Source organism: Alnus glutinosa, chromosome 10 (assembly GCF_958979055.1).
Source record: "Alnus glutinosa chromosome 10, dhAlnGlut1.1, whole genome shotgun sequence".
In the NCBI taxonomy this organism is placed as follows: domain Eukaryota; kingdom Viridiplantae; phylum Streptophyta; class Magnoliopsida; order Fagales; family Betulaceae; genus Alnus; species Alnus glutinosa.
Window position 1 is genome coordinate 1,345,197 of NC_084895.1, and position 53,021 is coordinate 1,398,217.

General features: G+C 35.5%; 4 protein-coding genes and 1 pseudogene across 9 annotated transcripts; 4 read left to right on the forward strand and 1 right to left on the reverse strand.

Moving 5' to 3' along the window:
• The first annotated feature begins 1,601 nt into the window (after positions 1–1,601).
• On the forward strand, positions 1,602–4,560 carry LOC133879819 (prohibitin-1, mitochondrial-like; annotated as a pseudogene).
• Positions 4,561–5,942: 1,382 nt separating this feature from the next.
• On the reverse strand, positions 5,943–12,756 carry LOC133879468 (probably inactive leucine-rich repeat receptor-like protein kinase At5g48380). Of its 4 annotated transcripts, none has more exons than XM_062318039.1 (4): positions 12,432–12,756; positions 11,203–12,171; positions 9,973–10,993; positions 5,943–6,285 (listed from the first exon to the last, which is right to left on the reverse strand). In XM_062318039.1, exons 2-3 carry the CDS (start codon positions 12,043–12,045, stop codon positions 9,977–9,979), a joined length of 1,860 nt encoding a protein of 619 aa, XP_062174023.1. In that variant the 5' UTR covers positions 12,046–12,171; positions 12,432–12,756; the 3' UTR covers positions 5,943–6,285; positions 9,973–9,976. The 4 variants fall into 4 exon arrangements, with proteins under 4 accessions (XP_062174023.1, XP_062174022.1, XP_062174024.1 ...); XM_062318038.1 differs by lacking the exon at positions 5,943–6,285 and adding an exon at positions 8,239–8,499 and having other exon boundaries at positions 12,432–12,755; XM_062318040.1 differs by lacking the exon at positions 5,943–6,285 and adding an exon at positions 9,460–9,723.
• A 10,517-nt stretch (positions 12,757–23,273) lies between these two features.
• Positions 23,274–31,730, forward strand: LOC133878789 (uncharacterized). 3 transcript variants are annotated; one of them, XM_062317322.1, is made up of 5 exons: positions 23,274–23,590; positions 23,948–25,755; positions 25,884–26,115; positions 27,465–27,547; positions 31,007–31,730. In XM_062317322.1, the coding sequence occupies exons 2-5, from the start codon at positions 24,001–24,003 to the stop codon at positions 31,079–31,081; spliced, it is 2,145 nt and encodes a 714-aa protein (XP_062173306.1). In that variant the 5' UTR covers positions 23,274–23,590; positions 23,948–24,000; the 3' UTR covers positions 31,082–31,730. The 3 variants fall into 3 exon arrangements, with proteins under 3 accessions (XP_062173306.1, XP_062173305.1, XP_062173304.1); XM_062317321.1 differs by having other exon boundaries at positions 23,274–23,586; positions 23,942–25,755; XM_062317320.1 differs by having other exon boundaries at positions 23,274–23,586.
• A 3,496-nt stretch (positions 31,731–35,226) lies between these two features.
• On the forward strand, positions 35,227–43,067 carry LOC133879457 (FRIGIDA-like protein 3). Its single transcript, XM_062318028.1, has 4 exons — positions 35,227–35,378; positions 38,889–39,961; positions 41,195–41,367; positions 42,416–43,067. The coding sequence occupies exons 2-4, from the start codon at positions 38,899–38,901 to the stop codon at positions 42,836–42,838; spliced, it is 1,659 nt and encodes a 552-aa protein (XP_062174012.1). The 5' UTR covers positions 35,227–35,378; positions 38,889–38,898; the 3' UTR covers positions 42,839–43,067.
• A 1,815-nt stretch (positions 43,068–44,882) lies between these two features.
• Positions 44,883–49,879, forward strand: LOC133880283 (TPR repeat-containing protein ZIP4). Its single transcript, XM_062319203.1, has 5 exons — positions 44,883–46,195; positions 47,923–48,112; positions 48,246–48,278; positions 48,487–49,107; positions 49,194–49,879. Exons 1-5 carry the CDS (start codon positions 44,883–44,885, stop codon positions 49,854–49,856), a joined length of 2,820 nt encoding a protein of 939 aa, XP_062175187.1. The 3' UTR covers positions 49,857–49,879.
• The last annotated feature ends 3,142 nt before the right edge of the window (positions 49,880–53,021 follow it).

The following is a 53,021-nucleotide window of genomic DNA, read 5'->3' on the forward strand; positions in this document are numbered from 1 at the left end:
ACGCATTGAAAAATCAAACATATTAAATAAACAATTGACTGTTCTTGAAGGGTACCCATGCCGACACTTTTAGGTGGCCGAAGCATCAACATCCATCCAAAAAAAAAAGGAAATAAGAAAGAGAAGTCACATATGGCAGCAGTCCAGGGCACACGTACCCATACACGTACTACCAAGAATCACAGAGCATTATTAAATGGGCCTCACACACAAGCAGATCCAGATTGAGATTGGAAATCAAACATGCTGCAGTCCAAGGCTTGACCCAATGGAGCACAAAAACCAAAATCAAAAACCCAACATCATCACCAGCCAAAATTTGATTGAGCAAATTTCTAGCAGTTTGATTAATAATTGTAAACAAATTCATATGAGATTTATTTGTCTAAGATTTCATTCGGACTGCCCAGCTACTTATTTGGGTAGGTGAATTTCATATGAGCGCTCTCAATTTAGACAACAAATTGCTAGAGATCTCAATCCGCCAACAACACGACTACCAAACGCCAAAACATCACAAAGAATTAGCTTGTAGGTTTCATAGCACATTTATGGAAAACTACACTTATCCTTCTCAATCTACCATTCAATTTGCAATATCTTCACAATCTTTTTCAATTTGAATCATATACTGATATACTCCTACCAATTTACCATTAGGGTTACAATGTCCATCTTTCGCCTCCAAAATATGTTGGGTGGGTTAGGGTGGGAGATCTTTTCCATTGCGAATATGTAGAACTAATTGAGGAAATAGATGGTCATCAAGTCGGCCCAAACAATTGACTCTACACTTTTAACCTGAACTAACAATCCCAACTAGAGTTTTCTACCTCTGTCAATCAGTCGAGTAAAGAAGGGTTAATTTTGCCCCCCCCCCCCCCCCCCCCCCATAAGGATGTTGGTAAAACTCGACATACCCAATTGGACCATCCATATATTATATATTATTTTTCTATGTTTCATATAATTTAAAAAATAAAAATAAAATAAAATAAAATAAAAAAACTGGCCCTTTGTTGGATAAGGCATGTATTAGAATGTCGGGTTGGATCGATTTTGTTGGAAACCCTAGTACCTACTTCCTAGTTCAGGCCTGACATCAGTTGGAATCTAGAAATTCTTACCTATCTTGAGGTAACACCTGTTGAAACCCAAAAAAATTGCACTTCTAATGCACAAACACGAAGGCATGATCCCTGCATAATATATATATATATATATATATATATATAGTGTGTGTGTGAGTGCGAGTAAAATCAGTCAACATCGCTTCCGGCAGTGTAAAAAATAATTCACAGGTCCACAAGATAAGCCAAAATAATAATATAATCTTCGCAGCCAAATTCAGTCAAAACTCTTGACAGATTTCGTTAATATGACACATCAGCACCAATAGAATGATGCCACGTGTCCTTTTATATATATATAATCTTTCTCCTTTAAGAGATATCTTATTCCACTTTTTTGTGAATATATAAGCTTTAGCCTCACACACACGTGTATATATATAAGCTGAGACAAGCAATTCAACATGACAACAGGAACAGATGATTAGATAAAAGCAATTCAACATGTGAAAAACATAAAGATTCACGCAGATGTTCAAAACTGGGCACCATCTTCGGCCAAAGCCCACCCATCGGCCGTCTTCCAGTGGCGGCCCTCTTCCATCTCCGGCCGTATTCCAGTTCCGGCTTCCCCCCAAATCCGGGAACTGCTGGTCCCGCCATATCCGGTGATTCATGGGTGCTGCCGAGACGATTGGGCTTCCATTAAACAGCATCATCATCACCAAATTAGGGGTAGGTTAATTTTGGAATTTTCAAGGTTTCTCGTTGGTTAATTGTAGATAGTAGTGGTTGAATCCGTTTCACGTGGGTTGTAATCTTTGGGGTTTCTCTCTTTCGCTATAGCCTTATGTGTTTATATTTGCTGATTTTTAGTGTGGATTTCGAATTTGGTTGAAGTCTGTTATTGGGTTTTTTTTTTATAGGTTAGGGGTTCCTGTATCGACAAATTACATTATTTGTCATAATATAAAGCAATGCAGAATAAGTAATTTGTCGACCAAAGAACGGTGATGCAAATGCTGAAAGACCTGTGCCAGTTTTGTGCCAGACCAGTTACCAACAATTTATCGAACCCTTGGCGAGAATTATTTTGAAAGCTGTTGTTGCTCAGTATAACGCCAGCCAGCTTATCACTCAGAGAGAGGTAAACAACAAGGCTTATTCTTCTTGACAGTTCTAATCACAAATTGATCTAATGATTTGGGTTAGAGTGCACAATTTAGCTTTTGGTTTCACATCCTTCTTTTATAGTTAAGCTCATTGGGTTATGAGAACTGTTTGTCGGGATTTTCTGCTTTGCAGATTTTCATAATCTCCCATTTAACTAAATTTATTGTGGAAAAAGCTGAGCAAGACAAGAAAAGTGCTATTATCAGAGCACAGGTGAGGTGGAAGAGATTCCTCAGGTTTATAACTCTTAATCATCTGTTATAGGGAGAATTTCAGTCGGTAATCTACTAGATTGATCTCTTGCCTCCTTATGTCATGCTAGTGAGAACTGATTTAGAAATTCAGCTGCATTAAATTTTGGAGAAAAATGGATTCTTGATCAAATGCTAGTCCCACTTAATGTTTATTGGCTCCTGTGGATTTAGTGGTTAGATATTGGTGATATCATTTTGCTTAAGAACATCTGGAAAGCTTTGTTCTTTTTATTTTCAGTGGGATTCAATCGTTATTCTAATAGGTGCTTGGTAGCCAGAAGTTGGTAGGAAGTTCTTAAAACCCCCCATGGAGAATCCTTGCTAAAATAACCTTAATTTTGTTTAAACTTAAGTGGTAATTGCATATATGGATCTGGGTTTTCTCTGCTCCTTGTAATTTTTTGAACTTAAGCAGATTTTCATCCCATTTGAAGGTCTATCTTATTTAATTTTGTTTCCCACCGGTTATGGGGTGAGGCCAAGAGTGCACAGCTTATTGGTTAAGCTATTGCCAACAATCCGGCATTTATCACTCTCAGAAAAATTGAAGCTTCAAGAGAAATTGCGCATACCCTCTCGAATGCATCCAACAAAGTTTTCCTGAATTCAAGTGATTTGTTGCTGAACCTTCAGGAGATGAATTTGGATCCTACTGGGAAGAAATAGGCACAACAGGTTGAAATTACCAAACTAGAAACTGTCTCAAACTTGAAACTGTTTCAATCAGTTTTGTTTTTTAACTGTTTAATTATGATGATATTATGTTACTGTATCAGTGGACAAATCACTTCATTTTTAACACTCACTATTTTCTGTTCTTATTTTTTAATCTTTGTTTTGAATTTGTGTGTGAATCATTAACTAGTTTGGATTAACTGATTTGCGTGCTATATCAGAAGAAGATTCTGAGAGTTGATATTCAATAGCCATTTTTATTATTGCATGCTAATATAATATAATATGTTATATTTTTTGGTTGCACTAGGGAAAGAGTGAGGACCCACCACAGCAGGAGATTTTTTGGTTTTCGTAATTTATGTAAAAGTTTTGAATTGCTTAAAATGTGTACACTTTTGTTCTGCTTAGTTGATGAGAAACAGTAAGGAAAGAGAGGACAAAAAGAGAGAAAATACTTTGATCTTGAATATGGGTTCTTTGATATGGTGCTGCTCGGCTGAAACTGTTATGGTGTTTTAGTTGGGTGCTTTAACATTGCTCCTTTTTTTTGCCCAAAAATTATTGGCAAACTTACTTTTTTTGTTTGGTAGAATTTGAGGATATTTTTTCTTTTTATTATGTTAGATGGATTTTGGTGAAATTTGAGCTTGTTTGGTTCACTACAATGTATAGTGCATGGTGATGCACTTATCTGAAGGTTATGATTGTATCTTTCTTGTTCGAGTAACATATATTTAGCCCCCCAATTCAATATATAGAAGATTCTCATGTCATGTGCTTCTGAATTTAGGCACAAGTAAATGTCTACAACAAGTGATTTGTCAAGCGGTCATCCATTATGTAAGTGTGGAATTCCTACACGTCTAAGGAACTCTTGGACCACATCCAATCCCGCTAGAAAGTGGTATGGATGTAATAACTACAAGGTAATTTTTGTTATATTCTGAAATTAGCTGTGTTATATTTAGTCGTTAGTAGTTTATGACATTTTTGTTGACCCTTTTTTTTTTCATGCAGAAAGCCGGTGATTGTGATTTTTTTGAATGGGCTGATAAGGAGATGTCTGCAACATCTGAAAGAGATGGAGGAGAGAAGACAGGCTGACAATGACAAAGTTGAGGAATTAATTGAAAAAAAAAATGCAAGGAACAATTAGCGCAACATTTGAAAGAAATGGAGGAGAAAGTTGAAAAATTTATTGAAAAAAAATGTAAGGAGCAATTAGCGCAACATAATGAGAAGATGTTTCGTGTTTTGTTGTTAGTTGTCATTTTGCTTTTAGCCCTTTATTTTTGTAGTTATAGTGAACCTAGACATACTAACTTGATGTTAAAATGAAATTATGAAACAATTCAGTTGTATGAGACTTTTTTTTCTGTTTGTACAAATTTCCTAAATGTATGTTAAACTGAATTGTTGTCTTCGGTCTTTTGGTCTTTGATCATCTTTAATCTCATTTTCACAATAGACTGGTGCTCTACCTGCTTCAAATGAATTTGGTTCTACACTATTGAATGTATCATATGTTTAGGTTCTATAAAATTGGTTCTACACTATAATTTGGTTCTCGATATTTGGCTGCAAATATTGAGTTGATGGTACAGATTTATCTTAGTTTTATCGATTTGGTGTTATAATAAAGATAGATTTACAAAAGGCCTGAGCAGTGGCCGCATCTGACTGTGACCACCATGGACAAGTTGGTACATGGCACACTTACCTGCATTTCAAACTTCAGTCATCATTACCAGTAAAATTGTGGAGCAGAACCCACATTCTACACAGCATATCTGTTCCGGGAGATCAAAGAGATGATTGAGTGTTGACATATTCTATGTGTATCACTGATGAGTGTGTTTGGAGGGGAGGAGAATGTGTCTTTAGATTTATACAACTCTTATTTCAATTATTTACCAAAAGACAGGTGTTTGCATCGATGAGAAGTACATAGTTAATGCATTTCCGAATGTTTTTGGGTCCCTATGCAAATGACACTCACATCCCTGAAATGCCATTATCTCTTTGAAATTATCAGTGGGAAACTTCCACTTATGAGGTCGCAGAGGTTCAAAGTTCTATGGCAGTAGGAAAAAAATTGGCCAGTTGTCTCTTTTCTTTGACTCTCCTTTCTCCTCCATTTTTAATCCCTCTCTGTCTCACATGAAGGTGCAATTAAGTGCGATCCATGCAGTGACTTTTACCATAATAGAGGGAGGGGGAAGTTTCCAGAAGGGTGCACGCAGAAGGAAATGAGGCATCTTAGGATTTGTCTTTCCTGAAAGAAGGCAAATATAATTGACAATGAGAAGGGATCACCTCCACTTTCTGCGCTCTCTGTTTATGTCACTTCCCATCTTCTTTATTTTTCACTTCTAGCTTTTTAATGCCAGCTTTTGAAGGAAGTGGAGATTCAAATTTACTTTGCATGGTTGAAAATTGAGTCCATGAAAATGTTAGGGACTGCTTAATTTGAACATTTTCTATGCCTAAAAAATAGATCATTGTTCTAGGAAGTACAAAAAAGCAATGTAGGATTCAGGATAAATCAACCAATCAAGGAAGGTTTGTCTGATAGATATTTCAAAATCTACCAAGTGCATATATAATGAAAAAGAAAAAGCTGTTGCTATATATCTTACATAACTAGAGTGGGAGACCCTAGACTTTGTACTATAAATAAGTTGGCTGTGGATGAACTTTGACAGTTAAGACAGACAACAAAGCACTACTAAAGTGACTCTACTTAGTTCATCAAAAGCAAATAAAATGCAGAAACATGAAAGTAATGCATTCAAATTCAAGCAGGTTTTCCAGCTAGACAAAAGCTATCTCTGTGACAATTAATTCTAGTCAATAAGATAAATGCACACAGAAGCACCCTGAAGGGCCAGGTTGAAGTGCAGATACTGGAACCTTCCTTTCAGTCGATCCAACACTTCAACAACCCATAATGGCACAGTTGAACACAAACACACCAACATGCTCCTTCACACCAACAACCTTCCAATCCAAGGTTCCATCCTTGACTGGAAGTCTTCCCAACACATCCCTCTGACTTCACAGCAAAATCAGACCTGTAATAGGAGAGTCTGTAAACAAAAACCATCTCTCTGCAAACAAAAACCAAAACAAAAACCAATTCAGAGCAAAGAATTGGAAATAGCACCTACAGGCTCAAAAGGCAGAGAGTTTAGTCAAACATAAAAATTGCAAAGACCAATAACTAAACGTATAACAAGAAATGAGAAAGCAATATCTATGTGTCAAAGTTTATATTATTTATATAATATGTTATATAACAGCTTATTCTTTATACACAATGCATAGAGTGAGGCGTGTGTGTGTGTCTTTGTACAAACGTTTGTGTTTATACAACAGAGAAGAAGCAAGAAGGGAAATGTTCTTCTAACTCCTTGTTTCCTCAATCAACATGTAAAGCTGTACCCCCACAGAAATCTCACACCCTAAACAATTAGGCTTTGAATATATTTGTCTTCAAAGCTTAAAGTTGCAAATCTCAGGGAACTTTTTTTGAGTCGGAGTTCCACTTTTAGAAGCAAAAACCTTTTAGTGATTATATTGGAGGGACATAAACAATTGATTCCAGCAAGTAAAACCAACACAAAGAACTCATTTGAGAAATCTTTGAAATAAATAAAGGAAAGACCTCATCAAATGTTATTTTTGTTTTGAAAATGACCAATTATATTAATAAAATAATAATGTTACCGGTATAATAAGCTGGTATTATTGAGGGGAAAGGACTGAAATATAAAAATTAGTTTTAACTGAAATTGATTTATGTATGATTCATATATTTGAATATGGTTTTTTTCTTTTTTTAATCCGAAGGCACTAGATCCATGACCATAATTTTGTTTGACAGTTCCAGCATCTACGTATTCATGACATGAAAAACGTACACATGGTTCAAAGAACTACTAAACGCACCGCCAATTTTCATCAAAACAGAAGAAAGCCATCCAAATATAAGAAGATTTTGCAGCTAGGTCATTAGTATAGGATTGATATTGGGAGTGCTTAAATGCTAACTCTAAGTAAGGAGATCCGAAAAAAATCAAACCATACGTGTAAAGCACCTAGTCATGCAATATCCTTAGAAAGTTTCCTCAGTAAATGTTATTACAGCAACTAACATTTATCATTGAGAGTGAAAAGGGAACATGTGTGTTTTTTTGTGTGGGTGAGAGAGTCCAACGATAAAAAGGCAGATAGGAAATCAACTGAAAAAACCAAAAAATGAGGGAGATCGGTACCGGAGCCGGAAATGGGGGAGATGGTCGCCGGGACTGGGGGACCTCGTTCGGCGGTCGATTGGTCGGAGATGGAGAACGCACAGTGGCGGGCTCGTGCGTGGTGGCGAGCTTGGTCTGGTGGCACGCTCGGTCCGGTTTACTCTTGGGAAGAAAATGGGTAGATGGAGCTCGGTACCGGAGCTGAAAATAGGGGAGATCTTGGCCGGAGATGGCAGACGGCCAGAGATGGAAGACGACGGAGAACAGCCGGAACTGGAAGAACGACGGAGAACGGCCGGAACTGGATGAACGACGAAGAACGGCCGGTGGTTGGCCGAAGATGGCGCACGACAGTGGCGGGCTCGTGCGCGGTGGTCGACGGTGGCGGGTCGTGCGCGATGGTCGACGGTGGGAAGAAATGGGTAGATGGAGAGAGGGAGGGAAAATTTGGGGAAAGCTCGGTGGGAAGGTGGGAACAGAAATGAGAAAAATGGGGTGTGCAGTGGTTTTGGTTTCAAAATTTGGAATTTTTAATTTTTAATTTTAAATATAAAACAAAAACGAAAAAACAGCATTATATCTCTTAAAACTAAAAGAGTAGAAAATGGCCCTTTCCACGTAGGAAAGGGCCGGGCAGGGGCCGGCAAGATGGCCCCTGCCAATCACTACTCCAACCAATGGTGCTGTAATACATTCTGTAATATGAATGACCAAGTCTACCACGTATTGGACTTCTATAAAAATTCAATTCCAGGAAGGAAGCATGCAAAGAAAAGTAAACTTGCATAGGATTACATGATTTTCAGATAATAAAATGGAATCATGCCAAGCTTGGATAGAATTCACATAATGGTGCCTAGTTCTGTAGTTCAATAAAAATGCTCATGCCTTCAAATAATTATGTCAAATCCCACGTGTTAGTTGCTTGCACAGGTACTTAATCATATGAAGTTTTTTCTTTTGTTAAGTAGCAGTTTAATGAAAACAAGCAAAGGGTACAACCCTAGTACATGGTAAATACACAAGAGTCGCGTGGATGAGCTGAGGAGTTGACAAGTGTAAGTTTACCTGACAAGAGGGAAGAAAACGTTTGGGTTAGGGGAAAAATTCAGGAATCTTGCCTGAGTAGAGTGTTTTAGAAGTTCATGAAACAATACAAACAAAAGGGTAAATTGAGAGAGGAAAAAAAAAAAGACTAATTATATTGACTCCTAAGATTGATGTATCTTCTAAATATTCCTTCAAAGGTTTTTCAAGAAAAGTTTTATGCTTTTACTTGATTGAAAAAGAAAGATAATAGTAATCCAAAAAATAATCTAATACTAGAAACCAACATTGTACATATATTTTCATTCCTTATCAAGATTATCTATATTGAATTTTTTTTGAAATGGTTTTATTTTTTTTAGCATGAGATGTGAGCTATAGCATTTCATCGAACCATCACTTTAGATAACGTACCCTACATTTCCTACATTTCCTCCCTAAAAAATGGCCACGGTCAATGGAACTAATGTCGTAACGAATGCTCTCTCCCCTTCTTTAAGATGTTAGAAGTAGAATAAAACACATTTTTTTTTTCTTATTTATAGGTTCCACACGCATTCAGTGAGTCTGTTTTATTTTGGATGAAAGAAACAGAATGAGTATGCACATGCAAAAGCATGAGTGTAGATGCTTTAACAGTATTCAATTGTACATGTTAGGTTCCTCTGGCTATCTACTATTGATAAGACTAAATAATAACTCCCAAGGGAAAAGCTTTGATAAATAATAATTAATAAGACGTTAAGTAAAACCACATCCATCATATCCTTTTTCTGTAGTACCATTAAGGGTCTTTCGTAGGTTATTTACTTATCAAAAGTATGTAGATGTCTATCTAAACATACACATGCATGTACATACACGCACACCTACTACAGATACATGTACATACACGCACACCTACTACAGATACATGTACACAAGTTTATTTATTTATTTGTGCCAGAAAATTTTTCATATAGCGTTTATGTAATCATGAACTCAATGTAGAATGTAGCCTTCAGATGTACCATAAGTTAGGAGGAAAATAATCAATCACAAACAGTAATCTACCAATACTATACAAACGCCCCCGCCCCAAAGGAAGAAAACACACCCACACACAAAGCTACTAGTTGCTACCATATACAATAATAAGGCAACAATTCCAAGAAAACTAATGAATTTAACAAATCTCCATAGAGCATGTCCAACTAATATAATCTCTAACCAATGACAAGTAAATTACCATAATTATGAAAGAAACTGCAAATCAAAAAGAAAGTTATAATTAACAAATTATATATGATGCAGGACTATCATAAGTGGTTGAAATATACTACAAATGGGAAGATTACAAAATGATGACATTACAATAATTTCTGAACTCATATTGGTAAAAAGAAGTACGTAATACATTAAAATTCCATGTAATACTAGTTTACGTTTGAACACTAGATAACAGACAATTAAATAAGGACTATGGTGACATTCATCCCTATAACTCTTCCATACCTTATCAATTACTCTGCTTTACTTCACGAGCAACAATAAGCTCCTCTAAGTAATCGGCATCACCAGCATCAGATGGAATCAGTATCTCATCCTCAATTGTGAAATTGTATCGCTCGCCAATAGCTCTTAGAAGCTGGTACACTTCAAACATAGTAGGCCTTTCCTTGGGATTTGATACTACACAATTACGCGCAATTTTAAGAAACTGAAAAAGCTCACCATCAGCACCTGTTCCAACCAAGGATTTATCAATGGCATCCCGAAGTTCAGAGTTGCTCGACAGCTGTGTAATCCATTCTACCAAATTTCCCTTGAAGTTTTCAGGAGCTTTAGAAACATTTGTAGGTCTCTCACCAGTCACCAACTCAAGAAGCACAGTTCCAAAGCTGAAAACATCACCCTTTGGAGTGGCCACCAGGGTTCTTGCATACTCAGGAGCGACATAACCCAGATCCCCAAACTCACCATTCACAAAAGTACTCAAATGTGTATCAATTGGATTCATGAGCCTAGCAAGGCCAAAATCAGATATCTTAGGCTCAAAATCTGCATCTAGTAAAATGCATTTGGAGCTTATGTTTCGGTGGATAATACGGGGATTGCAGGTATGATGGAGCCATGCTAATCCTCTGGCTGCCCCTATCCCAATCTTTAGCCTCAAAGGCCACTCCATAACCTTGTCACCATTAGCCACAAGATGTAGCTGATCATGGAGGGTACCATTTGGCATGTTCGTATAAACCAAAATCCTCTCCTTCTTAGCCACGCAAAAACCTAGGAGGGGAACCAAGTTACGGGATTTTACGCTGCCAAGAGTGGCCATTTCAGACAGAAATTCTTTCTCAGAGTGTTGAGATTCTTGCAACCTCTTAACCATAAGTACAGTGCCATCATCAAGGACTGCTTTGTACATGGTTCCTGTTCTTCCCGACCCAATGATATTGTCTTTGTTAAAGTTGTCAGTAGCTTTCATGAGATCATTGAATTTCATTTTCGGAACTGACTTTTCAAACATAGATACCTGAAGCAAAATAGCATCATTTCAATATAACACACAGCTTGAATGAGTAATCATAGAAACTCAGTAAAAGATATGTATTTGTGTGTGTGTGTGTGTGTGTGTGTGTAGAGAGAGAGAGAGAGCACAAGCCAAAAAAAAAAACAAAAGAAAATGAATAACTACACTCTTCACCATTAAGTATCCAGAAAAGGACCATTATGTTAGCTTACCTTGATGCCTTTAACTCCCTTTAAACTCTTTGCCCATTTGTTTCCTTCAGGGTCCTCTTCCTTCTTCCTCACAACCACTCTACGCAAGAAGAACATCATAAAAATACCCACACCTATGGCTGAAAGAGTCACCCCACCAACTGCTGCTCCCACAATGACTGCAGTGTGAGACTTCTTTACAGCTGCCTGGCAAGCATCCAAAGGAGTCCCACATAGTCCTGGATTATTTGAATAACTGTCTGCTCCAATAGAAGAATTGCTAAACCTTGGGACTTGCCCCGTCAAAAGATTGTTCGCCACACTAAATGCTTTAAGCCGACCAAGCAGACCCAGTTCCGCAGGGATCGGACCTGACAACCTGTTATGATCGAGTTTAAGGGAATTCAAATAAGAACAATTCGAAAGGCTCACTGGGATCTGCCCCGAGAAATTGTTAGATGAGAGATCAAGTGTTGTCACAAACTTAAGAATTGTGGAGATATCTTGCGGAATATTTCCAAACAGTTTGTTGCTTGAAAGATCTAAGCCCGTTAAACTCGAGCAATTCTCAATACCATGAGGAAACTGGCCCTTTAGTCCCATATCCGAAAGCCGAATATTTAAAACCCTGTTCTCGTCCGGGTGCCAACAATCGATCCCCGTAAATTTGCAGATGAATCCTTCAGTTTTGTTGTTGAAATCCCATGAAGAGTTCAAGTAACCATAAGGATCTTCAAGTGAATCCTTCACTCTTCTCAGGCAATAAATGTCAGTATCGGTACCGTAGCTCAAACTAAGCAACATCCAAAGAGAAACACCGATAAGGACGACACTAAGAGGTTGGCAATTCATAACCATCTTCATCAAGTTTCCCAGCAAAACAACGAGGAGGTACAGATTAAAGAAAATCGGCTATAGATTACTACATAACAAATATAAAGTGCTCCAAATACCGAAGCAGAAACACCATAGCCCTCATAACATCATACCCTGAGATAAAATACAACAAAAGCGCAAGAAAATAAAAACCCAATTCAGCTTTCTACAGAGATTCAAGCACACCCAGAAGAGAAAACACACCCAAAAAATCCAAATTCACAAAGGGGCAACAAATACAGTAGGAAATCCAAAAACTTGAGCTATCCAATTGACTTGACTCTCATACAGACTAATAAAGTAAACCCCACATTAAAAAAAGAAAGAAAAAACAGGTAAACAAAAGCAAATTTTTGAGAGAATTAAAAAATAACCTGAGATTTTGGGAATTCAGGAGCCGTAACTCGGAAAGGTAAACGAAACCCATGAAAGGGTTCTTGAAACAACGACGAAACATCGTTCGCTCCTCAATGATATGGTTAGTTTGAATATTCAAAGCCGGTACAAGAGCGTAAATTCAAAAGGTAAAGAAGAAAAAGTATCACAGTATGAACTCAATCAAGTGGTGTGAACTGGGGATAGTTTTGGCAGGAAAAAGATTGGAAATTTCGCTTACAGGAAGCGAGTCGAGGAGGACAGAGGCTCATCGGGTCAAAGAAGGAAGGCCACTTTTGTCAAAGCTCCATAGACGACAATTTGAGTGCTCTCGCTTGACTTGGCTTTTGCTGAAAAAATGAAAATAAAGAAAAAACACTAACAAAAGAACGACAACGACAATAATTAATAAATAATACCCAAAAAAAAAAAAAAAAAAAAGTTTCAAAATTTGGGGATAAAAGGGATAGGAGTCTTTACGTGATGAAAGGGCAATTTTTTAGTATCAATTATCAAAATCTTCGAATTTCAAACTTCATTGCCGTCTTTGCGCTAAAAAACCAAAAATAAATCATTTCACTCCCTCCATTTTTAAATCTTAAAATAGACTTCTTTAGTAACGTCAGTCAATGCCACATTAGATTAAATAATATTTTTTTATTTAAAGGAAAATATTAAAACTTTTAAAATTAAAAAAGAGAACGATGGGTCATCCCTTGCGTCCGCAAAGGGGCAGCCAACCCATCGTTGGACGGTGGCCGGAGCGTCTATTTTTTTAATTTTTTTAATTTTTATTAAGAATAACACGTATTATGATTTAATTGGTATTTTTTAAAAAAAAAAAAATTAATAAATAACGGTTTCATTTAACAACACTTTAGGAAATGAAAAACAAAAAAACAAAAAAAAACAAAAAATAAAAACATTAACAAACAACTTCAAATACAAAACACTCAAAACTACTTTCACACTTATGTTATATTAAAACACATTTTCAACTAAAAAACGAAAAGGACCCACACATCAGCACACTTGGTCTTCCCTTGCGTACGCAAAGGGGCAGCCACCCCATCGTTGGAGGGTGGCCGGAGCGTCTATTTTTTTAATTTTTTAATTTTTATTAAGAATAACACGTGTTATGATTTAATTGATATTTTTTTAAAAAAAATAATAATAAATAACGGTTTCATTTAACAACACTTTAGGAAATGAAAGACTAAAAAACAAAAAAAACAAAAACAAAAACAAAAAAAAGGAAACAAAAACATTAACAAACAACTTCAAATACAAAAAATTCAAACTACTTTCACACTTATGTTACTTTAAAACACCTTTTCAACTAAAAAACAAAAAGGACCCACACATCAGCCCACTTTCACCTTCTCAAGTATGGTTGCACCCTAATTTTGGAGAAAACTTGATTTGATTTAATTTGATTTGATGATATAGGGTGTGGCATAGAAAGATATCTAAGAAGTTTAAGTTTGGTTTTGGGTGAATTTGTGTAAATTGGGTGGGTTTATAAAAAATAAACTTTCGATTTAGTAATTGGATAGAGATGTGTTATTTGTATATACTTTTTTTTTTACATATTTTGTACACACATTTAGATTTGGTATGAGTCTAATATGTATAAATTATACACAAAATGTAAGTGTGTGTATAAATATCATTTGTCAATTTGATCCTGTCTAGGATAGGATCCTTCTTTAATACCCGTGTGGAATTCTAAGGTTGTGATATCCATCATTAATTAATGTTGACCATTTTCCTTTTTTGTTAGGTAGAGAAATCAATAACATGTTGGAGGACCAATTACCTCTTATTATTTAGGGTTAAATAGCGAACACCTCATATGGTTTGACTTTTTATTATTTTGCTCCATATGGTTTGTTTTGTATCGCAATGGTATTTTTGTTTTGGCTAAAGACCCTCCATCCAAATTTATATTCAAAAGCTAATGGTTGTTCATATCAGCGCCATTAAACACCTTTAAAAAGTCGACACCTGTCTCAAATGCCGCATAAGTCGTCACATCAACGCCATGTCACTGCCATTTTTTTTTTTTTTTTAAAAAAAAGCTTTAAAAAATGAGGAAAAAAAATGAAAAAACAAAAGAAGGGGTGGTTGGTCTTTTGGGCAAAATAAGGGTGGCCGAACCTCCTCTGTGGCCCTTGGGGTGGTTCGGCCACCCCAAAAGAGAAAATGAGGGGTGGCCAAGGGCCAAACCTCCTATTTTTATTATTATTTTTTTTTTTTTTCTCTTTGACCCTTGGGGGTGGCCTAACCATTCTAAAAGGGGTGGCTCGGCCACCCACAAGGGCCAAATCCCCTAATTTTAATTTTTTTTTCCTCTCTTTGGCCCTTGGGGGTGGCCGAACCACCCCCTGTGGTGGTTCAGCCACCCTCAAAGTACCAAACCCCTTAATTTTATTTTATTTTTTTTCTCTTTGGCCCTTGGGGATGGTTGATGGTTCGACCACCCCTTCTTTTGTTTTTTGTTTTTTGTTTTTTTTTCATTTTTTTAAGCTGTTAAAAAATAAAAATAAAAATATGGCAATGACATGGCGCTGATGTATGCGACTTACATGGCATCTGGGACATGTGTCAACTTTTTAAGGATGTTTGGTAGCATTAACATGGACAACGGTTAGTTTTTGGATAGAGGTATCATCTCCATTTTTAACAAAAACCAAGGTACCATATATATGTGATACAAAATGAACCACAAGGGATAAAATGTGTTTAACCCTGTTATTTACGACTTACCAAACAACTCTTTTTCCATACCAATATTTTTTAACAGGGAGATGTTATATACCACACAAATATTTTATAAATATTTAATAAAGCTGATGTTATAAGGTTCAATAGCCGTTGAATAACCATATATATATATAAATTTTTTTTTTTTAAAAAAAAAAAAAAAAAAAAAAAAAAAAAAAAAAAAGCTTACTAGACCTTACTGCATTAGTTATATAGGATATTTATGAGAAGTTTGTGTGGTATGTACAATCATCATGACTGTGAGTAATATTCACATTTTTATCTCATAATTATCCTACAATGCTAACATTACAGGCTCAACTAACCCTTAAGTCAGTTATTTTAATTGATACCACCACGTCAATATTATAAAATAAAAATATTATATATAACATTACTCCACAACTTGTGGTGTGTCTGCGTACATGTTTTAAAATCAATAATAAGATTGTGAATGGTTCCATCTAGGATTAATTTGAATTCATTTTGATCAAGTACTTTGCAATTTCAAATGTACTCTTTACATGTGAGAAAATATTGTTGTGTTTAATTAGAGTTTACATATCTGTGCTCTTTTAGTCTACAACATGATAAGATAATATTTATGTAGATACTAAATATATCCACATTCATCAGTAGTGGTGGTTCAGTGACCTCAATAAAATTTTCAAAGTGGTTGGATATGTAATAGGGTGAAAGTTTGACTCATGAAATGAGAATCTTCAATCCTTTTAGTATTAGCCGTCTTGGTTTCACCGATACTCTGATGGGGCTGAGTCAGGCTATGGTTTAATCGGACTTAAGAGAGTACCTGCAATTCCAACCATCTAACCCCTTTTGTACGGCTCTCAGCAAACAAGTGCTACTATGAACACACCGATGTAAAATAACTACGGTTGGTCTCCCTTGCCTGCCTTTTTGATTTTATATATATCCACAAATTTTATGCAAAGCACCATCTCTATAACAGCAAAGTTTTCACAACTAATTTAATTGTGTTTTAAAGAGGCCTATGCATTTAGAGATTTAGTGGCGTAATTCCATTCACATGTGCCTTTTGATTTCTTATTTTTCTCATTAAAGACATGTGCCTTTCCCCTTTACCTTTTGTGCTTGAAAGTTTGACAAAGTTCACGTTGGTTTATAAGAGGTGGTTCATATGTCGGTTAAAGACCTTTTTTTTTCCCCCCCACAAGGGGTAGAGTACCCCTCTGTCTCTACCCTTAGATTACTATCGACCTTCTTTATCTCTACCATTATATATAACAATATCAATTAACTCTTAGATCAGTCTCTATTAAAAAGAATTAAAAATTAATTAACACTGCTATATTCACAAAGTAAAATAAAAATAAAATAAAAAGTGTGATTTTTTACCCTATTCTTAAAATATTTAATATTGGGACAGAAATTGTGAAGAGAAAAGGAAATACTAGGTCTACTACATTATTAATGGCATGTGTAGAAGTTGACTTGGTCAAGTCATCTCTTCGTACGCTCGATGGGTATGTGGTCCCTGTGTGGATGTATGATGTGAGTGCTTGTGGGTCTTGGCAATTAAGGACGTAGCATTTATCTCTAATACTTCTGTTTATTTCGACGTTAATTGTCTACGGTTAAAAAATATTTTCAGCAAAATTATTTTTTAAGAAAATTATTTTAACTAAAAATATTTTTCCAGTGTTTGGATCATACAAAGAATCAGCAATAATGACCATGAGAAGTCCAAACTCGAAAAATAGTTTACGAAAATAAAGAAGATAAACCATTTTAAGCAACTTAAAATGAGGTTTTCTAATTTCTTAATCAACCGAAAATGATTTTAATTTAGCTAAAATTTTCAATCGTAGTAAACATTAAAAAATAAGAAAAAAAATATTTTTCGTCAAATTAAACGGAGCCTTAGTTTTTATCGAAAAGTATTTTGGTTCCCATATGCCTATAATTATCTAACTGTTTTCTCATTTTTGTTAAGCAATTTTCCATTTTATAGAGACTAGAGAAAAGTTTGCATCTCTTTGTGTCATTAAAATGGATTTGGATCTTCATAATCGAAAGAGGGACAAGAAAAATTATAAGGGCTTATGGCCTAAGGGCATGGAGGGTTACGCGAATAGGTCTCTCTTGTCCAAATGAGCGCCACGCTCTGGATTAATCACTTCACGGGAGAGAACACGACGAATTTCCATATCGAGATAAAGCGGAATAGGTTTAGATTATATACATTCTAATTATAAGAATTGGTTATTCGAGCGTATCTAAATAGATATTATGTTTGCATATGAATCCTTATGTTATTACATTCCATATAGGATCATGAATAGGTGTACGCGTAATCGGATATGCTTTTTACATCTCTCTCATTATTTGGGACTCCTTACGGAGTAGGAAAGATCTCTCTCACATACCTCTACCCAAAGAGAAAGGGATATAAATAATATAAAATATTCTCAATTATAAAAAATCTAGGTCCATTAAAATTCCAAGGGGCAAGAAAGTTGGAAAAAGTGTGGGGTTGGACGAAAGACACTGCATTAGTGAATGGGTTTATTGATTGGATTAGGAGTCCCAATCAAATGGTTAATTATATATCTTCCTTTGACCTTGTCAACGAGTGGTTCCAATGGTTTAAACAAATTTAATTAAAAAAAAAAACATTTTTAAATATCAGCACCTTCCGCGAAGAATGCAGTATAATTTGATCGGACTGGGGCCCAGAAAGGTTCTCATTTTCTCATGCTTGATAACCATAAAGGTTAGTCTTGGCTTAGAAATTTAGAATATTTAGGTAAATAAATATTTAATCTTCTTATATTTAAGTAAATAAATAGTGGGTGATTGTTTTTAGTTGTTAAGATTAGCTTTTGCTCAGAGAACTAATATTTGAAATAATAATAATAATAATAATAAAATAAATTGATATCTGATTCTTAAATCTTTGTCAACATATCCTAGTTGGGGATCACAAGTAATTAGATTTTTGGTAGTGTTTCCAGGGTTACTCTTTTTTTTTTTTCTCCTGTTTTTTATGTGTGCCAAGGGGCATTTGTCCCCTCTCCACACCTTCGGTACAGCTCGTGTAGAAATTCCGCAATTTAAATAATTTGATCGGACTGGGGCTTAGAAAGGTTCTCATTTTCTCAAGCTTTTTTTTGTAATTTTCTCATGCTTGAGAACCATAAAGGTTAGTCTTGGCTTAGAATATTTATGTAAATAAATATTTAATCTTCTTATATTTAAGTAAATAAATAGTGGGTGATAGTTTTTAGTTGTTAAGATTAGCTTTTGCTCATAGAGCCAATATTTGAAAAAATAATAATAATAATAATAAAATAGATTGATATCTGATTCTTAAATCTTTGTCAACATATCCTAGTTGGGAGATCACAAGTAATTGGATTTTTGGTAGTGTTTCCGGGGTTACTTCTTTTTTTCTTCTTCTGGTTTATAATAGAGGGGCATTTGTCCCCTCTCGACACCTTCGGTTCCGCTCGTGTAAAAATCCTGCAATTTGTCACATCTTACCGTGTCAACGCTTCAAGAGCTCTCTTTCTCTTTCTCCCTTACATATTTTACACCCGTGGTTTGTTTTAAGTAGATTTTATTTATTTTTAAATGGTTGATTTAAAATGTCACTTAAAATATATCACGTTAATCGATGTAAAATAAGTAAAAAGATTTAGGAATAGTTGGTACACAAACTTTTGTATTACAAACTCACCCATCCAAGAAAAGCCGCTCATTTGCAAGATTCTCAAAACCTGGTGCTAATTAGTGAGTCAAAAATCTATGCAAAAAGGAAAGAAAAGAAAAATACATATACATACACATTACAAGAATACCTAAAAACAATAATCCACAACTCAGTCCCTTGTCAAGTACAAAAGCAATATGCTTTTAAGAGTGCGTTTGACATTGCGATTACGTAAATAAAAAGTGCAATTTTAAATTAAATCGTATAAAATAAACCATTTGAAATTGTGTTTTTTAAAATTTGCGATTCAAAAATGTAGAAAATCTGCTTTTCTAAATAGAATTTAAGAGAATGTTTTTTTGAAAACACACAGTTTTAAAGATTAGTTTGCGATTTTGTCAAACGCTTAAGTGCGTTTTAAAAATCACATGTTTAAATCTCACATTCTAAAATCTCTATATTTAAATCACACCATTTTAAGTCGCAAATCCAAATATACACTAATGCTCCGTTTGTTTCGACGTAAAATGATTTCCATCATAAAATAATTTCGACGAAATCAATTTCAGAAAAATATATATATATATATATATATATATATGATTTTCTCGAAAATATTTTTTGGTGTTTTGTTCGCACGAAAAAATTACAAAATGCAAAATTGTGAGTTTGGCAAATGCCGCCAGAATTCGGTAACGTCTGGTTGCTGTCGCCGTATTCCAGTCAGAAAGTTTGACCGGAACCTGCCAAAATGGCCGGATTCCAGCCGGAAACTTTCAGATCCAACCGGATTAGGTCATATTCGGCCAGATCCGGCCAGAATCTTCTAGATCCGACCCGATCAATGGCCGGATCCCTGCCATTGCAACTCAATGATAATTTAAGAAAGGACATTGCAGGATTGAAAGTTCAAAAACATTGCAAATTACATTGTAGTTAGAAGATGACATATGTACTTTCTCCTAGTGTTGTAAAGTGTCCTTTGGAACATTTTATGAGATATGATACGTTTATAACTTCTGTATAACTTTAATAATTTTTTTTTAAGATTAACTATTAAATATGTAAGACCTACATATAAAAAAACAGATTTAATAATTAGTTTAAAAAAATTATTAAAATTATATAAAAATTATGTCAAAAATTTTACAACAATCTTTTCTTTTGTTTTATGGGACAAGGAGCCATTTGAAACTCGAGTAATGCTACATATCACCTTTGTATTCTCTTTTTGTCCCCCCCATAATTAATGTGGCTCTTAAAATCACCATTGAATTTATGATAGACCACTATTAAATTTTGATTTAATTGTGATTTTAAGAGCCACATCAATTATGGAGGGACAAAAATATGATATGTAGCATTACTCGCCCATTCAAAAAAGTTGGGAAAGACAACAAACCGCATGCAACTTCCAGATGAGGAATGCTACATATCATCCCTTTGTCCTCCTTTTGTCCTCCCAAAATTGATGTGGCTCTTAAAATCACCATTGGATCAAAATCCAATAGTAAAAAAAAAAAAAAAAATCCAGATAGACAACCTCGTACATATATATATATATCCTTGATTTGCTCTCTGAAGATACTGACATCAGAATCACAGGACAGATTCCTAGTTACATTGGTTACTAGTAGTAGCATGTTTGGGTGAGAATAGCGGAGACAGGATTTTAGTTCAAAATAGCAGTTTTTTTTTTTTTTTTTAATGAATAATAAATAAATAAATTTGAAAAAAAAACAGTATTTTGTGAATTAATCTTTGCCGCAAGATATTTAGTTTCAACAAATAACATATTTTGTGTTCACGTATAATTGTTTTACGTAGAATTTAACTTGTTCAAAATGAAATCTCACTCTATTCTAAACATCCTGAAAAATAATTGAAGTGTATTAACTATATTTCTCCATAATTTTTTTTTTGTTTTTCAAAAAAAAAAAAAAGATAGAGAGAGATTTTTCCTGGCACGACAGTAGTTGATTTTTTAAGCGTTCAAAACCCTAAAAACTTATCCTTCAATCCCTATAAAACCCTAAGAATGATAGGACAAAAATACAGTATTTGTATGTCAATCTATAAATACTCTTACAAAGAGTTAAGGTATTCTTAATCTTAAAAATTATTTTTCGTTTTTATAATATTTTATATAAGTTTGAATTTTTAAATAACCGGTAATTTAACATAATACGAGATAAAAGTCTTAAAAATTAAATTGGCTTTGTAATTTATTTTCTATTTATATTAAATATAGTTTGCTTATTGAAAAAAGGTTTGAAACACTCCAACTAGATAAATAGGATGCATGGACTTTTAAGCTACTAAAAAAAATGTATATTTTAAGAGCACCCATTAGTGCATTCCTAATAGCCTCATCAAATTTTACTCACCAAAATAGCTAAAAATCAATTTTCTTTATTATGGTGATCCACTTTTTTAAAATTCTTTCAGCAGCCTCACCATTTTAACTATTTATTATCACTATTCTATTTAAATAATATTTTTTCATATTTCTTTATTATTTTTCTAATATTTTTACAAAAAATCATTCATGTAAATAAGGACATGATCGTGTGAGAGAGATGGGAGAAGAAAATTAGAGAAAAAAGGAAAAAATGAAAAAAATGTGTTAATCATGTGAGAGAGAAACGTGAAACAAAATTGGTGAGTAAATATTACTCATTAGAATTGGTTAGTAATTTCACTCATCAAAATTTTTTGGTTAAAATAGTAAGACTGCTGGAAGTAGTTAAAACTTTTTGATTGAGACCGTCAGTTGAACATTATAAAATAGTTATCCTGTTTATAAGAGGGATGGGTCAAAAACTCTTATAAACAAGAAAAAATTTTGTTAACAGATGCATGTAGGCTAATATATATATATATATTTTCCTTATAAACTTTTTACCTATTTTTTTTTTAAGAAATTAAGGGAGGCCATGAACCTATACCCCCTCTCCCATAAATCCGTTCCTGACCTACACAATAAATGTTGGTTCTTCCCCATACCCTGAACCCTGCCAATCTTGAATGGTCAATGATGCCCTCAATAGAAAGGAACATGGACACTATGCATATGATATTTCTCCTATTCCATTGCTAATTCAAAAATGTGTAATGCTATATATTACATTTTTATTACATAATTATTTTATAATGTTGAAGTACCAGTCTCAATCAACTCTTATTTTTTTTTTTGTTTTTTTTTTTTTCATTCCTTGTCAAGTCGGGTCAGATCCTAAAACCAACATTTCATAATTTTGTTGTCTTTTGACTCGACAAAGTCCATAATCCTTTATTTTATTTATTTATTTATTGGGTTAAATATACCTATAATCTTTGAATTTTAGAAACTTTATTTTTTAGTTTTTGAATTTCAATTCGCATCGTAGATGATACTTTAATTTTGAAAAAATATCGAATTAGTACTTTGGTTAAGTTTTTCGTTAAAAAACTAACGGTCAGTTATGTGTCAGCCCTTGAGGATTGACATGTGTTGTAGTATAAAAAAAAAAAAAATCTTTAAAAATTAATTAAAAACTTCAAAAAAAAATAAAAATTGGCCACCTCCATGGTGGCCAAAGGGTGGCTTAACCACCCTCTTGACCGAAACCACCCCCCATGAGGTGGTTCAACGGGGGTGGTTCGGCCACCCCATGGCAAAAATAAAAAATAAAAAATAAATTCAAGGTTTTTGGCCATTGAGAGTGGTCTAACCACTCCCAATGGCCAAAACGCCTCAATATTTTATTTTATTTTTGGTCATGGGGTGGTTTAATCACCCTCTTATTTTTTTTTTTATTTCTTTTTTCTTTTTAATTTTATGGTTAATTTTTAATGATTTTTAATTTTATAATTTGTTATGTTGTAACATGTGGCAGATCGTTAGTTTTTGAACGAAAAACTTTATCGAGATATTAATTCACTCTTTTTTTCAAAATTAAAATACTATCTATAATACGAATTGAAATTCAATGATTAAAAAATAAAATTTTTAAAACTTAAAAACCAAAAAAGTGTTTAACCTTTTTATTTTTTATTTTTTATTTTTTTCTTCTTCCACCTACCGGTCGCCAACTGTTAGCGGTGAATCAGTGACGGTCTATAGGCGCTATGTAGGCAAAATGTACGCCCCTAACCGTGGGCTCGGAGGTAACCCACAACCGTGGGAAGCTTCTTTATCGTTTGGAAGAGGCCAATCTCCATCTTCTGTTGGTATTTACCAGAAAATACTAACAATGGAAGCCATTGCAAATTAATTAATAAATTAATAGGGAACATTGCAAATACCAATTTTATATATATATATATATACACTAATTCGTTATATTTGGATGATTAATCATTTTGTGTGGATGATTAATTAGATTCCATTGATAGAGAATTAAAGATGAAGACAAAGACGTAGAATGGGAACCTTTGGGCCAAAAAAGGCTCCAAAAAACAAGATTATAACCGGAGCCAGCCCATCACTCCCGGCGCCTTTTACTTTACCCAATGTCTAACTTGCTTTTAATGCAAGTCAGAACTCAGGCCGTTCTCTCTGTCTTGTCTGCTCCTCTTCTCAGACTCTCCGTTTTCCTTGCTGAATTTTAGAATTGAGGGTTTTACGCGACTAATGCCTTGCATTTGGCATCTGGGAATGGAAACCTCCACATCCTCAGCGTAATCCCTCCGTTTGTTTCCCGGGAAAACCTGTAAGTAAGTTACAGATTGTGTCTTTTGCTTCTTTTTATGTTCCATAAAAGAAAAAAATGGTAAATTTGTTTGGCTCAACTGAACCAAGCTGTATGTCGGGCTGTTTGAGTGGACCTTAATCTTAAACGGTGAAATGTATGATATTTTGTAGAACTGAGTTGTTTTCCTGTTCTTTCATGGCAACGAAACTGAACTTAAGGCTTTCACACTGGTGATTGGTTCATATTTCGTTTTTGTTATCTGGGTTTTCTTAAAGCATTACTGGCACCAATGGGTTTTGCATGCAAGAATCTTACTTTTCTTCATTGTTATTATTTGGTTAATGTTCTCTGAAAGCATTTGTGTTTTGGCTAGTTTCAGTTAAAAAAGAGGAAAATATCAAGGCTAGTGAGTGTTTGTGGCTGTGGCCTAGAATGGGTTCTGATGATGAGTACGGGTTGAGGTTGGCGAGGCGGTTGAAGAGAAGGTCCATTGCCAATCATACTTTTGCAAAAAAAGCTAGAAACAACAGTTTTGGGACGGAAGATGTACCTATAGACTTGGATGAGCATGATGCAGATGCAGATGATGATGCTAGGTGTACAAATGATGGTCACAACGATGTAAATTGTGCAAAGAAAACTAAAAACAACAGTTTTAGAATGGAAGATGTACCTGTAGGCTTGGATGAGCACAATAATGATGCAGATGATAATGCTAGGTGTTTGAATGATGGTCATGACGATGTAAATTATGCAAATAAAACTAAAAACAACAGTTTTAGAATGGAAGATGCACCTGTAGGCTTGGATGAGCACGATAATGATGCAGATGATAATGCTAGGTGTTCAAATGATGGTCATGACGCTGTAAATTATGCAAAGAAAACTAAAAACAACAGTTTTAGAATGAAAAATGTACCTGTAGGCTTGGATGAGCACGATAATGATGCAGATGATAATGCTAGGTGTTCGAATGATGGTCATGGCGGTGTCAGAATTGAGAAAAACAATGAAAAAGTTGCAGATCAGCAGCATAACATGTGCTTGGATGATGATGTTGTGGATCCTGATTATAAGACCTTCTTGGAAAATGTGAGGGAAGATGATCAATCCTATGTACTAGAAGTTGTTATAAGCAATGGAATGTCGGTTCTTATAAAGTATGAAAGACAAGAGGGGTTGTCTGATGGGCTCAAGTTAGATTGTTGGAAAACTTTGAAGAGTTGTCCGAGGAGAGAGAGCACTGAAACTGCAAGAACTCTGAGGGCTAATTCTAAGAGTACAATCCAGAGCTTGAATGATTTGGGTAATGTTTCTGGTGTTGAAAGGACTGGCAAGACTGAAGCCAGAATAACTTTGAGAAATGCTTCAAAGAGGGGGAAGACTGCAAGCCCACATGTTTTGAGTGGTGGTTCAAGCATTGAAAAGTCTAAGATAAATGAAAATGCAAAAAATCTGAGTGCTTCAAAGACAAAAAAGACTGTGACTCCAAATGTTTTGAGAGGTAAGACTAGAACTTCAAGAATTTTGAGTAATTCACAGAGAGAAAAGGATGAGAACCTGAACATTTTGAGTAATATTTCTAGCACTAAAAAGACGGGGGAGCAAAGAACATTGACAAATGTTTCACGGAGAGAAAGCACTGAAGCTCCTGAAACATTAAGGGTTGTTAGGGGGAAAGAAAGTAAGAATTCGATGAGGGATGTAAAAGAGGAAAATGAATATCCCCTTTCTGGTGGGACAAATGGATATTTGTATAAACGATCTGGTGCTACTAGTTGCAAAGTTCTTCATCCGACTATGCGTGAATGCAACCGTGAAGTGGAATCTGATATGATAGATGAAAACTACCAGGAATTTCTGAATTGTCTTAAGGTTGATGGTGGAAATTTTGTATTTACTCCTGAAAGTGGTATACCAGTGAGATATGAGGCGGATGCAAGGAGTTCAGATGATCCAGAAATAATTACAACGGACAAAAATCCATTTTGTGATGGATATCGCACCCCATTCATATCTTCAAAATGTGATCCAATTGTATGTATTTCAATGCCTGAAAGTGGTATACCAGTGAGAGATGAGGCGGATGCAGAGAGTGCAGATGATCCAGAAATAATTGCAATGGACAAAAATCCATTTTGTGATGGATATCGCACCCCATTCATATCTTCAAAATGTGATTCAATTGTATGTATTTCTTCCTCCTGCAACTTTGGGTCATTTTGTTTGTTTTCTGCATGGTCTTTCAAATTTTATATGCTTCCAACTTTTGAAATTGGTTCTGTTTTGGTTGTGTGCACTTTTCAAATAAAAAGATCGATGTAGACAACAAAAGATCCAAGGGAAGACCCAGTAGTAGCAGTCATTCTCAGTTTAGGATGAGGCTTATGGAAATTCTTGGTAGACCCTACTCCAAAGAGGAGTATGAAGACCTTCTGCATGAAGTATCTTACAGAAAGCCAGTGGAACACTGCCGAGTATTGCGTGGTAGGACAATATCATATTCACTGGACACTGTTGGCAAATCATATCTTGATCAGTTCCGGGGTAAGTTCCTTATGACAAATTACCATGTTTCATATGTTTTGACTGTTCTATTAATGATAGATTAGTCACATGACATAATTGTGACAAAACTACCTACTTTTCATTGCTTTTATAAACCCAGTTTATCACGTTTTGGTAATATATTATAATATGAACTTGAGATTTTTTGCTTTGCACAAAGAGGAAAACTTTTTATTCTCTTCCTTCCACAAAGGCAAAAGAAACTGTCAAGACTGTTTCTGTTGTATGTTGGACAGTTTTCATTTGGTGTTATGGGCATTTGTTTGAGTATAAGTTTAGCTGGCAAGCCCACTGTTAACAGTGTTTGAGCGTTCGATTTTTCATGGTGTCAGAGACTGAGTGCCCCATTCTTCTATATTTACTGCTTGGATGTGTGAATGCTGTCTTATATAATCAGCAGTTCTGTCATCTTTGTTGTATGGGTATGATATTGATTTTGGGTGTAATGTATGTGTACCTGGCCTACTTTAAAGGGTATTGGACCATTCAAACTTCACAAACGTTTAGCTAATATAGTAAATATTCCTTCAAGATTCCCATTAAATATTGTAAGCAACTGAAATATGTCCAGGATTCTTGGTTATTCTTAGTGCTAGATGATTCTAGAATCTTCAAATTTTTCTATAATTGGCAGTTTCGATTTGGACTACAGATTGCATGTATTAGGTTTAGATTGCAAGGAAAACGATCTTAGCCACATAGCTTAGAGCAACAATTAGAAGTCAGGAATTGATTTCATTCTTGTGTTTGTATGCTGGTTCTAGACCTTCTCTATTTAAGGACCTTGCCTTTGGAGGTAATCTTCTATATTTACTTTGTAACTCAAAATGAAGTATTGGTGAAACACAACTGTTTATTGCGTGGAATTCGTAAACTTAATTTCAGTTATTGTTCCTGCATTCTCCAGTAGACACTCATTGGTCGTTTTTTCTGGGATTCTTATGGCCTGTTTGGGATTGTGTTGGGAAATAGAGCATTTATCTATAGAAAAAAGCCCGAAAGAGCTTTTTAGAAAAAGCCTCATTTTCAAGCTTTTTCCAAAACACAGTTTTGAGCTTTTTTAGAGAAAAAAAAAAAAAAAGTAAAAAAAGTGCTTTTTAAATTTTTTACCGAATGGACCCATTTTTGCTTGGCACAATTTTTTTTATGTGCTAAAAGTACTTTTTAAGCTCCTTAATGTAATCCCAAACAGTCTCTTAATCTTATAGTTGATCTTGGCTTCTTTTTAGATCTTTGTTTTCATACTTCTTTGCATATTTTTTGTATCAATTCAGTATTCATATAGAGTGTGATGTTAATTTTAGTCAATTTTTTTTATAATGTTGCAGACTTTGCAAGAAAGATCGCTTCAGTTCAAAGTGATCGCCATAAAGTTTTGAATCTCTTACGTGGATTTGACTTTTGGTTGAAGGTGAGTATTTTCATTAAAAACAAAACTTATCATCATTTGATTGCTGTTTGCGCTATATGCTGCTGGTTAATTTAGATGACAATCATAAAACATAATGCGATGTTATGGTGCACTTTTACAAAGGACTAAAAGAATGACGTTATGTCTCCACTTTTAGATGATTTTAGTGAATTTGTTGGTGATGTGCAATATGCCCTCAAAAGAGGGCATTTTGGGGTTATATTTTCTCACTGGATCAGTTTATTGTAACCTTGTTGTTTGGAAAAATGTAACTAAACTTTGGTGGATCTTAATGATTATCGGTAATCGGAAGTCACAATCGACACAACCTAGAGACCATATAGATCTCGTAAAAATAGAATACTCAAAATTAATTTCCATCCAATAGACAAAAAAGTTTATAATATTAAAGGCTATGAGATTGGTCTTTATTCCAATGAGCTTGGAGTGTGAATGATGATAATCAGTTTGACTAAATTCTTAAATTGGTCATGATAATCGGGAAGGAGGATCCAGCTGGGGTTGGTAATATATCCTTGATGGAGGCGGGTAATGCTTCTGTGGTGTCCTTGGAGAAGCCTGCAATGGAGTAGGCGACGTCGTCGGCGAAGGGTTTCAGGTCCTTTCCGGAGTTCTCCAGTCATCGAGGGGTTCAGATCCTTTTCAAAATTTAGACCAACTTTTCTGGCGAAGTCTGCTCGAGAAACGTCTAACTACAGGGGGCTGTTGTAATGACCTAGAAAAAAGTGCTAGCCACATCCGTACTATCACCTCAAAAGATGTGTGTGTGTGTGTGTGAGAGAGAGAGAGAGAGAGAGAGGGTTGTTGAATTTAAAAAATGCCTCAAAAAGATTTGGCTTTGCTATAGTTTGTAGCAAACCCAAAAATTATTGTAGCGGTAGAGTCTGATGTGTGATTTTAAGGGTTTTAGCCAAATTTAGGCTAAAATGCTATTTTGGCTTTTCCAATGAGAATGCTCTTAAAGAGATAATGTGCAAGTCTTGACCAAGTTTCATCTAGCCTAGTTGGTGAACTCTTTGGTTGTTGTGGATATGGATCAATAGTGGGTTAAAAAGGATAGTGTCAGAGCCTCAACATCTATAGTGGGAATAATGATATTTAGTCATTTTATTTTTAAGTTTTGCAAATTTCAATTGTTAACTATGAAAAGACATGCGATAGACAGTTTGAGGACAAAGAAAGAACCATAGAGGAGCTCATTTCCTTTTTTCTTCATTCTTTGTACTCCTGGACGGCTGCGTATTTAGCACCTTTAGAGATTAGTTATAGCAATTTCCTTGTATTGCTTTCTTCTTCTTCTTCCTAATTGCATCTCCTGTATACCCCCTGTATACCTGATTGCGCTTTGCGTTTTTTCTAATAAAATTTTCTACTTACTTATCAAAAAAAAAACTATGAAAAGACATGCAAACACACACAGGGAGGGGGGATAGTTTTTTGATAAGTAATCGAAATATCATTAAAAGCATAGGGCACCCCCAGGTATACAAGAAGTATACAAGAGAATCTACCTAACTAGTAGGAGCAAAAAAAACAAGAAAATTATGATAACTAAGCATTAAAGGAGATATAAAAAGCAGTTGTCCAAAGATATTGAGTGTTGAAAATTAAAGACTTAATCTCCTTTAAAGTCCTCTCACAGTCCTTAAAACTTCTGTTATTTCATTTTCTCTATAAACACCATAAAAGGCACGAAGACACTATCTTCCACGCAGCAGTACTCCAAGTATTGCCGACAGTCCACCAAAAAGCATACAAGTCGACTATTTGTTTAGGCATAACCCAAGGAGGGGGGGATAGTTGGTAGCGTTTGCTCCATATTATCCATTCCTGCTTCTAGATATTGAACTCTGCCCTGTTCAAGTCCTTTAAAATCTTATGAAGTAAGCAGCAAAGAACATTAGGCCTGGTGGTTTATGACACTAGTTGTCCTAGGTTTGACACTCGATCCTCAAGCCTCATCAGATTTTGATATAACAATGGAATTAGGAGAAACATCGGGTGCACTCATGGTCCATATTCCTTTTTTATTAGTAATAGTTGATTTATTGTCAAGAGTGGTTGCACCTAAAGGCGGAGATTCCATTTTCATCTTAGATTGGTGGGTTTTAAGGTATGGAGAAGAACTACCTTTTGTTGTGTTGGCTGCTTTATGAAAATTTCTGAGAGGGAAGTCTGAATTTGAATACAAGTATAAATACATCAAAAGCTTGCACTGAGCACCTAATCACATTGTTGGTTATAATCTGACCTAGATCGATTATTTGGAATGGAGAAGTGCCTTAAGTGGAGTGAAGTTTGAACTATATACAATTAGCCCTTTCATCCTATTTTTTTCCTTTTTGGTGGGGGTGGGGGGTAAAATTGCCCTTCTGACCTTCTAATGAGTCATAATACTGTAGAGGAGACACTGCCGGAAGTGAATGCTCTTTTATTTTGTTGTATTCTTCCTTTCTCTTGTTATTACTCTCTTAAAATACCTAAAGAAATTTGTATTAAAGAAAGTTTTTGTACATACAGAAGTGCTTTGTATATCTCAAAAATGTAGAAATATCCCATGTAGTCCCTTCAAGAATTTAAGAAAACCCCCATGTGTCCCTCATAAACATTGAAATATCACCTTTAATCTAATTAAAAATCTTGAAAAAGAACTTTGATCAACCTCTAAAATTTGAGAAAAACATATGTTTAACTTTCTTTAAATCTTTAAATCTAAAAGTTCTCTTCAAAAATATGAAAAAACATTTAAGCATTTTCCAGAAGTTAGAGGTAGCAAAACTTTTATGGACAAATATAACAAATTGTCTAAAATGGCATCGTCATGTGCGTGTGGGACTATTCAAGCCACCATCTAGAGGTGATTTAGGGATTTTACAAGGATGATGGAGACCGTGAAGAATGTGGTTTGAGCCATAGAAAAGACACCTAGCCTTGCGACTTGATGATAAAAATGATCCTGGATAAGGCTAGAGTCCTGGAAAGTGATTAATGTAGCGAACCGGAGTTGGACTTGTTTTTTACCTACATGCCTTGTTACTTACAATAACTACCCTTAGACTGAAAAAAATCGTCATTTGTTACAATGTGGAGAGTCCAAATTAGCAAAAGTTTGGAGGACGTTATGTGCGTGTTTGTCTGATTACTTCCGGACATAAATTTCGATTTGTTTGAACAAGCATTTTGAAAACACCTTGTGGCTATCCTTAGTTCAAAGATGTGGGGTGTTTGTGTCACGGTGATTTGTTACTCCCTTGGGATAGAAATGAAAAATTCTAGTAGTAGCTATAATTGTGCCTTTGTCAACTTGAAATGTGCCTTGTGCCTGCGTGCTATGTGTGTGAACACCTGCATGCATAGATATCATTGTTGATAGCTGCAAATCTCATGTAGAGTGGCATTCTCATGCATGTAGTTTGTCGTATATTTTTTTTTTGTCAGAATTTGGCCCATGAAGGAGCATTCCAGCCTTGGAAGGACTCGTCACGATCAAGAATTATGCCGCAACGTAACTAGGAATTTCTCCTCTGATTCTGATGGCAGTATCTCAAGACTGCATCCATTGTAGCAATCAAGGCTATAATGTGTTCCTTTGGCTTATGGTATAAGCCCTCCAGTGAAAAGAATGTGTGGCAGGTATATGGTTTTGTGTCTCTTCACTTCTATGATTTTGTTGTGCATCAAAATTACCCTGAAACCAAGCAGATGTGCATGTTTTGTGTGGGCACTCATATGCAGTATTGTATGTAACTTAGTTTTTTGGTTTTTCCTATCAGGCATTATCTTTTAGAGACCTGTTATTCTTCCAACTTTTTTTTTTCAAATTTACCATTAGATCTGTAGGATCCAAATGTAAGTCCTACATATTCAATGGTAGATTTGAGAAAAATATGGATCGAGTTGGACGGGAATTGGACAGGAGAAGGAAAAATAACATTTTTTTTTTCATTTTTTTTTTTATGCTAAAAAAAAAAAGGCCTGATTTTGTTCGAGCTGCCCAACACCCAGCAGCCTCTTGTTTCGGGTGCTATGCATTGTTTATCTAACAATGTGAGGAGGTGCTAAGGCCAGTAGGCCACTCCTTCACAACGTCAAAGGAAGATATGTAATCAATTATTTGATTGTGACTCCTAATCAAATGAATAATGTACTATCTTATGTCCAATCGTGCATATTTTTACTTGCTTTCAAACCCCACATGTCTTGAAATGGTGTAATTGGGATGCCTTTCTGCATTGCAATTATGGCTGATAATTCGTGTTGGCACGTCGAGTTCGAGTTCACCTGCTTAACTCGCCAATTCGTTAATGGTCAATCTTGACATGATCTATTTAGTTAAACGGGTCAGACTCTTCAATCTTGTCATGACCAATTTAAATAGGTGATACGACACGATCCATTTAAGAAATTGGTTGTGTTTGGCTGACTTGGCCCATGTAATTAATTTAATAAATATGTCGTGTCGGGTTGACCCATTTAATATTGTTGTATAGTGAGGACTATTATCTCTTTTGTAATGGTAGTGTTGGCCAGACAATCCCTCGGAATTTCAATTTCTTTTGCCAACAGACTCGAAGGAACTTATCTTTCATTTCCATCATCTTTCCTTGTACAAGAACCCAATTTTTTATTTTTCACTCTTCCTAGACACTTGTAGTGGAAAAATTCAACAATATCTATAGGAACCTTACACAGTGAGAGAGAGACACCATCCAAAGAAAAAAAGAACGAAGACAAGTTTTTAATAGCAACAAGTCTTAGGTTCTAAAACAATCTTGGCTCAAGTAATGAGGAAGAAGAGATTGAGAGTGGGAGATAAAGAATTGAAGAAAGAGATTTTCTATACGGGTCAAACAGGTCACCCATGGGAGAAGGGAATTGACTCGATAGTGATTCAAACCCGATTTACCAAATCATAACTCCTTAATTTCATGCTGAGTTAGTGTAAAGTTCGCAAGTCATATAAAAAATTGTCAATTCTAACTGTAATAGGACAATCCATGTGAAAGTATGGACGGTCTCTATTTGCTCAAGCAGGTGCCCTAACTGTCCAGGTCCATTGATTGGGCTTCCCAAGGTGCCCTAACTGTCCAGGTCCATTGATTGGGCTTCCCAAGCAAATAGGTCTGTCCATGCTCTCACATGAGTTGTCCAACTGCAGTGTAATGAAACATCCCTATTGCATGGGATTCTCGTTCCACTTGTCCATCCCAAGTTGACACATCATACATTTGTTGATAGACGGAACAAATTGTCAAGATTTCAAATTTGATCTCTTTCTCTACTTTACAATTACCAACAACTAACTAGTTAGCTTATAACTACATTTACTAGAGTGGGGAAGCTCTAAAGGCTAAAGCCACCAATCTTTTCAATCAAATGGTGTTTCTCCCATGTTAGTAAAGTAAACTTCGGGTACAAGTTTACATAAAAAAGGCTCTGTATCTAGGGTGGCCATGCCCTTTGATATGTTTCCAATAGATTTTATTATTATTATTATTTAAAGTTAAAATTTGCCCTAAAAGAGTTGGGGAAAAAAGGATTCTAATATAATTCTCCATGTTTTAGATTAGTGCATTCGGTATTATTTTTCATTTAATTTAACAAAACCTTCCCACACGATGTCTGCACCCTATATATTTAAAGAAAACATCCAAAATAATGGAAGAAGTTTCATTTGAAAAACAAAACACAATAATGCAATAGCTTAAGTTTTATTTTCAAAAATAAATGAAAAAAAGAAAAGAAAAAAGAAAAGAAGGGAGAACTTCATTTAAGGGTATCGAATTATCGGCCTGTTTGACTTAAGATTACTGAACTTCAAAATGTCTCAAACTGTGATATCCAATTTGCAAAACGTCTCAATAAAAGGTACTTTGTTTGAATTTATCGTTAAATTCTGTCAAAATTCTTAAAATATCCCTATGTTTATTTTTTTAAACAAGCATTCGTATTTTTTCAAATTTCGTTGAATTCTGAATAATATCTAAATCCTAGCAATTTTTCTCCTAAAAAACAGGAGGGTATTTTGCGAATTTTGGCAAAATTTAATAGTAAATTCTAACGGAGTACTTGGTATTGAGATGTTTTGAAAATTAAATATCCTAATTTGAAACGTTTTAAAGTTCAGTACTCTTAAGTCAAATAAGTCGATAGCTCGGCACTCTCAAGAGAATTTCTTCTTATTCTCCCTAATACAAATTAAGAGGAAAAAAAGAAAAAGAAAAAAAGAAAAGAAAAGAAAAAAAAGGTGATAAGATAAATACTTTATGACTAGGGCAGAAAAGGCCCACTCATGAAGTTACAAATGTTTGGACTTTGGGTTTTTTTTTCTTTTACTAGCCGCAAAAAGCCAACTCGTGAAGTTGCAATGTGTGGACATTGGTACTATTTTCTTTTGTTAACTTTTATATTTATTCCTTTTAGTGGGGCATGCTTCGTTGGAATTTTATATAATAATTATTTCTTCAAAAAATTAAAAATAATACAATTTTAACTTTGACCTAGACTTTACATTCTAAATGAAACGTTTGTAATATTACATATATTATGTTTATTATGTTAATATTTATACACAATAATTATAGAATATTATATTTATAAACCCTATTTTTATACATATATGTTAATAAATATGAATACACACAACCGAGTTAACAATTCGAACCGAACGAGTCGAGTTGAACTTATACAAACCGAGCTCACAAGCTTTGTTTAAGTCAAGTTTATACGAGTATGCCTCATTTAATATACAAGCATTTTATTGTGTTAATGAATGGCTCATTTATTTTTTGAACTGAGATCGAATCAAGTTTAAGCAAGCCGAGTCGAACCAAGTTCACGAAAAATTGGCTTATCTAACACAGGACTGTATTTAAGTCTAGTCGAGTTGAGTATTGAATGTTCAAGTTTAGTTCATTTAATTTTATTTCGAACATAAGTCGAGCTCAATCTTATCACGAGCTACTCAATTAACTTATTCATTTCTTATATAAAGTAAATATCATGATTATTTACCTTTCGTAAATTCATACTAATCCTTAATTAATTAAGTATTATTAAAATGTTATCATTTGAGTTAATTAAATAAATTAAATTGAATCTTAAATAATACAATCTCGAATTTATATGTATGTATATAAATTCATTATGCACGTATACAAATTACGAGTGTGCATATACACGCATTTAACCACACACACACTCACAAACATATTCATGTACACACAAATCTATAAAACTAAATTTGTAACAATAATTCAAGTTATATCTATTATATTAGGAAGATAATTCATTTTTATTTAAGATATTCTTATTACAAAAATTAAAATAATACGAAAAAAATTTATAAAAATGAAACTATAGGAGTTTACACAAACTTATCTGAGTCAAGTCGAGTTTATATGAATATGTCTCGTTTAATATTGAAATATATTATTGTGTTCACGAACGATTCAGTTATTATTTGAACCGAGACCGAATCAAATTTAATCGAGTTGAGCTCACAAGCGGCTGGCCTATCTTACACCTCTGGCACTAGTTATTACTCTTTCTTTTATCTTTCTTCTGTTTATTTTGCTAAAACGACGCCGTTCATGTGGTAGTGAATTTACCTTGATACCCCTAGATCACATGGAAATGGATAGGGACTATATATAAGCCCAATTGCCTCATTTACCAAACCCTTTCGCGTTGGCTGCTTTGCTGCCGTCAGGGGCATTTCGCAGACCTCACACACCCTTTCTCTCTTTCTCCCACATTTCACTTTAGCTTTTCAGTCACGGACCAGACTGTAATCTCCATGATCTGAGAGGCAAGTATTCATTCCACAACTCGGTAGCTCTCTTATTAGTCCCTTTTGGATTTACTGCGATGATCAGATCTTGCTTGAATTCGCTACATAGGGTATGAAGTTGTGTGGGTTGTTGGGCGTTTTGGTTGGTAGGGGTTGTCTTTCTATGCATTCTGCCTTAAATTTATCTGATTGGTTGCGAAGAGAATTTGGACGGATCGAGTTTTGGGTCTAGTGTTTGGGTGTTGGAAAATGAACTTTTGGGGGTTGTTTTGGTATTTAATTTTTAGGGTTTTTGGGTGGTAGTTTGTTTTAAGCTGCATTTTGCTCTAAATTTCACTGATTGGTTGCCAAGAGAATTTTAGGCTGAGTTTTACTCTTGCATCGATCAGTTGGGGCGGATCGGGTTTTGGGTCTAGGGTGTGGACTTTGGCAAATGAGAACTTCTGGGGTTGTTTTGGTGTTTGGTTTTTGGGGTTTTTGATTGGTAGCTGTTGTTTTTCTTGATTTTTTCTTTAAATTTCTCTGATTGGTTGTGAAGAGGATTTGAAGGGATCGGGTTTTGGTTCTAGTGTTTGGATGTTAGAAAATGAACTTGTGGGGGTTGTTTTGGTGTTAAATTTTTGGGGTTTTCAGGCAGTGGTTGTTTTTCTGCTGCATTTTTCCCTAAATTTAACCGATTGGTTGCGAAGTGAATTTTATTTCCATATTGATCGGTTGGAACGGATTGGGTCTTGGGACTAGGTTGTGGATTTTGGCAAATGGTGTTTAATTTTTGGGGTTTTGGTTGGTAGCTGTGGTTTTTCTTGCCTTTTGTCCTAAATTTCTCTGATTGGCTGCGAAGAGAATATGGGCTGAGCTTTATTCTCATATCAATCTGTTGGGATGGATTAGGGTTTGGATTTTGGCAAATGAACTTGTGGGGTTTTGGTATTTAATATTTAGGTTTTTTTAATGGTAGTTGTTTGTCTGCATTTTGCTCCAAATTTCTCTGATTGTGTGCGAAGAGATTTGGGGTGCACTTTTGCTCTCTTATCGGTCTGTCGGGACCGATCGGGTTTTGTTTCTAGGGTTTGATTTTGGCAAATGAACGTGTGGGATTGTTTTGGTATTTAATTTTTAGGGTTTTTTCATTGGTAGTTATTTTTCTCTACATTTTGCCTTAAATTTCTCTGATTGGTTGCGAAGAGAATGTTGGCGGAGTTCTACTTTGGTATCGATCAGTTGGGGCCAACTGGGTTTTGGGTCTAGGGTGTGGATCTTGGCAAATAAACTTGTGGGGTTGTTTTGGTTTTTAATATTTAGGGTTTTTGGTTGGTAGTTGTTGTTTTCCTCTTCATTTTGCCCCAAAATTTCTTTGTTTGGTTGCTAAGAGAATTTGGACGGATTGGGTTTTGGGTCTAGGGTTTGGATTTTGATTCTTCTTTGCGTGTGTATGAAATTTAAGCCTTTTTTTTTGGGTTGAATTAGTAGTTCTGGTTGGTTGAGTTGTGTGTTGTTCTTTTGGAAACATTGTCCGCGTGGTTCAGGGAGTTATTTTGCAATTTCCCTTTGATTATTCATAAATGATCAATTTGAAAAATGTGCTGTTGGTATTAATGCATTAAACATGTAGTTTGTAAATGAAACCTTGTAAAATTTTCTACTGTGTTTTTAATTATCAGTGAATAGTGGTGTTAAGACATGTTCACTGGAGGTTGTGTAGTTATTTTGGAGCTAATTTCCTTGAATTCTTAAATTGCTTTTCAAAATCATTAGTACACTCCGCAAGAATTGTAAACACTTATTCAGCTGTTTTGAATGTTATGTAGCCAAGTTGTGAAACAAGGGAGTAGAGATCGCATCATTTTGCAATGGCTTGACTCCTTGAGGGTTTGGGACCAAACCCTTTCCAGTCAAGTTGAAAATAAGCAATACAATAAGTTTTCTTAAGGAAAGGTTTAAAAGATCTTCTTTTGTGGAAATCTCGATCTTTTTTGAAATTGTTTAGAATTGCTTTTGCAAGCTTGTTCTTGCCTCCCACCTCCTCCCAAATTAACTTAGGTCCCACCTTCAATTGCTTATAGTCTTGAGAGATTTGTAGAGAATATCTTAACCTAGTGTAATCTATCAAGTTAGAAATCGATTGTGCTCCAATGACAACAGAACCTCTTTTTGGAATAGTGTGCCTAATGGTCAGTGTTTTGTCATAGGGGTACTGGGATTGTTCTGGTTTATGGTCATTTAAGTAGTTGTGCTCAAGATTATCTGGAAGGTCATTTCAATGAGATTGGTTTATTACTTATCAAAAAAAAGATTGTCTGAAAGGTCATTTAAGTAGTTGTGCTCAAGATTATCTGGAAGGTCATTTCAATGAGATTGGTTTATTACTTATCAAAAAAAAGATTGTCTGGAAGGTCATTTAAGTAGTTGTGCTCTGGAGAGTCTTTTCCAGCATTGCAGTGCTACATATAGCTGGAGTGAAAAAATAAATGACCATTTCTAAGTTGAGGTGTGCACTGCTTGGTAGGAAATTGCTGAACTGGGACCAGCCACTGCTGTTAGTTTGTGTATTTGTATTATGGTGTTATTCTGCAATTTTCCATGTGATTCTTTTGTTACCAGCACATGCAAATTTTTCTCTAGATCAATCTGCTGATCCCCATTCTCTACATTAGGGTTGGGTTTACTTGTACCAAGCAGTTAATAGGCGTCCTCGTACTGAGATTCTAGCTACTGAGCCAGATCCAGCACTTGATATCCATGGGGTTACTGAGGTTTAGCATAGTGGTTTTGTTAGATATAAAATGTGATCTGCTCTCGGTATTACAATCAGTGCCTTGTTCGCATGTGTTAGTGGTTTGTGAGGGTCAACAATATTCCCTTTCCAAGCTTACAAAGTGCTTGATACTACATGCCATAGCTAAACCTGAGCATTTCCAACAAGTGCTTGATACTAACTGATTGTTATCATTTTTGTTGCATTTCCCATCCAGAAGAGCTAATTTGTGGTTAGTCGTCTAAGGTGGGTGTGAAATATAGCTGTTGCTTAGTACCACCAATTGTCACCCTTAAACTATCCTTCAATTTGGTAAATGGAGAGTTGCTCTATCCATTTTTGGATTTGTCAGGTTATCTATGCAGCTAATCCATTCTATCAATGAATGTAGATCTACTCTTCAGTCAATGAATCAAGTGATGTTGAATACTTCATGTGCACAAAAGACTTTTAATATGTTCAACTATGCTAATATTTAACGCAACATTAAGTGATCCATATCTGGTCAATGTACTTGGTTGAAGCAACCCATAAACCCCTTATTCCCTATTTCTGAAAACACTTAATGAAATGAGTATGGCCCTTGCATTAACCATCTTTATGAAATTTATGTGGTAGATACTAGATTGTTGTGCACTCATACTATAGGAATGGGAACTTTGTCTCTTATGGTTCTCGCATCTTTTAGTAGTAATAGTTTTTGACACTTTCCCCTATCTTTTCTTTTCCTTTTTTTTTGTTTTTTTTTTCTCTTGCTTTTTTATTATCTCCAGATCCTCTGCCATGGAAGATACCTCGTCAGTTGTTACATTAATTGACTCTACAACCTCAAAGATTCAACAGCTCCAGAAAGCATTTGCTGAACTTGAAAGTCACCGTGCCATAACCCTTAACTTGAAATGGAAAGAACTTGAAGAACATTTCCATGGGCTTGAGAAATCCTTGAAGAGGCGTTTTCATGAGTTGGAAGACCAAGAAAAGGAGTATGAGACCAAAACAATTGAAGCCCAAAAGTTGTTGGAGAAGCGGGCAGCAGCAGTTGTAGCCAAGGAACAAGCTTCACTGGAGAGGCTTCAAGAGAAGAGAGATGCTGCTATATTTGCCATTGCTAATGCTCGAGAGAATCCTGCTATATTTGCCATTGCTAATACTCGAGAGAAGCCTGCTGTTGTCACTGATGAGGGCCATGGTGGGGCACCAAGCATGGAAGAGAAACCACCTGATGCCGTGGCTGCTGAAAGTAACTTAGAAGACATAAAAGTCTCTTCAGTAAGTGGAGATGTAGAGGTGACATCTTATCCCGAGCTCATAACACTTTGTGAAGAGATGGACTCAAAAGGGCTCCATGCTTTTATATCAGACAACCGAAAGAATCTTGCTGCCATAAGGGAGGAAATTCCATTAGCATTAAAGGCTGCAGCTAACCCTGCCCACTTGGTCTTGGACTCTTTGGAAGGTTTTTATCATATGGAAGTGTCCAATCTGGATGGAAAGAAGGATTCAAGCTTGTTGGGTCTCCGTCGAACCTGTATAATGTTGATGGAGTGTCTAAGTATTTTGCTAACAAGCCCAGATGTAGTCTCTGTTCCTGATATCATTTCAGAAGATGTTAAGAAGCAGGCAAAGGCAATTGCTGAAGAATGGAAGCCTAAATTGGATGTTCTTGACATGGACGCGAGCAATGGGAACTCATTGGAGGCTCATGCATTTCTGCAACTTCTGGAAACTTTTGGTATTGCCTCGGATTTTAATGAGGAAGAATTGTCTAGGCTAATACCAATGGTTTCACGGCGTCGCCAAACAGCTGACCTTTGTCGTTCCCTTGGGTTATCGGAGAAAATGCCAGGTTTGTCTCAATTGTACCTATGATGATAGATTGAAACCTGTTCTATGACATTTTGCACAACGTTGACTTTATTAAATGAACTATGCTGAAATCTAATACCTCATCCGTGATAAACAAAATAAGAAATGCTTTGTTTTGCTGAACATGTGTCTTATCCTTGGGTTGTCAGAGAAATGGCCAGGTCTGTCTTTCATTTGTGCACATTTTCAATCTGGATGAAAACCTTTTGTGAAGCCTAGCAGATTTATTAGATGAAGTTTAGTGACCTTTAATCTCTTCACTGTGCCAAAACAACTAAAACGCATTTGTTCTCTTCATACTTATCAGCCTGTATTTTTTGTGTATGTGTGGGCTTGTGTTTCCCTTTACTCAGCGTGTGTCTGTTGTTCCTCCAACAATGTTCTAATTCAGTGAAAGCACTTAAGGAACTAGTCATTCAAGGTCAAAGACTTAAACTTTCATGAGTATCTTTCATTACTGTTATATCATCGTATGCCCCCCAAATATTCAAATAAGTGATATTCTTTGGAAGCACCACCATGTCTGAAATGACATCATGTTTTGAATGCTATTTTTTTTCCTATTGTAACTGGTGGTTGCATCATTTATAGACTAACTCCACATATTTCATACCTTAGTGTCATATCATTTTTCATAGCCCGTATTAAGCTGGGTAGAGGGATGTGTGTTGATAGTTGGGGCTAAGCTTTTCACGTCGTGTGAACATGGATCCTATTAGTGTTAAAGGATCCTTGTAGCTGACCTCAATCAGTTGAGATTAAGGCTTGTTTCAGTTGAGTATCATTAACATGCTGGCATATGAGAGGATCGTGGAATTATGCAAGGGGCTGACGGTGATAACTCTTACAAGATGTAAAAGATTTCTTGGGCTGCATTAAATTTATTTGAACTAGACCAAATTTTGAGGTTGTTTAAAAGAGGCCCTTTCAGGAGAGCAAAATATCTTTATTTTTAAGGACCGCTCTTTGCGTTCATCCTAGGTGACTTCTGGAGGCAACCTATATATATTTTTTTAACTTATCAAAAAAAATATATGGATCTCACATTGCATCATCTAAAAAGGTCAAGCAACATGAAGTGTAATTTTCTAGTTTCTGCCAGATGGGCCAACTCTGAGAATACAGTAGTTGATAAAATCAACTGCTTTCTCTTTTGTCCATATGTTTTTTTAGTAAGTTTTCATAGTTAATTGTGTTTTTGCTGGTTTTACAGGTGTAATTGGAGTATTGGTTAATAGTGGAAGGCAAATTGATGCTGTTAACTTGGCTTTTGCATTTGAACTTACTGAACAGTTCTCTCCTGTGCCTTTACTGAAATCCTACTTGAAGGAGGCAAGAAAAGCTTCTTCTCCCGTCAAAACTGGAAACTCATCTCCCACAGCACAGGTGTGTTTCCTCAATTTGCATTGTATTAAACAAACTTATTTGGATAAGTTTATTTTTGACAATCTTAAATGGGGTGTAATAAATTGATACTGATGTGCTAGGTCCTGAATAGTTATTATTTGGGGGAAAATAACTAATAGTTATTTATATCAGTTAGCTTGTTTGTTGCAAGCGAATAGGATATCTGTGTGGAGAGGGTGCTTTACACGGGTCTGAGGTTTACCTGATAGAGATGAGTACATGAAGTGACCCTACCTTGGAGGGGTTTCTCGTCATAAAAAAGAAAAGAAAAAGAAAGTGCTGTATACATCACTTGCATGGTATTATAATTGGGCAGAAATAGTTTTGTGGTAGCACCTAGAACCGGAGATGCACATCCATGTAAGTGGTTGTTCTGGCATCTACTCGCTGGCCACTTGGACACTTCAGTCTCTTAATTAGACAATTTACAAATATCTGGATATTTTTGTTGTATGAGTTTTACAGTAACCTCCCGTGACTCATGAGGCTGGACAAGTTGATTGCTTTGTTACCATTCAAAGACAGGCATCCCACATGTTTTGGCCATCACCACTATATGTTGCAGCTGTGGACCACTTTTAACGTCTTTAGCATTCTTGGTTTCATGTGCATATGACATATAACTTATATATTCTGATTATTTATTATCAGGCAGTTATTCATAAATAATAATAATAATAATAATAATTATCAGGCAGTCAGTCTGGTTGATTCGGTGGTAGAATCCGTGACTAACTCTCTGAATGGGTTTTAAGATCTGTTCCTGGTTAACCATGTTTTATTTGTGTTTACAGCTTGGATTCACTTATTTTCTGGTGTCTCGGTATCCCTTATGTAATTGCCAAGGGAATTAAGAGGCTTCAATATGTAGTGTGAGCTTGTATGTGTTTGGTGTGTGTCTGTGTGGCATTTTCTCTTAGGGGCCTACATTTTCATTCTTTGTATGGTCTGGATCTTCCTGGTGTTGATGGGGTTTGCCAAACTCGAAGTTTTTGGTGTTGCCTAACAAGTTTGCTCTTTGTTCCAGAATGAGGTTAACGAACGAGAGCTGACTGCCCTCAAGGCTGTGATAAGGTGCATTGAAGAGCATAAACTTGAGCATCAGTATCCAGTGGATCCACTCCAAAAACGTGTCCTCCTGCTAGAAAAGGCAAAGGCAGACAAGAAGAGGGCAACCGAAGCTGCAAAGCCTCAGCCGAAAAGACCCCGTGCCAACGGTGTAGGATATGGGCCGCGTGTCACTAACGTCGCTGCTACTGACAAGACTTTCTACCCCAGAATCACCGATAGGTATCCGCAGTACATGTATGATAATAGGCAATATGTTTACTCTGGACCTGCTGACAACCACTGCCCGCCTCTTCTGGGTTCTGCAACTTACAACCTCTCTCCCAGTCATGGCAACTACTTCGGAAATGGCTACCAGTACCAAGCCCCGTATCTTCACTAGTTAGCGAAAATGGCAACAAAGAGGTGACTCATCATCATCCTTTCATTTTAACTTGTAGTGTTAACCCTGGAGCTCTTTGTATGTTGTACTGTATGAATGAATTTTAGTATTTAAGAAGAAGAAAAAAACGGCAAAAAAAGAACAAAAAAAATGTCTTGTTAATTTTTAGTTGTTGTACAAGAAGATATTTCGGTTCTCTAATATATGCACAATGTTTTCATTTTGTAAATATGTATTATTCCCTCTTCTGTATTTTCCTATTTACCTCATCTCTTTTACTTTGGTATCTTTTTCTTTTTTTCTTTTATTTATTTATTTATTTATTTATTTTTTTTTTTTGAGTGGGGAAACCGGGAAAGTACCCTTGCCTCCAAAATTACCACCAAATTTGCAATGTTCTTTCTAAACTTCAAAAAAGTTGCAATCTCTCTTGGCTATTATCAGTTCTTTTTAGTGGTAGGATTTAACAAAAAGAAAAAAAAAATGACAAAAATAATCCTTTATAAAATAAAAAAAATTCAGAATAAAGCAAAAAAAAAAAAAAAAAAAAAAACGATGACCTACGGTCAAGTCGAGGGTCAGTTTAGTGTTTTTTTTTTTTTTTAAGTAATAATAATAAAAAATAAACGAAGATATAGTTGTATTTTCATATATTTCATGAGATATAAGGATATTTTAAATTACTTGTTACCGGACTTTGTTAAGAGTCTGTTTGAGTTTTCAATTTAAAAATAGTAATTTCAAAATGTGATTTGATAAAAATGATTTTTAAAAAATGTAGTTAAGCGTTATAAAATCAGAATTTGACTTACTTGCGATTTGAAAAAGTAATTTTTTATATTTTTAAATTTTAATTTTTTTAAAAACTTAATTTTTAAACGATTTATTATCTGTGATTTGATTTAAAATTAGATTTTTTATCTATGAAATCGCAATTTTAAACGCACCCTATGTTAACGGAGGCTTGGTAGATTGAGAGGGACATTGCATTTAAAAAAAAAAAAAAGAGAAGAAAAATTTGAGGAGACATTACACTTCTTTTTATTTTTTGAAGTTGAAAAAAACCGTTACAAACAGAAACATGACGTAGAAAAGATGTTGTGAATTAATGATAAACGATCAAATAATTTCTTAACCGTGTGGCATGATTAAAATATTCTTATTAAATTTAAATGGATTTCTCCCTTAATCAACTAAAGATCGCTTAAAATTAAAATAATGATTGGCTTTTTGGATAACTTTATTGAAAAAAAAACAATCAACAAAAGCCCCCCAAAAAAAAAGCAAGTAAAAAAAAGGCCTATAGTTTTCTATTTCTTTTAATTTTTAATGAAGCATAAGGCTACACGTATGTTCGTGAAGGCTATTGACGTAAATTTCTGTTAACTTATGAACGGAAAATGAACAGAGGTACATTTTCTGATTTTAGCCATAAGCAAAATACCATTTACAATACAAATTGAGACTTGAATAGAAAAAACTAAAAAGTAATCAAACTACATGCTATGTTAAATGTATTAAAACCTTATTTATTTATTTTGCTTATTCAATGAGTGTTTAATCTTTTTTTTTTTTTTTAAAAAAAAAACATAAAAAACTATTTTTACAATCCCAAACACACATGGAATGTTAGTATGTTGTATTTGATTTTCCTGTTTTGTTTTTGTTTTGACAGTTTGCTCTGTAGTTATATTAACCTAATCATTGATTTTAGCTCAAATTGTGTGACCTACTCCCAATTCAAGGAATATTTTATGTCAATACAAATGCATCATTCTGTTTGGCTAGGTTTCTTTGTTAGAAACTGTCTATAAGAGTCTGAGTCTATTTTGATTCAAATAGAGTATACACTTTAATGGTGGTATCTTATGTATACCTATATGGTGGCCTTGTTATGTACCATTTCTTCTTGATTAATAAAAGAATTATCTATATAAAAAAAAAAAAAAAAAGAATTATCTTTCCTTAAAAAAAAAGAAGAAGCAATTTCTATTTATATATATATATATATAAGTTCGAATCATTGTATTGGCGCCAAAAGAAAATGAGAATCGCAGAGATCTCATCGCCCGGAGCAACCCACAGAGATTCCTCTCCCCACCAACTCCTCCTCTCCCAAATCGAATCCTCCATCAAACAACTCGAGCATCTCTCCCCTGCCGCCTCCCAAGACGACCGGTCCCCCTCCCTTCACACTCTCTCCTCCGATCTCCGCCGATCCTTCGCTCAACTTACTCACCTCGCTCCCTTCAACAACGACCTCAAGCTCCACCTATGGAAGCTCAGCTTCCGCCTCTGGAACGCCTGCGTCGACCTCTCCAACGCCGCCTCCTTCCGCTCTTCTCCTTGCGCCGAGCACCACGCCGAACTCCGCCACGTCGCCTCTGACATCCTCGCCCTCGCTGGCGACGTCCCCGGCGTCCCCTCTCCGGCACTCAAGTCAGCCGCCTTCTACCACAAGACCGGCCTCCTCTGGCACGACCTCCGCAGGCTCGACCTCGCCTCCGCCTGCTTCGTTCGCGCCACGGACCTCGTCTCCGAGCTCGATCACCGCGCTGTCTCCGGCGCCGGCGAGAGGAAGCTCCTCCTAGACCTCAATCTCGCGAGATCCCGCACCGCCTGGGAGGCCTCCGACCGGAATCTCTCCCTGGCACTCCTGAACCGGTCCAAGAGCTTGCTCTTCGGGTCCGCTGAGCACTACTGGGCTCTCGCGAACCAGTACTTGGCGTTTGGCAAGGGTTTGCTATCGAAGGACGATCAGACTAGCAATAGCGAAGCTCTGAAGCTCATGAACGAATCGTTGGATCTGTGTGAGAAAGGACTCGGATCGAGATCAAGTGCGGTCGATCTCAGGGAACTAAGAGCGAAGACGCTTCGGTTCATCTCGGCCGTCCATTTGCAAAAGGGAGAGTACGAGAGCGTGATCAAGTGTGTGAGGGTTCTGAGAGATCAGAGTGGGGACCACAGCCATCCGAGCCTTCCAGTGTTGGCAGTGAAGGCTTGGCTAGGGCTAGGAAGGTACGGCGAGGCGGAGAAGGAGCTAAGGGGCATGGCGGTAAATAAGGGCGTTCCGCAGGACGTTTGGGTGTCCGCCGTGGAGGCATACTTCCAGGCGGTGGGGACGGCAGGTTCCGAGACCGCCAAGGACGTGTTCTTGGGGTTGTTGGGCCGGTGCCACATCAACGCTGGAGCAGCCGTGAGGCTTGCCCACCGCGTGGTTGGTGAGGGTGGTTCTGATTCTAAAGTGAGGGCCAAAGTGGCGGCGGAGCTGGTCTCTGATGAGAGAGTGGTGGCGCTATTCAGCCGCGAGGCCGCCGCTAAGGAGAGGATGTCAATGCACGCTGTGCTTTGGAATTGGTAAGTCCAATAATCACGTACATAAATTCCTAGACATGTATGTTGATTAATATATCATAATTGAATCCAAAACCTCTATGTTTAACTAGAATGAGATCTAGCCCTAGTATGTTTTCTGTTTGCATTAGAAATTTATAACTATAGTTGGTGTGATTGATCAAAAGTTTGGTACAAATATGTACTGCTAGGCATAACAATATCTGTTGGATTGATTTACCAAGACTCTGCTTCATATTTGGAATTTGGAAAAAACAACAGAAACAGGAGAAATTTGATTTTAAGAAATTGAGGTATTTCAAATCATTTCTCTTTTTGATTGAATTGATTCTCATGTTTGAGATCCAAAATGAGCCAATTGCTTAATACTTTAAATATTTCAGTCCTCTTATTCCCTTTTCTGCCCTGATCTGTAGCTCTTTTCGCATTCCTCAGTCATTTTTAACTAGGACGAAAAGCCCTCAAAAGTCAAAAGAGTCTCTGAAAGCAAAAGCTCACTTCTAAAAGTAGCTTTGAAGAAGGTAGAATCTTCATGTTCACTCAAAAAAAAGAAGAAGATTTACATCTAATAAGGCATATAAGATATTTTCTCGATTTGGCTTCTTTTTTTGGGCAGTGTTCTGAAGCCTCTGCAGCTTTGCTCATTGCACGCATCATAAGAGTAGTGTTCTATATGTTTGAGCATAGTTTCAAACTTTGGTAGATATCAATCTCTTGGAATTTTCATTATTTCATTGCCAAGGAATTTTAGGATACATCTTCCTTTCAAATATTAGGAATTGATCGCTGCTCAGGTCTTCTCTCTGAGCAGCTCTAATTACTCGGTGAATCAAGGTTTTTCCACAACTAGGGAGGTCTAAAATATTAGGGCAATAACTTTGGAAGAACCATTGGTGTTATCAAGGAACCTCTGCTGAAGCCAGATTTAAGGACCTAAAGAGGATTATTGCGTTGAGGAGATGTGGCCAACATAACCGAATGGCCAAGATTAGATTTAATGGTCCTTGGAGATATTGTCACTTAATTGGAGATTTATTAGACCTTTTGTCCTTCGTTAACGGCTTCTCTTGGATTCTCATGTATTCTCTTGTAGTGTTTAAGTGGGACTTTCATTGTTTATAGGAATTGTTTCCTCTTATCTTGCTTCCTTTTCTTTTATTTTTTTCCTTTTACCATTTCATATCTTCTTCACGTTGTTGTACTTTCTGTCAATATTAAACAGATTCGTTTTCTTCAGGCCTTGAAAAGTTAACAAAGACGGTCTGAGTGTTTTTGTTGCTTGGTTGGATACCCCAAACATGAACCTCACTCATGTTTTCTACCATTGCTTGGAAGTACATTATACATAGGACAGGTTTTTATAGCTTCAACTTTATTTCATGAATATTTTTAATGGAGGCAATCAAGCCATATCGTTTTTCCATTTGAGCATTTTATACTAGGGTAATTTCCTTAATTGTTCCTAGATGTGATCTTAAAGAGAATAAATCTGGCTTGCTAGTGGTCATGTATACTATCACGTGGCAATAAAAACGTTGACACATGACTTAGCCGTCCAAGTTTTCATGTCACGTGTAAGAAAATATCAATGCCCTCTACCTCGTAACAATTTGAAAGGAACTCGTTTGATGGAAACACTACTTAATGTATGAACAGATGATGTTTATTGAAAGCACTCCTTTTCAATTCAAGTCCATTTATTTCAACCATTTTCTGCCTTCGTCTTACAGTGCTGCGGAATTCTTTCGATCAAAAGATTATGGGACAAGTGCAGAGATGTTTGAAAAATCCATGCTTTATATTCCATATGACATAGAGAGCAAAATTCTCCGAGCCAAGGGATTTAGAGTCTTGTGTCTCTGCCATCTTGGCCTCTCTCAGCTTGATCGAGCTCAAGAATACATCAATGAGGCTGAAAAGGTATCCTAAATATCAACTACTAGTTGGGAACTTTTGTCTCCGAGATAATTAAGATCTTTAAATGCTTAGAACTAGTTTTTTTTTTTCCCCCTCTTCTGGGAATGTGACTTTGTAATGCTTTTATATTTCGCAGCTAGAGCCCAACATAGCCTGTGCTTTCCTTAAGGTGCTCTCTCTCTCTCTCTCTCAAACACCCACCCACTCGTGTAGGGGCACAGCACACACGTGCCAGCAGACACGTGCCAGCAGACCTGAAAAATAGTGCCTCTTAGATTAAATGCTAAGCTTGACAACAAATACACCCTTCTCTCAGATTTCCCAAAAATATTATTTAATTGATAATTTTGCGAACTTGACATATCTGTTTAATACAGTTCAAGATTTACCTGCAAAAGAATGACCACCAGGGCGCTATCACTCAAATCCATGCCATGACAACCTGCCTCGATTTTTCAACAGACTTTCTCTCCCTCTCAGCTCATGAAGCTGTTGCTTGCCATGCTCTTCCTGTGGCTGTGGCTGCTCTATCGAATATGCTAAACTTCTATGTCCCGGGAAAATCCATGCCAACAACAGAAATTGTAGTTCTACGCACCCTAGTCACAATCCTTTCTCAAGAGCCTGGCAACGAGCTGGAAGCTCTGAAATTTATAAAACGTGCTCATAACCGTGCATCTGAGCTTGGTCCTGATCTCTTTTTTGGAAAAGAAGAGGTTGGAAGACGGGAACGGAATTGGTTTGCTGTGACATCATGGAATTTTGGGACAAAAACTGGGAAGGAGAACAACTATGAACTATGTGCTGAATTTTTGAGATTGTCTTCAGAATTCTACTGTATTCCTGTTGACGGGCAAGTGGAAGAAAATAATGTTATGGTTTGTAAGTCGTTAATATTGACTGTATCTGCCATGATAGCTTCAGAGAATCAAAGGAAGGCTGCATTGTCAGACACCGAAGTGAAGCAAGCTATAGAACTGCTTGATAGAGCAGGGAAGGTATGCATTATTTGTTGTCATTTGCTTGATTCAAAAAGCCGATGCCTCAATTTTTCACACTCAAATCACTTCTTTCATGGATGCAGATACTGAAGTCAATCTCAACTGGGACTCGGCTACACGATGATCAAATCACCACCCTTGAGCCTGATCTCTTCTTTATATACACCTTCAGTGCCTATGATATGCAAGGAAGGCTAAATGATTCAGCATCGCAGCAACTCCTTGTGAAGAGTTTTGCCAGCTCAAAAGCTTGCAATCCCAAGCACCTCCTTCAGATAGGCCTTAGTGCCTACCAGGGTCCACAATCCAATCATGAAGTAGCCACCTTTGCTCTAAATGAGTGCCTCTCAGCCTTCCTTTCTTCCCCCTCACCGGATTATCAAAACGTTGCTCTTGTTGTGCGGAAGCTTATTGCGGTAGCAAGCATTCACAAGGGCGATACAGATGATGATGCTGTATATGGCATGTACAAGCAAGCTTACCAGATAATGGTGGGGTTGAAGGAAGGAGAGTATCCTACTGAAGAGGGAAAATGGCTTGCCATGACAGCGTGGAATCGCGCAGCACTGCCGGTGCGGATGGGGCAGATTGAAATGGCCGGGAAATGGATGAATGTCGGCCTGGAACTTGCTAAGCGCATTCCGGGAATGGAGACATACAGGGCATGCATGCAGGACTTTGTTGATGGCTTCAAAAAGAAATTTCATGTGCAGAATGATAGTGAAAGCAGGCCTCAGCTTATATGATGTGAACATCTTGTTGTACAGGAAATTAGTGATGCATCTTTCTCATACTGATAGAAAAAAAAAATAAAAAATAAAAAATTGGTGCGTACAAAAGTGACCCTTGTGATTCAAATTGGGTCATTTTAGGCTTATAGGGGCATCCTTCTGAGTTGTATATCAGCTTATCTTTCGTGTCTATAGAAGTCTTATTATCTCTTGTATCATGCATGGAGCTAATACGGTGAAATATGGGTAAATTTCGGGCCGTCATGAATCTTATGATCATTATCCTTTATCTTTTCCACTAAATTCACTATTTTTTTTAGGAGAAAATACCCGAGTACTCTCCAAAATTTGAAGGAAAAATGTTAGTAACTAAACTTTTATTTCATTTTACTGAATAGGTACTATCAATCAATCATTGTTAAAATTAACTAGCTTGTAACCCGTGCTATGCCCGGGATTCTTCCTTATAATTTAGTTTCATAACAATAATAATAAAAAAATAGAAGAAGAGAAGCATAGAAAATATAGATAAAAAATGAAAATTGAAAAACACTAATATAATATAATAGGGACAAAAATTTCTTATAAACTAGTTTATAGGAAATTTTTTACGACTCACAATTAAAAAAGACACGTATCCTTTAAATAACATATGCTTCTCACATGCCAAATGACACATGTCAATCTTATATGTGGATTGTAAGAAATCTGTCCATATAATAGTATTATCTTTTTTGTATTACACAAAGTAATAAAAAAACTACTCAATAAACATAATACGCTAAAAAATATTATACCCGGTACAAAAAACAACCATATGAAACTCTCTCTCACCATCATTTTCTTGAATTTAGTGTAAAATTTACAAAAGATAAAATAAGTAATTTGAATGAAAAATAATATATTAATTACATAAAAAATAAAGAATAAATTAGAATTTTCTTTTCCATATACTTTTCCGGTTCATATGAAACCTTGAAAATCAATATTGTCTATCAATTAAGCACGTTAACAATGTACATTATACAGGAAAAAAAATCAGTGAATAACGTAAATTAAAAAATCATCATACCTTGTACTCAAAACAACAAAAATAAAAAAAAAAATAATATAAATTATCAATGCAAAAATAAGGATGGAAAATCAAATCAGAAAAACAGAAGCACATAAAATAAATACAAACATATTATTTACAATTCTATTGAACACAACCCCAACAAACTTGAAAGGCAAATTAAAAAAAAAAAAGAAAAAAGAAAAAAAAAAAGCTATAGCAATATTACAAACAAAAAGGTTCCAACAATAGCAAAAACTTCGCTCTCTTTGCTTTGAGCATCACTCCCCGGTAATATAAACAACATTGCAGTTTTGCATAGTCACAATCCATTACTTCTCTATATATTTATTTGAGAAAGTGAGTGATATTGGAGTGACTTTTGACATTTCCCAAAGAAAAAAAAAAAAAAAACTAACATTTGACTCTTTGAGGTTTAGTTTGTAACGGACATTTAGTGGGAGGGGAAGCGGTGTTAGAGTAAAAGATTTTACTTAAAGGAAGAGAAAGAGGTAGAAATTAGTGAGGATTTAATGACAAAAAAAATTGACGTTTCTATTCATTTTTTATTCAATATAAGATAGTTAATTAGTGATATTAAATGCACAATTTATTTTACTTGAAATACACAGATCAATTTAGTTTTACTTAAATTACCAGTTTTTTACTCAAATGGCCGGTTCAATATTTAAAAAGTGTGGATTCATGTCACGTGTCCTAATTCTACGCCAACTCTAAGTTGGAACTCGACTTTTATATATGAATATATGATATGACATGGTATATAAAACATTTAAATGAATTAATACATAAGACCCTTATTTTTAGTTTAATTCATATAAATTAAAACATGTTAAAATATTTGTTCTCATAGGTGTAGTTGAGAATGAAAATAAGTATGAAGAAGAAAAATAGCAAGAAGAAAACCACGATTTTGATTATCAAAATATAAAATAGAAAATTATTTGGAATTTTTTTTAATGTTGGTGTGATACCTATTATATTTCAATCCTATATAATTCTAAACATTCGAAAAAATAAATGAACAAAAAAAAAATGTCATAAACATTCACAAACAAAATGGAAACATATTTAGATTTCAATCAAAAATATAAAAATACTAAAGAGTCATACTTATATCACTAATTGAGAGAGAGATGCTACTTGTATCATTAATAGAGAGAGAGAGAGATAGAGATTAAATAGATCGGTTATATTTAGATTTCAACCAAAAATATAAAAATACCAAAAAGTCATACTTATATCATTAATTGAGAGAGAGACTATTTGTATCATTAATAGAGAGAGAGAGAGAGAGAGGGAGAGAGAGATTAAATAGACCGGTTCAATTTTATTTAAAAGACCGGTTCAGTATTTAAATGACCGGTTTAGTCACTAAAAAGTATGGGGTTTATGCCACGTGTCACTATTTTATGCCATTCTAAGGAAAAACTCGACTTTTCTATATATATATATATATATATGATATATGATAATAGCACCACATCAGCAATGTGAAAGTGTAGTGTATAACATTTTAGTGTCTCAAAATCTTTGACTATTTCCACCCTATTTTTGTAGAAAAACGAAGTGATCCCTTTAATCTTGTCCTATTTTTTGTTTTTTTAAGTGGGTGATTATCACGTGTCTACGTGTAAGGTGGATTATGGGATAAGTGTCGAGTGACTTAGTATAAATGAGTTTTAAGCACGTGGACTTTTGATAAGTGGGCTATGCATTGGGCTGAGTTGTCATGCAAGTAGGCTAACTACTTGGGTTGAGCTGTCATGCAAGTGAACAATAAAATAAAAGATCCACTCTGTATTTTTATTCATTCAGAACTGTTGACATGTTAACTTGTAAATCGTAGCTTAAAATCTGGCATGTTTAGGTGTTCGATTTTTTGAAATTTAAATTCAATTATAATTTACTGCGCGAATTCTAATGCAAAATAAAGTTGAAAAAAAATGTTTGGATAGTTTAGCTTCCTGAGACAAAATTAAAAAAATTTTAATAAAATCTAATTTGTTTTTAAAAAATTACGAATACCAATATAATTTATTTTTGAAAAACAATGCACTCAAACATTAGTCTTGTTAGAAGGAAATTGATCCTCTCGAATTGAT

Bases quoted from the DNA above. Each gene is read 5' to 3' on its own strand.
- LOC133878789 (XM_062317322.1), top strand. From the start codon at position 24,001: ATGGGTTCTGATGATGAGTACGGGTTGAGGTTGGCGAGGCGGTTGAAG. The intron at 25,756-25,883 runs GTATGTATTTCT...TCAAATAAAAAG, and splicing joins CTTCAAAATGTGATTCAATT to ATCGATGTAGACAACAAAAG. The intron at 26,116-27,464 runs GTAAGTTCCTTA...ATAATGTTGCAG, and splicing joins ATATCTTGATCAGTTCCGGG to ACTTTGCAAGAAAGATCGCT.
- LOC133880283 (XM_062319203.1), top strand. From the start codon at position 44,883: ATGAGAATCGCAGAGATCTCATCGCCCGGAGCAACCCACAGAGATTCC. The intron at 48,113-48,245 runs GTATCCTAAATA...TATATTTCGCAG, and splicing joins ACATCAATGAGGCTGAAAAG to CTAGAGCCCAACATAGCCTG. The intron at 48,279-48,486 runs GTGCTCTCTCTC...TGTTTAATACAG, and splicing joins TAGCCTGTGCTTTCCTTAAG to TTCAAGATTTACCTGCAAAA.
- LOC133879468 (XM_062318039.1), bottom strand. From the start codon at position 12,045: ATGAAGATGGTTATGAATTGCCAACCTCTTAGTGTCGTCCTTATCGGT. The intron at 10,994-11,202 runs GTAAGCTAACAT...ATTTTGCTTCAG, and splicing joins AGGGAGTTAAAGGCATCAAG to GTATCTATGTTTGAAAAGTC.
- LOC133879457 (XM_062318028.1), top strand. From the start codon at position 38,899: ATGGAAGATACCTCGTCAGTTGTTACATTAATTGACTCTACAACCTCA. The intron at 39,962-41,194 runs GTTTGTCTCAAT...CTGGTTTTACAG, and splicing joins GTTATCGGAGAAAATGCCAG to GTGTAATTGGAGTATTGGTT. The intron at 41,368-42,415 runs GTGTGTTTCCTC...TCTTTGTTCCAG, and splicing joins ACTCATCTCCCACAGCACAG to AATGAGGTTAACGAACGAGA.